This window comes from Homo sapiens, chromosome 4 (assembly GCF_000001405.40).
Source record: "Homo sapiens chromosome 4, GRCh38.p14 Primary Assembly".
NCBI lineage: Eukaryota > Metazoa > Chordata > Mammalia > Primates > Hominidae > Homo > Homo sapiens.
The window spans coordinates 118506251-118578339 of NC_000004.12; the positions used below are offsets into that span (position 1 = coordinate 118506251).

Here is a 72089-nt window from a genome sequence, read left to right on the forward strand (position 1 = left end):
GGACATTTGCTAAATGTTAAAAAAAGGATAGTTACTTTCGGCTAGGCATGTTGGCTCATGCCTGTAATCCCAGCAGTTTGGGAGGCCGAGGCGGGCGGATCACCTGAGGTCGGGAGTTCGAGACCAGCCTGACCAACATGGAAAAACCCTGTCTCTACTACAAATACAAAATTAGCCGGGCATGGTGGCGCATGCCTGTAATCCCAGCCACTCAGGAAGCTGAGGCAGGAAAATCGCTTGAACCCGGGAGGCGGAGGTTGCGGTGAGCCGAGATCACGCCACTGTACTCCAGCCTGGGCAACAAGAGTGAAACTCTGTCTCAAAAAAAAAAAAGGATAATTACTTTCACATAAGCTGTGACTGCCTGCTTTCATTTCTAGCTATCACAATTAGCTGTTACTGTCATTCAAGAAGTTTTCCTTAGTTTTGAAATTAACTATTAAAATTAATTTGGAATATTTTTATTTGCCTCTGAAGTTAATTGTACTATTCACGTATTAATCTTGTGTTCAGACTTTTCATTTTCATTTATAAAATAATTTTTCCCTCTACGTGTTTGGAGTAGATGACAATCAGGATTATAATAGGCCTGTTATCAACAAAAAACATAAAGATCTAATAAAAGATTGGGCTCTCAGTTCTGCTGCAGCAGTAATGGAAGAAAGAAAACCACTGACTACATCTGGATTTCACCACTCAGAGGTATACATCTCTTCTGTGTACCTACTTGAATGCATAAAGCATAAATTCTTTTTTTTTTTTCTTGTGTGAGACAGAGTTTCACTCTGTTGCCCAGGCTGGAGTGCAATGGCAGGATCTCGGCTCACTGCAGCCTCTGCCGTCTGAGTTCAAGTGATTCTCCTGCTTCAGCGTCCCAAGTAGCTGTGATTACAGGCGTGCACCACCATGCCCAGCTAATTTCATATTTTTAGTAGAGACAGGGTTTCACCATGTTGGTCAGGCTGGTCTCGAACTCCTGACCTCAAGTGATCCACCCGCCTCAGCCTCCCAAGGTGCGAGGATTACAGGCGTGAGTCACCACACTCGGCCTGAATTCTTATCATTTGTAAATTACATTATTTTAAGCAATTAATGTATCTCCTTGTAAAATGCTTCTAAAAACTAAATTTTTATAAATTTATTTTCTAATGAAAGCCTAAAGCAATTTTGCAGTAATTCAACTTTAATTTTTATTAGGTTTTAGAAATATTCATTTGTCAATGAGGAAAATATTAGGTTTCAGTAAGCAGTTAATGAGCTATATGCTCATGGTTCTGATTGGCATTATGAGATAAAACAAGAAACATATCCTGCTTATACTTTCTTAGAAGTATATGTTTCCTGTATATCATACCAGGAAACACGTACGAGGGCACTGCCTGATAGATACAGTTTATATAACTCAGTAACTGCAAATACAGTACAGCCCAGGATATAATTAGAATAATATGAAATTAATTAAGGATTGCTTGGTTAAGATAATTACAGAGTCAGTAGGCATAGTAGAGCTAGAAAGATCTGACCCAGAGCTGCCACTTTTAGCTCAAAGCTTTTGAATCAGTCACTTCTCCCTTATCTTCTGTTTTCTCATCTACACAAATGGCATTTTTGATAAAATCTATTTACAGAGAATTTAACGAAGTATATAAAGCATCCAGCATAGTACTTGCCTGAGATTTATGCACTTAACAAATGTTTTTTACCTTTATCAGAAATGATATTAGAATTTCATACCACATTGATGTGTCAAAAAGAAATGTAAAAAAGTATCTAAGGCATAAGTATTAATTATTATTTATTCAGATAATAAGAGCTAACCTTCAATGGAAGCTTTTGTTCTCTGACTCATGCTATATTGTCTCTCAGGAAATGAGTTAATTTGTAATATACAAATATAAATTAATAGAAAATAGAAAATAAAAGAAGAAAACAAAATATAAAAGAAAATCAAGGTATAAATAAAGAAAATATAAATAAAATGTTACATTTGTAGGAAGTATAAATAAGATTTGTTTCTTACATACAGGTAAATAGACCTATATGTTTGTTTGTTTATTAATGTTAAAATTGTTTCTTTATATGGCCTATTTCCTGAAAACTGTCAAAGCAATTACTGTATTTTAGTGCTCATTATTTCCCTGTGATTGGGAGAATTTTTATTCTGGTTTCTGTTTTATGAGATACTTAATTTACCTATTGAAAGCAGGTGATAGTTATTTGAGGCAATATGTTGCCATTCTGAGTAACCCAGGAATTCATTTTGGTAAATGTGAATTTAAACAGACTCTCTTCTTTCTTCTCTATTCCTTCAACCCCTGCCAAGCAAAAGCTATAGCCCTGGTAGGTTCCTTTGTAGGAATTACCTAACATTACCTAACAGGACATTTAGAACACTCTTCACAGAATGGTTTTACATACGCGTGTGTCAGTGACACTCATACTGTTGGTATTCTTAGCATGGTCCACATGGCTCTGGTACCACCTTCACTACTCAGAAATGTGGGCAGGTAACAGAAAACCTTGGATGGGATTAAGGATGCAGCAGGCTTTGGTATCCTTAGGAGGCTTCACTGTATGTGTGTCATTCTCTATACTTGCTATTCTTTTTTTTTTGAGACAGAGTCTCCCTCTGTCACCCAGGCTGGAGTGCAGTGGTGCCATCTCGGCTCACTGCAACCTCTGCCTCCCGGGTTCACACGATTCCCCTGCCTCAGCCTCACAAGTAGCTGGGACTACAGGTGCATGCCACCACGCCTGGCTAATTTTTGTGTTTTTAGTAGAGACGAGGTTTCGCCATGTTGGCCAGGCTGGTCTCGAACTCCTGACCTCAGGTGATCCACCCGCCTTGGTCTCCCAAAATGCTGGGATTACAGGCGTGAACAACCACACCTGGCCTATACTTACTATTCTTACCTACTATTCTTGAAATCTTATAGTGATTTATCTATTTGAAGTCTTCACTTCTTCAGTGTTTAGCTTGTCATTATTAATGTATTAAATCTGGCACTTTTTTTTTTCTTTTTGAGACGAAGTCTCGCTCTGTTGCCAGACTGGAGTGCAGTGGCACGATCTCAGCTCACTGCAACCTCTACCTCCTGGGTTCGAGCAATTCTCCTGCCTCAGCCTCCCGAGTAGCTGGGATTACAGTCATATGCCACCATGCCCAGCTAATTTTTGTATTTTTAGTAGAGACAGGGTTTCACCATGTTGGCCAGGGTGGTCTCGATCTCCTGACCTCGTTATCCACCTGCCTCGGTCTCCCAAAGAACTGGGATTACAGGCATCAACCATCACACCCGGCCCAAATCTGACACTCTTAATAAAATATTTGTTGTGACTAGTTGGTAATAAAGTTTCCGTCGTAGCTTTCCACTCCCTAGTTGTCATTACAGTTTTCATATGAAGCCTTGGCTTGTCTTGGATTTTCATTGAGAGGTGTCATTTTTAGTAACATAGTTTTTTTCAGAGAAGACCTTTATTTTCTAGAGAATTTTCATTTTATATAAGAGAAAATGTAATCAATGATAATATAGCAAGGTGAGGTTTAATTATGGGTTTGTATGACAAGTTAATGTGACTAAATGAAATAGTCTTTCATGAGACTCAGATATGACCAGGCTGCATGATTTTGTTTTCTTATTTTTCTCCTTTAGGAAGGCACATCTTCATCTGGAAGCAAACGCTGGGTTTCACAGTGGGCTAGTTTGGCTGCCAATCATACAAGGCATGATCAAGAAGAAAGGATAATGGAATTTTCTGCACCTCTTCCTTTAGAGAATGGTATTCTCTTTCTCTCTTTCATTCTTTATCCCTTTTTTCTTCTCTTTCTCCATTTCTCTCTCTTTCTCTTACTCTTCTCTGCTTTTTTGTGAATCATATATCAGTTGTTATTATAAAAAACAAGCCAAATCTATATAGTAAGAAGTTAAACCTAAATAAACATATTCACATATTCTCATGCTGATAAATGAATTTATTTTATAAGTAAAAGGCTGATTTTTATTAGATATTGTATATTTTGGGGGATTTTAAGCAGGGGACAAATTCAAAGTGATAAAACTCTTTTTTGAGAAATTTAGTGGACTTCGTAAGTTGAGACTTCCTAAGGACAGGTGGACAGACACCAGCTTGGATTTAATATTTCATTCCGAGGCACTTTTCATTTTAGTTGTAAATTTCTGCTGTTGAAAATAAGAATGGTTTTTAAATTTTGTCTTTACTTTTAAATGAAAATTCTTCCTACTCTTTCTGATATGCTGATATCTTAAGATATGATTTTGACTAATGATGCAGCTATTATTCAAGTATAATCTTAACTGAAGATAAGGAAATAATTTTTAGATGAAGCATATATAGGTGTGTGTATATATTACATATAAAGATGAAGCACATATATATTATATATATAAGTTAAAATTTAAAAATAAGCTGAAGACAGGTCCAAACGATTTCATTCATAAATACAACAGATATTTATTGAGTGCCTACTTCATGTGGTACATTTAGTGAAAAAGAAATTAATAATCTTACAAATCTATGTAGTATGATTTTTATTACCTTTTATATTTCTGTGAACAGAAATATAAAGGCTTTTTAAACAAAATGAAGTTGTGTACCTTCAAGGATTTCATTATTACTTTTTGTTCATTAGTTTTCTAATTAACAATAAGACCCTGAAAGGAGGATGAGGAGATGATGGTCAAAAGGTACAAAAATCTCAGTTAGACAGGTGGAAGAAGCTTTTTTTTTTCCTGAGGTCTACTGCACAGCATGGTGAATATAGTTAATAATATAGTATTGTACATTTTAGATGTTCTCATCACAAAAAGTGTTAACTCTTTGAGGTGATGAATATGCTAAGTAGCTTGATTTAATTATTTCACATTGTATTTATGGTCAACATTTTATACACCATAAACATATACAAATATAAATTGTCAACTTACAATAAAAAATTAAAAAACTTATCCAAGTTGAAAAATAAATACTCACTTATAGTTAAAAAGCAAAAAGACTCTCAATGAGATTTTGTATGTGGCTTTTATCTGTTTTCTTAATTTCATTCTGGTTGAAAATGGAAATTTGTTTTGTCTCAGGCTTGTGGCACCCCAAAAATCTGTTTTAAGAATTTTGTAAGTATTAGAAGTATTTGAGGAAGCTACATAGCAGTGTACTAGAAAAGCTACATCATTTATTTATATTAGAATCTAGAAGTTATTGATAGTATTACCAAAAATTCTTTTGAGGGAACAGAGTCATTTGGTTCATATAAACTGTGTTTAGGAAACAAAGAAACCAGACAGAAGGCTAGATAAATTTACCAAAGAATCTGTTATAAAATTATTAAGTATTATCTGTGAAAAGCAAAGTTCTATCCTTCTTTTAAAAAATAATAGACCACTTAGCTTTCATGATCTCATTTCTATGTCATCATATTTAAATGAACTTATTTACATAAGCTGATAAATCCACTTAAATAATAAAATGTTTTTGTTAAACATATTGAATGTATATGAGGAGGGGGCAGTATGAGAAATACTGGAAAAATACAAAAGGGTAAAGTAGCCATTACATTCTAGATGCTTCAGTTAGCACTAAGGAGATAAGATATATGAAAGAAGAAACAAAACAAGATATAACATGATTAATGACTAAATTAAAGTTAAATCTATCAGTTCAGTATGGATTTTCCTCCATCACATCCATTGTATTGATATGATATTTAAATACTAAACTTTTAGGATTATAAAGAGAAAAAAAAGACCCACAGAAGCTATATCTAGTATCTTTTCTCCATTTATCCCTAAAAGATTAGGAAGCTTTATATGTTAATTTATATTTCCCTGAAAAGATGTTTCCCTTTTCTCAGAAATACATTCCATTTTTAATAGTCAGGAAAATCCTTAAATATTCTCAAATTCTCTCATGTGGAAAAATCAAAATATATATTTTCTCATTGGCTTCTACTTGAAAAAAAAGAAAGGGATTTTGTATGTCCACATGTGGCATTAATAACCAGAAGACTATAATTTAAAAATTCCTCAATTTATAAAATTTTGCTATGCCCTAACTATGAAAAGTCTGCTGTTACATACTTACAATTTTTAAAATTCTTTTAATCAGCTATAGATTTTTTTAAAATGTTAAAAGTTCTGCATTTTTCACTTTACTTAGGAAATCCAAAATTATCATTCTTTCAAGTAGATAATACTTTTTAAAAACTAGATATGTTGTTCTTCTCTACTATGTAGTTGAAAATATAGAAAATAAACAATGTTTATTTGACATTCTCTGTATAAATCTACAATAGATTCTGGTTTTTTGAGCAAACCTCAAGGATGGAAAGTCACAAAAGTGAGAATGAACACAGTGAACTTCCCTTCTATAAAACACATTAAGAGGAAAGAAGAGCAATATATTTAGGTTTAATATCAGATGACCCTTTTATACCATTATGACTATAGTTAATAACAATGCCTTGTGTATTTGAAATAGCTGAAAGTAGATCTTAAATGTTCTCACCACAAAAAAGATAAGTACGTGAGGTAATGGATATATTAATTAGCTTGACTTAGCCATTCCATAATGGTATACATATATCAAAACATCATGTTATACACCACAAATATATATAATTTTTGTCAATTCATAAATAGAAAATTAAATATATGAAAGGAGAAAAATGATCAGATGACTCTAATTTTCATCTCATACAATTGGCCTTCCTGACTTCTCTAGGAATTGCTTATTTGTGCAGCTTGAAATTGTACTTAAACTACTTAGTCACAATGCTGGCTCGTTTGTTTTGTATACTTAAGTCATTTTTAACTTACATCTCAAAATGTAATGTAATACAGCTGGCCCTCTCTATCCATAGGTTTTGTATTAGTGGGTTTTGCATCTGTGAATTCGACTGAGGATTGAAAATATTTGAGAGGGAAAAAGAAATGATTGTGTCCCCACTGAACGTGTATAGTCTTTATTTTTTTGTACTTATTCACTAAGCAATACAGTATAACAACTATTTACATAGCTTTTACATTGTATTAGGTATTATAAGTAATCTAGAAATGATTTAAAGTATATGGGAGGGTGTGAGTAGGTTATATACAAATATTATACCACTTTATATAAGGTACTCAAGCATCCTTGGGATTTGGTATCCTGGGGGAGTAAGGGGCCTGGAACCAGTCTTCGTGGATACTGACAGACAACTGTATGATGCTCCTTTTATTTTTATTTTTTTTGTCTTAATCAATTCCTTCTTTGTGGTTTTTATTTTATAGAGACAGAGATCAGTGAGTCTGGCATGACAGTGAGAAGTACTGGCTCTGCAACTTCCTTGGCTAGCCAGGGAGAGAGAAGGAGACGAACTCTTCCCCAGCTTCCAAATGAAGAAAAGTCTCTTGAGAGCCACAGAGCAAAGGTTGTAACACAGAGGTCAGAGATAGGAGAAAAACAAGACACAGAACTTCAGGAGAAAGAAGCACCTAAACAGGTATACCAGAAAGATAAACAAGATGCTGACAGACCCTTGAGTAAAATGAACAGGGCAGTAAATGGAGAGACTCTCAAAACTGGTGGAGATAATAAAACCCTACTTCACTTAGGCAGCTCTGCTCCTGGAAAGGAGAAAAGTGAAACTGATAAGGAAACTTCTTTGGTAAAGCAAACATTAGCAAAACTTCAACAAGAACAAAGGGAGGAGGCTCAGTGGACACCTACTAAATTGTCTTCCAAAAATGTTTCAGGTCAGACAGATAAATGTAGGGAGGAAACTTTTAAACAAGAATCACAACCTCCAGAAAAAAATTAAGGACATTCTACAAGCAAAGGAGACAGAGTGGCACAAAGTGAGAGCAAGAGAAGAAAAGCTGAGGAAATTCTGAAAAGTCAGACTCCAAAGGGAGGAGACAAGAAGGAATCCTCCAAGTCATTAGTGCGACAAGGGAGCTTCACTATAGAAAAACCCAGCCCAAACATACCCATAGAACTTATTCCCCATATAAATAAACAGACTTCCTCTACTCCTTCTTCTTTAGCATTAACATCTGCAAGTAGAATACGAGAAAGAAGTGAGTCTTTGGATCCTGATTCTAGTATGGACACAACCCTTATTCTAAAAGACACAGAAGCAGTAATGGCTTTTCTAGAAGCTAAACTACGTGAAGATAATAAAACTGATGAAGGACCAGATACTCCCAGTTATAAGAGAGACAATTCTATTTCACCAGAATCTGATGTAGATACAGCTAGTACAATCAGTCTGGTTACTGGAGAAACTGAAAGAAAGTCAACCCAAAAGCGAAAGAGTTTCACTAGCCTCTATAAAGATAGGTGTTCCACAGGTTCTCCTTCCAAAGATGTTACAAAATCATCATCTTCAGGTGCTAGGGAAAAAATGGAAAAGAAAACAAAAAGTCGTTCCACAGATGTGGGTTCAAGAGCAGATGGTCATAAATTTGTTCAGTCCAGTGGGAGAATAAGACAGCCTTCAGTAGACTTAACAGATGATGACCAAACCTCTAGTGTACCTCATTCTGCCATCTCTGATATTATGTCATCTGATCAAGAAACTTACTCTTGTAAACCTCATGGACGGACTCCACTTACCTCAGCTGATGAGCATGTACATTCCAAACTGGAAGGAAGTAAAGTAACGAAATCTAAGACTTCTCCGGTGGTATCTGGTTCATCTAGTAAATCAACCACCCTTCCAAGGCCGCGACCTACCAGGACTTCCCTCTTGCGCAGAGCACGACGTGGTGAAGCTTCAGACAGTGAACTTGCCGATGCTGACAAAGCATCTGTTGCTTCTGAAGTATCCACAACAAGTTCTACATCAAAACCTCCCACAGGAAGGCGTAACATCTCTCGGATTGATTTATTGGCTCAGCCTCGTAGAACACGACTTGGCTCACTGTCAGCTCGTAGTGACTCTGAAGCAACAATTTCTAGAAGTAGTGCCTCTTCGAGGACCGCAGAAGCCATCATTAGAAGTGGAGCCAGACTAGTACCATCAGATAAATTTTCTCCTAGAATTAGAGCTAACAGTATCTCTCGACTCTCAGACTCCAAGGTTAAAAGTATGACCTCAGCTCATGGCTCTGCTTCAGGTAAATTGGATCCAGATTTCTAATAGCATTAGCATGTTGTATATTTGGGGGCTCCTTTTTTTTTTTTGAAAAAAAGGTAAGGTTCTAGTTGTCTTCCCAAGATACTCATTCAAAACAAAAGTTATGATATATGGGGCAGTGGCGGGGGTGGGGGGAGGTCTATAAAACAGTTTTATTTAGCATAGTAAATGGAAAATCAGAAGTTATATATACTTCCAATTAGAGTCCTGGCGCAAAATAGTGATTTCAAAATTAGGAATTCATTGAGCTGATTTAGGAGTTTTAATTTTCCAGTTGGTGATATATTTGGATGTGTGTGTCAAAATTAAATTATCTGGAATTATCTGGTTTAAAGTATAGGAATTAACATTGTGCTTCTAAAAGCATGTGTTTAACCTTTAAATATCCTCACATAATTCAAAGCCCTTAAGAACTTGAAGAAAAGCAGTGTATGCTTTATTACTCTTTCAGAGTTAAATGAAATAATCAATGTTTTGTTCTTTTTTTCCCCTACCCATTTTGAAATGTCTCACATACTTTACCTATACTTTTTAAAGTTAAATCTGTTTATAGTTGGAGCAGGTGAAAACTAACCTTAATTTATTTCAGTGGAAGAAGATGGATTCATGGGGAATCACTCAGCATATATTGGCCAAACTGGGCTGTAGAAATTTAACTGGTTATGAGCATTATATCACAAAGTGCTGTTATATCATTTAACTCTAGTAATTAGGTGTAATTGAATATAATAACTACAAAAACTACTTACTTTCCACCAGAATTTAACTGATGCTGTTATATTTGTTTGCTTATGTGCTTTGTATTCAGAGCTGAAGCCATTGAGATACATGTGTGACCAAAGAGTGATGAGGTGGATATTTCTTTGTGTCCTATATGCATGTTCTCATTACTTCATAATGAGCCTCATATGTGGGCGTGGCTGCAAAGGCCAGTGTGGGAGGCCAGCTGTTACAACAGACTTGAAGATGTGTGATTATTTTCAGTAGGCAGACATCTAAGTAAGCCCTAAGTCTTGAGTTAAGAGTGGAGGGGAATTGATATGAAATTTCATCTTTTTATTTTTGATTGGTTTACATCTACCACACCATATCCTACAAGACCCTAAAGGAACAGTACTTTGCATATGATACTTTTTTCACTTTTCTTCCTCTTTTCACTGCTGCTTTCCTCCACTCCATTCACCTGTATCTCTTTGCTGGTCAGTGGGTTTGGTAATGATGGTCACTGTCTATGGTAGAAATGGACGTAGGGTGAAGCCAGATAACATATAATCATGATTCCAAAAAAAAATAGACAACATTTTCCTTATTACCCCAGTCCTCATTTCCACACTTGAAGCTTTGGTTGGTGGTTCACAAATTTATTGCCAAATATTTTAAAACTAACTACTACATTTTGGTTTATTTTCATTCTGTTTTTGGTTATGGCTATACTTCTTCAATTCACATTTCATCTGTGCTGCATTTCCTGATGAAATTTCTTCTGCTGTACTCCTTGTTTTATCACCTCATCTCCATTAAGATATGTATGTATTTTCCTGTCTTAACATAATTTCTATGTTACCAGGTAGCTTGGAGTACCTCTTAACACATGATGTGGTTTTATTCCTCGATATTTAGGATAAGGCTTGAGATGCAAGCTAAATATGATTACTTCAGCAAGTCTAAGAAACAACTGTAAGATGCTATATATAAAGACAGATTTCATTTTCTGCTTCTTTGAATACAGAACTTGATAAATATTCAGTTTTCTGTGTCCAAAAATAACCTTGAATTGTGTATGAAATTCCCTAGGACACATTGATGTATATGATTTTAGTCTTTTCGTACTTACTAGCAGTATATTAAATAATTAGAATCATGGAATTTAAAAGTTAGAAGGATTATTCCCTTAAGGGAACCAAGGCCAAGAGAGGAAATAACCTGCCCTGGGCACATGGCAGTGGCAGGGGCAGAATAAGAATCAAAGACTTTTAATCCCCAGCCTGTTGTTTTTCTACCGTATCTATTCTAGCTCTAAGAAATAGTTTCAGTGTTTACTTGTATGCAAGCTTCCAGAAGACAGCTAGAATCTACTGGATTATTATCAGGAGTATATGCAAGGTCAATATACAATATAAAGGTTTTGGTATTGTTTACTAAAATCTTTGCAGTTCTGATGTTTTACCCAGTTTATATTCTCTATTCCACCTTATGAGTGTAAAGCCACATTGTAATCTAGGATTGTATATTCAGATTCTCTCAAGATACCCACTTATAGTATTAGATCTTCTCTAGGACAGTGGCCAGGATCTTTCCTTCAGTGAGAACATACTATAATAGCTGTATGGAAAAGGTGGTCAAACAAACAAACAAACAAACCTACCTGTTTGATTTTGCTAATTTAGGTGCCTTTGATATTATAATATTTCTGTTTAAGATAATTATAATATTTTGAATGGAAAAAGAAAAGAAAAATTTTAACTTTTGAAACATGATTTAAAAGAATGTTAAATCATGCCGATCAGTGTTGCTGTGCACAGTATAAACTTTAAAGACCTTGGAAATAATCTGAACCTAGCACTTGTGATATTGTCCCAATTGGATATGTAAAAATAATTCCATAATGTTTCCAATTCCATATTTTAGATGATGTCTCTAAAATATTTTTAGGCCAGCACAGTGTTTCATGCCTGTAATCCCAGTATTTTAGGGGAGGCCAAAGTTGGAGGATTACTTGAGCCCAGGAGTTCAAGGTGCAGTGAGCTGTGATCACACTACTGCATTCTAGCCTCGGACAAGTGAGACCCTGTCTCCATTAAAAAAAAGTTTTTTTTAAAGAAATGTATGTGATAAAAATAGAAGATTGGAAATCTCAGATTTAGCAATATGAAGAGAAGAGTTCTGTATGTTTCTCTGATGTAATTTGCAATTTGCTTCTAGGAGTTTAACTAGTTTTTTTTCCCCAAAACATTCTTTCAATGCTTCTTTTTTTTTTTTTTTTTTTTTGAGTCGGAATCTTGCTCTTGTTGCCCAGGCTGGAGTGTAATGGCACAATCTCGGCTTACTGCAACCTCTGCCTCCTGGATTCAAGTGATTCTCCTGCCTCAGCCTCCCAAGTAGCTGGGATTACAGGTGTGTGCCACCATGCCCGCCTAATTTTTGTATTTTTAGTAGAGGAGAGGCTTCACCATATTGGGCAGGCTGGTCTGTCCTCCCGTGTCAGCCTCCCAGAGTGCTGGCATTACAGGCATGAGCCACTGCGCCCAGTCTCCTTCAGTGATTCTTGATATCAAGTTGTAACTGAAATATCCAGATTTATTTTGGCAAGATATATTTAAATTTAAAGACCTTGAATTATCAAAATAAAGCACTTGGTTTTCATTATGTTTTAAGTGCACGTTTTAGAAAATAAAAACATTATGTTAATATCCTTAGAATTTTTTTGGACTGTTTGCAGTCCCTTTTTAATTCTAATCTTCAAAATTTATAGGCAGTAGAAATTAAATGTTAGACATGCATGGCTTGAATTAACTCTTTCTCCAGGTCAAAGGACAAAACAGAGCATTGTCAGCAGTTTTTCTCCCCAACTGATCTTATTGCTGAATGCTCATAAATATACATTCAAAACATGTTTGTGGTAATTTTCCACTAAAATATTCTGATATTGTATGAAGATGCAATGTGTGTTTTCTGAAGCGTGTTTGCAAAATCTATAGTTGTATGTTTTAATGCCAACAAAGAAATTGGAACATTCACAGAAATATGATACTAACAACTCTTTTTTTCCTTTTTAAGTCTCTAGACATCATAAATGATAGTATATTTTTGTAGTGAATATAGTAGTTTAGTACTACAACACAAGAGGGAATGTTGCCTATTTTATAATTAAAAAATAAATTTTGTAATGAATGCTGTAGCTCTAGCTACAAGCTTAATCAAGCCCATCTTGGAACTTTCATTTTAATATATATGCTGTCTAGGCCTTTACTAACGAATAAGTCTCTTAGAGATAGGCATTTCAAACACCTTCAAATGCCTTAGTAATATCAACCCATCAAATGAGCCTAATAATATATTAAGAAAATCAAATTTATTTTTATAAACTGTTACTTAAGCTGAATAAAATTCAAGAGAAAGAAATAAAATTTTTCTTCAACACAGGTAGAAATCAGAAAAACTATCATTACTTGAGAAATTTAGGATGTCTTTTTAAAACAACTTGGCCGGGCACGGCAGCTCATGCCTATAATCCTAGGACTTTGGGAGGCTGAGGCAGATGGTTTACCTGAGGTCAGGAGTTCGAGATCAGCCTGGCCAACATGGTGAAACTCCATCTCTACTAAAAATACAAAAATTAGCCAGACATGGTGGCAGGTGCCTGTAATTCCAGCTACTCTGGAGGCTGAGGCAGGAGAATTGCTTGAACCTGGGAGGTGGAGGTTGCAGTGAGCCAAGATGGCGCCATTGCCCTCCAGCCTGGGTGACAGAGGGAGACTCCATCTCAAAAAAGAAACACACACACACACACAAAAAAAACCTTACTGGAAACAAAAATGTAGAATGTATACAACACTTGGAATATCAGAGAATTCGTTTTGAACTCTGGGAGTCCATAGACCTGGCTTATACTTTGATTTTAGCAAGGTAAGACCTCTCTGGGCCTGTTTCTTCTCTTTAAATGGAAGAATTTAGACTCATGTCAAAGGCCATTCTTCTAAAATTTTATGAAATAAGTAGATGGGGGAAAATTTAAAATATTTTAACTTGAAGTTTATTTGGTGTTAATTAGCAGGTGATAGGGAATTTTCTTTAGAAAAAAAAGGTTAGGTAGCTGCTACAGTTTGGAAGCAAATGTTAAGAAAGCAAAAAGTTTTGAAATAAATTCTTTGAGAAATAACAGGTTAGAGGGCCTAGCATTGAACTCCCTTTCCCAGTCCCTTCTCCACCAGTAGCCATCATTTCACTCAGTCTCAGCTCTGCTCTTTGTCGTTACACAGACTGTGTCCAGAGTTAACTGGAGCTTTTCTTCATAGCATCCCATGTGTGATATGTTTTCCACTGGCAAAGGGAGCTCTTAATTACTTAATGATTTTTAATCACATTTTTATTTCTCTGCTGTATGCTGATTATCCAGTTTCCTCCTCAATTTTAAAGAGCGTACCTAAAGATGTTACCTTTTACTTTTTAAAATATGCTGTATTCGTTTGATTTTTTTTCTTTTTGTTTTATTTTTGTTTTTGAGACGGAGTCTGGCTCTGTCACCAGGCCACAGTGCAGTGGTGCGATCTCAGCTCACTGCACCCTCCGACTCCAGGGTTCACGTGATTCTCCTGCCTTAGCCTCCCGAGTAGCTGGGATTACAGGCGCGCACTACCACGCCTGGCTAATTTTTGTATTTTTAGTAGAGTGGGGTTTCACCATGTTGGCCAGGAGGGTCCCGATCTCTTGACCTTGTGATCCGCCCACCTCAGCCTCCCAAAGTGCTGGGATTACAGGCGTTAGTTAGCCACTGCGCCTGGCCCCTGATTGCTTTTAAAATATATTATTAGTAGCTTTACTATGCTTACTGACTTCTAGGTAGACCAGCCTATGAAAAGAGATGGAAAGTTTGTGAAAAGGAAGTTTTTCTCGTACTTTTTTCCTCAAAGTGTAATTGCATTTTGATCCTAAGCTCAGACTATTAAAAGTTGATTCTAGCATGGCTCTACTTACATGTGATCACCTGACATTTAACGTATATTAATAGCACTTGGTACTCAATTTCTCATTCTGCTTTCATGTAGTCTGCCACGAAATATATCAGCCATCGATGCCATTCTTTCTAAGTTACCTCAAAATTAACTGTCTTAGTTTTATCATACTTACATTTTCATATGTTCTGCAGTTATTAAAGCTCTTTGTTAATTGCTTTTCTTTTCTCTCTAGTTTCCAATCATATGTATAGTGACCATAGTTGCCTAATCAAAAATCAGGACATTTGATATAACAAATGATTTTTTTCTTATTTATGAACACTATTGTAAGATAGCACAATAAACACACATTTAGCATTTAATGAAATGTTTTTTTGAAAAGTACAAATTTGTTTACACTATTTCTTATTTTGCCTGCTGTATTTCTTAAGTTTTTTCTAAACCTCTTTACTCTTGTTCTAAACTTTTCCCAAAATTGGTTTCAAGTCTCAGGATCACTTCAACTCACGGAAGTTTTTATATCTAGAAATGAGTACATTATCACCATGGTAAAAGTATTATCTATGTTAATAAATTATCTTACAGTGTTAAAATCAGAAATTATATTTAAGCTCCTCAAAAAAGGTCTATGACTAATTACCTAGTATATGCATTTGCATACACTTTTACAGAGAGCCATGAACTTTCTGCATATGTTCATTCTGTCATACCTATGAATGAATCTAGTTCCAAACATCAGGATCTGCAAATAGGGGTGTGAATAAGGACGAATCGATAGGCTCTAATTTATGGCATATTCCTCATTGTAGAGTTCTCTGTTTCTTAAGCCAGTTCTGGTGGCAATATATGCCAGTTTTATCTGAGAGCAACCTCAGCCTTAGAGATCCCCAGATGAAAATGTAGTTTTTGGAGGAAAAGACATAAAAGGCATAAAATTAGAGTGGAGGAATTTCTGGATTCTGTGCAGCTTAGGGTCAGTTTCTATTAAAAAGGAAGAAGATGCTAAGGTTTTATCACTTTAAACACCAATAACATTTAATGCTTTTCACTAGGTTTCGGAAAAGTAAATGTTTACATCCGGGAATTCTTACATTTTTTTCAAAAATATTTGTTAAACATTTGCTAGCCAACACTCAGCTAAGTGCTAGGTATACATTATTGGATTAAACAGACATGGTTCCTGCCCTTGTTCAGTTTACCAGGAATTAGCCATTATCTTTCTTTTTTACCTCTATTTATGCTTCACAAATTATTTGCATGTTTGATTCTCATATTAACAGTAGTAAAGTGTCTGCCTTGTCTTCTGATTTTTTAAATGTGTGAGCAATACCATTTTTTTAATGTCTTTACTAACTGTAAATAAGAAAGTGATTGCCACTTTCTTTAATGTGACTCTTCACAGTATCTCCTGTGCCTTCAATGTCAATGGTTGTGACAAAAGCTTGTACAGTTTTGCTTTTTGTAGATTTTATGCCATTGTCTATTTTCACCATATGCTTTCAGTGTCAAAGCAGCAGAGAGTTGTACTGAAGATGCTTTGTTGTGTTTTTTTACCACGTAAAAAGATTTTTTCCAACCATAGCGTAACAGGATGTTGAATGACAGAGGTAATGTTTTTTTTTCTGCCATAAAGGCGTAATTTCCACAGCCAGAATTATGCACATCTGTATGTTGGGAAAAGAGAGTTTTTACCATCTCCATGTTGAAAGTCCATGTGGCATGAGGAAATCTTTTCCCTTGTTTTTATTTTTGTTGTCGTTGATGTTGTTACTTTTTTTTTGAAAAATTCATATTTTCACTCAAATAAGAAATATTTGCAATTGAAAAGTACTCCAGTTAAACATCGATGGATAGAACTTGCTTAGTCGTTTATGATTAGTGAAATTTTTCATCTGAATGTTTACTCACCACACTATGGAAAACATGGTCTTTCGATTGTTTTTGATTCTTCATTGTTTTTAATTCACCGAAGTGTAATGTTTCTATCTCTAAAGAGTAGTAGACTTATGGTTTTTGTGAGGTATGTGTACGTCAGTTATTGAAAATTGTGCTGTGTGTGCGCTCTCATGGTGTTTTGAAGTCATGACTTTTATTTTACCTCCTTTAAATGATAACATAATAATTTTTTTTAATAATTAAACTAATTTAGTAAATTCAAGATGGAGGCGCTTTCCTACTGGTTATGCTTCCACCTCAGAAGATGAATTTGGATCAGACCATAATTCCCCTAAACATACCCGTCTATGTACTTCTCCAGCCCTGAAAACCACTCGCTTGCAGAGCGCTGGATCAGCAATGCCTACTAGTTCTTCATTCAAACACCGGATTAAAGAGCAGGAAGACTACATCCGAGATTGGACTGCTCATCGAGAAGAGATAGCCAGGTTGGTTTTCAGGACTTATCTTTAAGAATTGAAAATTTCTATGAACATTACAACTTGGTAACAAAGTTTAGCTTGTACTTGATTTTTACTAATAGTCTAAGAACTGAAATCCACAGATAACTGTGAACTCCGTTTAGTCAGTAGTATTACTCTCTATTCAGCTTTTTTTCTTTTTTTTCTATGCCTGTACCACTAACATATTGTAGAATTAATTTATTTTGACCTTTTCTCTCTCCCCCCTCCTCCCTTTTTAAGAATTTCTTTTAAAGATGGTGATAAGTAAGTGTAACTTTGAAAGGTAGGCAGTATCAGATCTACATAATTAAGAACTGCAGGCAATTTATGGATTACTTCCCTTTAAACTTCCAAAGATGTAATAGTATACCTGTTAGAGATGTGGCTACTGCTCTCTGGAGAGAATTAGGGTAAGCAGATTTTCACTCATACTTTATGAACTCATTAAGTATGGGCAGTTCAACCCTTTAGTAAGTAAAACAAAATATGACTATTTTGAAGATTAAATCTGTTTATAGTAACCTTTAGATTATGTACAAAAAAAATTTATGCTGCAGATATGATTTTTAATTAATAACTTATGGAAATTAATAACTTACTATGGCTGAACTTTGAAGAGAGATTATACTCAAGCAGATATTTTAGTAGTTAAAATATAAGGATTTTTTGTTTAAAGTTTGTGAGATGTTAGATTTTACTGCAGTATACCATATGTTACCTAAACATTTTCACTGTATACATACTAAGCTTACTTCTGTCTTTAAGACCTTAATCTTCAAGTTGTATACTTGAGGACATTATTAAAGAGTTTATACATAATATTTCATAGATGCTTTTAAAAAACAAGAAACTTTTACTCTATGTTAATGTTCACCTTTTTTGTTCTTTATTTCATTGACTTCTGTGAATTGTGTTTTTTCTGGCTCATTGGTTTGATGTAATGTTTAGTTTTTTATTTTTAAAGATTATTCACTTGTCATTGCTTTTATTCTTGGAGAGAACATGCCTTTCTAATCTCATTGTGCTGCTTAAAACATTTTTGCTTTATCATACAAATAGCTTTTTAGGAGAGTAATTACTGAAGCATTTTAAGCCAGTTGTTCTAGTTAGAGGAAAGGCATATATGTGCTTTGGGATCCATGGATCATAATGGGCCAACAAAATGCTTGTAGTGAGAGCATCTTGACACATTTTTTGTACTTCCAGGCGCTGCTAGCAACAACAGGTCTTACTCTTGTCTCATCATTTTTCCCCTTCCCTTGAAAAAGGTGTCCAGCTACACAAGATCCAGTGGTGCCTGTATGTCTAGATGCCTCCTGGCAGGAGGCCTCCTCTCTCAAGCTCCCTCTACCCCAAACTAGAAAGACTAAAAACCTTCTTCTGAGCCAAATACACTTCCCTACCCACAAATAAAAAAACAGTTGTAATACAAAGAGAAGAGGGAATAAGGGCTATACACTGTATTTTCACTTGGTTCCATTTTGCTATGTGCATAGTGTTACTATTATCAATGTGTACGTTTTATTATCTATGGCAGGACTTTAAGAACAGGCTATTTAACCTACAGTGATGTTCATGCCTTATCCCTCCAGTTTGTCAGTAGCACTATGCTAATAAAACTTGCCTTTGGGATTTTAATTTTTCAAGTTATACTTTCCAGCTATATATCTCAAAGCCAGAGAAGTGTTTTTTTTGTTTGTTTTATGTGGAGAAAAAAGGAGGGTGGTGGAAGGAAGGAAAGACACAAAATATGGAAGGAAATGTGGATATTTAATGTTTCTATAGAGCAGTGATAAGTTTGCTTAGGGTGAGAAAATGTATTTTCAAATGGCTATGAATCACAAACTAAGTAGAATATGAGAAATAATTTTATTTATTTAAATGAACTACTGTCACCTAAAAGACTCCTGTGCTGAGAGCAATATTTGAAGAGTAAAGACACTTTTATTTGAAAAATATAATAGTGATTTTTAATTTATTACAAAAATGTTTTATGCTTTAGCATACTCTTTCTGTTTAGAATTTAGGACTATTTCACTTGATCAGCACTTTGTTAATCTGTACATAGTAACTGTTTACCTGCATTTAAATTTAAAGCACAAAAGCAAGCTCCATTTAGAATATGAAGTGTATAAGCGAGATATGGCATATTTGGCCTTCAGTTTGATGAGGGAAGGTTTCTTTCAGGTATCCCTGATGCATATGCTTTCGTAGCTCCTGCCTCAGTTTCTCTGTTATGAAAACAGATATTGACTTCCATCGAGTAGGAATGTAAGACATGATGCAGGTTTTTATGAATATTAGGGTAAACAGAGCTACAATACCAGCTTTACAGATGACCAAATGAAATACATTCAACCTAAAAATTATACTGGAAGATTATCTACAGTAACACCTCTAAGATAGTACAGGTTTGGTTTCAGACCGCTATAGTAAGGCAAATATCTCAAAGCAAGTCACACAATTTTTTTTTCCTAGTGCATGTAAAAATTATGTTCACACTATACTGTATGCAGTAACACTGCTTCTTAAAAAAAGTATATACCTAAACAAGTAAACATTTTATTGCTAAAAAACAGTAGTGATCATCTGAGCCTTCAGTAAGTCATCAGCTTTTTGTTGGCATAGGGTCTTACATCCCTGCTGATGACTGCGGACTTATTCAAGGGCAGTGGTTGCTGAAGGCTGGGATGACTGTGGCGATTTCTTAATTAAAAGAAGACAACAGTGAAGTCTGCCACGTTGATTGACTCTTCCTTTCATGGAAGATTTCCTTGTAGCAATGTGATGCTGTTTGATAGCATTTTACCCAGAGTAGAACTTCTTTCAAAACTGCAGTCAGTCCTCCCAGACCCTGCCGCTGGCTTATCGACTGAGTTTATGTAATATTCTGAATCCTTTGTTGTCATCTCAACAGTGCTCACAACAGCTTCACCAGTAGATTCTATTGCAAGATACCACTTTCTTTTCCCATCCATAAGAAGCAACTTCTCATCTGTTAATGTTTTACCACGAGATTGCAGCAATCCAGTCCCATATTCAGGCTCCACTTCTAACTCTAGTCTTTCTAGTTCTGTTTCTGTTTCCACCATATCTGCAGTGACTTCCTCCACTGAAGTCTTGAACCCTCAAAGTCATCCATGAGGGTTGGAATCAGTTTCTTCCAAACTCCTGTTAATCTTGATATTTTTACCTCCTCCATGAATCACAGATGTCCTTAATGGCATGTAGAATGGTGAATCCTTTCCAAAAGATTTTCAGTTTACTTTGTCCAGATCTATTAGAGGAATCATTACCTATGACAGCTATGTCTTGCAAAATGTATTTCTTAAATAAAGGAATACATTTTCTGCTTAGAAGACAAAATGGGCCAGGCACGGTGGCTCACGCCTGTAATCCCAGCACTTTGGGAGGCCGAGGCAGGCAGATCACGAGGTCAGGAGATAGAGACCATCCTGGCTAACACGGTGAAACCCCGTCTCTACTAGAAATAGAAAAAATTAGCTGGGCATGGTGGTACGTGCCTGTAGTCCCAGCTACTCGGGAGGCTGAGGCAGGAGAATTGTTTGAATCCGGGAGGCAGAGGTTGCAGTGAGCCGAGATTGTGCCACTGCACTCCAGCCTGGGCGACAGAGCAAGACTCTATCTCAAAAAAAAAAAAAAAAAAAAAATGGCTGGGCGCAGTGGCTCACGTCTGGAATCCCAGCACTTTGGGAGGTTGAGGCGGGTGGATCACGAGGTCAGGAGATTGAGACGATCTTGGCTAACATGGTGAAACCCCATCTCTACTAAAAATACAAAAAATTAGCTGGGCGTGGTGGCGGGCGCCTGTAGTCTCAGCTGCTCTGGAGGCTGAGGCAAGAGAATGGCGTGAACCCAGGAGGCGGAGCTTGCAGTGACCCGAGATGGCGTCACTGCACTCCAGCCTGGGCGACAGAGCAAGACTCCGTCTCAAAAAAAAAAAAAGTCAAAATGGCTCCTTGATCCATGGGCTGCAGAATGGATGTTAGCAGGTATGAAAGCAACATTAATCACCGTGTACATCTCCATCAGAGCTCTTAGGTAACCAGGTACATTGTCCATGAGCAGTAATATTTTGCAAATAATCATGTTTTTCTGAGCAGTACGTCTCTACAGTGGTCTTAAAATATTTAGTAAACCACACTGTAAATATGCCATAATCCAGGCTTTATTGTTCCATTTGTAGAGCACAAGCAGAGTAGATTTAGCATAATTCTTAAGGGCCCTATGACTTTTGGAATGGAAAATGAGCATTGGCTTCCAACATAAAGTCACCAGCTACATTAACCCCTAACAAGAGAGTCAGCCTGTCCTTTGAAGCTTTGAAGCTGGGCATTGCCTTCTCTCTGGCTGTGAAAGTCCTAGATGGCATCTTCTTCCAATAAAAGGCTGTTTTATCAACATTGAAAATCAGTTGTTCTTATAACCACCTTAATCAATTATCTTAGCTAGATCTTCTGGATAACTTGCTACAGCTTCTATATCAGCACTTGCTGCTTCTCTGTGCACTTTCATGTTAGGGGGATGGTTTCGTTCCTTAAGTCTCATGGACCAACCTCTGCAAACTTTTCTTCTGCAGTTTCCTCACCTCTGTCAGCATTCACAGAATTGAAGAGAGTTCAGATTTTGCTCTGGATTAGTTTGGCTTAAGGGAATGTTGTGGCTGGTTTGATCTTCTATCCAGACCACTCAGACCTTGTCCATATCAGCATTAGGCTGTTTTGCTTTCTTATCATTCCTGTGTTCACTAGAGTAGCACTTTTAATTTACTTCAAGAACTTTTCCTTTGCATTCACAACTTGGCTGTATGGCACAAGAGGCCTAGCTTTTGATGATTGCCAGAATAGTAAGACAGAATTTAAAATGGTTCCATGGTTGATCAGATGGGAGATTGGTGGGAGTAGGGAACACAAAAGGCATGGGAAAAGAAGATAGGTTGTATTTTGGTCATAATGACACCAACATGCCTAAAGGATAGCCCTGTGAAAAAAGCTAGCAGACAGTTGAACTGCGGCTGTGAAACAGTAAGCCGTGAGGGCTAGACTCATCGTTGTAGAGTCATTCGTAAAGAGTAAATACTTGGAGCTATTGTAGTAGATGGTATCACCAGGGAATGGTGAGGGAGCTGCAAATGCGGCTGAACTCTGAGATAACCTCAGTGACAGGGATGTGGTGTAGCTGAATGGTGAAGAATATGGACTCTGGACTCAGACCATATTCTTGGTCTGAGATTCAAACCCAACTCGACCACAAGGTCTGTGTGACCTAGGATGAGTTAATTAAATGTGTTCTAGTGATCTCATCTGTAAAATGGACGTAATGGTGCCAACCTGAGAGAGTTGACAAGTTGATGCACATACTTAACCTAGTGCTTGACATATAGTCAGTAGTCAATAAATGTTATATTTAAGAGGGATACAGAGAAAACAGTGGTTTATGATTATAGTTAGAACTTTATTTGGAGCTTTTAATTTTGTGTAGATCTCACACGTTTAAATTTATGAGAATCCAGATATAATTGGAATTTCAGAATCAGCATTACATTCTACAGTTTATAAAATTCTGGGCTTACCTCATTTGTGCTTAAGAATCCCAGCCAATGCTTTGTTCAAATTTCCATCCAAACTTATTTATTAAAAAATGTTTTGTCCTCCTAGTAAAAACAGTGGTATATAAGTAGTTTGTTTTTTTAATATTAAAGTGATCGTTAAATAGCCGTGTCAGCTGGGCGGGGTGGCTCACGCCTGTAATCCCAGCACTTGGGAGGCCAAGGCAGGCGGATCACCTGAGGTCAGGAGTTGGAGACCAGCCTGGGCAACATGGTGAAACCCCGTCTCTACTAAAAATACAAAAATTAGCCGGGTGTGATGGCAGGCACCTGTAATCCCAGCTACTCGGATGGCTGAGGCAGGAGAATCGTTGAAACTCGGGAAGCGGAGGTTGCAGTGAGCCGAGATCGCGCCACTGCACTCCAGCCAGGGTGACAGAGCGAGATTCTGTCTAAAAAATAGATGTATCACGGAACACCTATCAGTCCCATTCCCTGATTTGTTGGCCCCAAATGAAACTCACTTGGCATTGTAAGACAAAAAGCTTTTATTATTACTAAGTCTTTTACACATAATTTTATTAGTGAAATTCAAGTAAAAAGAATACTGATCAAATATATTTGAAAACATTTTAAAATAGAACTGTGGTTTATGTTTTTCAAAGCCTAAAATATGTACAGTTAAAGTTATGAATGAGTGATAATCTTAACAGTAAAAAACCAAATTACTTGTAATTTTACTACATTATTAAAAGCTTTGTGCTTTTATTGTTTTGTTGGTAGGAACCAATTTAATTTAGTTGTCAGAATTCAATGGTGTGGGTTTTCTTATTTTCTGTAAGGTAATATAATGCTTTTCTGTGTATTGCAATTTAGCTAACAAGTCTTCAATTACAACATAATTGAAGGATATACTACATTTTGGGTTGTGATTGGAGGTGAGCTTTGATAATACCAAAATGTTTTTTGTTTTGGAGAAAATATTATGGATATAAAAACTACCCTAATCAAGGAATAAGGCATATCTGCCAAGTCAGTTTGAAGACATCATTTGTGGATTGATAATATCTCAAGTCTAGGCCCTGTTATTTTGTTGGGCTAGGTCAGATCCAAACAGCAAGAGTAGGGAAATAAACCACCTGCCCACAGGTTCAGATGACAGTGATTCTTCAGTTTCTCTGTAGTTTTCCACATTTCCTAGAACTTCATTATTCCTTCCTCATAGTCTGTACCTAAGTCTCTAAAAATACTCTGGCTATCTCAGGTCTTGTTTATTGAGTAAATACTTTGCTGTCAGATGACATCAGACCATCTTTTAACTTGCCGATTTTGTCTCTGGTGGAGATAGCATGGGCTTGCTAAAACCTTTAAAGTTATCCTCTTAATTACATCTTTATTTGTGACTTCCTCTGCTTATTTGAAGCATATTCATAAGTCTAGTTTCGAGACTAGAATCTTTCTACATTTTACCAAATGTAACTTATCTGTAGCGATAAACATTTCATTCCCAATAATGGGAGGTGCCTTTAAAAAAATTAAATCTCGATCTCTTTTGATGGCTAGAAGTAGACTCCATGTACTTTATTCAAACTGCTTTTCTAATCAGGCCACTCATTAAATTGCTGTTGCTGCCCAAAAGAAACCTCCAATTTCAACTCATTATTATCCCATCCTAAATCTTTTGTGGCTCAGTGTAACTCTTTCCCAGTTCTCCATACTTTTGTTGCATAAAGAATGGGGTTTGCCAAATTTTTTTCATTAAGGTCTTCTATTATTGAATCAAAATGCCACTAACATCTAACAAATTAACTGACAGTTTCCACTGATGGAAGAGAAAGATCTTTCCTTATCATTAGGAAACTTTTTTTTGTGAACCTTCTTTATAGTTGGTATGTAAGTCAAATATATGAGTCAATCAATACATGAATTAAACTTTAAGCCTCTTGCCTGGACTTTTTATTCTTTATTGTACTGTGAGATCATGGAATCATTCATAACTATTGCTTTGTAAATACTAAATAAATTTTTTAAATTATGTTATTTTATTTTGAGACAGAGTCTCACTCTGTCACCCAGGCTGAAGTGTAGTGGTGCGATCTCAGCTCACTGCAACCTCTGCCTCCCAGGTTCAAGCAATTCTTGTGCCTCAGCGTCCTGAGTAGCTGGGATTATGGGTGTACACCACCACGCCTTGCTAATTTTTTTTGTATTTTTAGTAGAGATGGGGTTTCACCATGTTGGCCAGGCTGGTCTCAAACTCCTGAGCTCGGGTGATCCGCCCACCTCGGCCTCCCAAAGTGCTAGGATTACAGGCATGAGCCACCGCGCCCAGCTGATACTGATACCAAATAAACTTTGTTGAATAAATGATGCCTGGAGTCTTCCCAAATTTGTCTATATCTCCTTTGTTTTTTGTTGTTGTTGTTTTGTTGGATTTTTTTTTTTTTTTTGAGACAGAGTCTCACATTCTGTTGCCCAGGCTGGAGTATAGTGGCATGATCTCGGCTCACTGCAACCTCCACCTCCCAAGTTCAAAGGATTCTCCTGCCTCAGCCTCCCGAGTAGCTGGGACTACAGGCGCATGCCACCATGCCTGGCTAATTTTTTGTAAAAGTAGAGACAGGGTTTCACCACGTTGGCCAGACTATTCTTGAACTCCTGACCTCAAGTGATCCACCTACCTCAGCCTCCCAAAGTGCTGAGATTACAGGCGTGAGCTACTGTGCCCAGCCTCTTTTGTTTTTTAAAAGATACCTAGCTCATTATCAGTAGGCCCTGAATAGTTTAAATGCTTAAGATTCCAAATTGAAAATTTTTAAGTCAAACTCTAAAAATTTTTACGTAGAAATTCCTTGTCTTAGCCCCATTTTTACCTAGCTACAGTTATTTTTTTTGGGAAAAAAATTAGGATGTGAGAGATTGTATTTCTGTTTTATCATAATAGCATTATTCACTGTATAAGATACAATCATCCAGTAATGAAACATTTCAAGGATCCATATATGGAAGTCAGTATTGCTTGTTTATATTCACACCTGCATATGTTGATTTCATTATACAATATTTTACCTCATTTTGAAAGTCATGGTTTAAGATACAGAACTCATGTGAATCACATTTCTAGGAAACCTTAAGTGAATTTCTTAAGATCTGCTTGAGCTGTTTACAGTGGTAACACATCTGTATGAAAGGCATGTCAAGAAGAACAGAGATGTGGCTTCACAACAAGCCAAAGGCTGTATTAAAATTATGTGCTGTCTAATAAAAAAGAAAGAAGATATCTAGTTAAGTGGCAGAATAGCATAAATGTGGTTATGTTCATTGCTTTTAACAGCTGAGAAAAATAATCTTGAATAATGGGCCAAAACCAGGAAAAGGCTTCAGGGGAAAATGTAGTTACAAGTACTTACAAGGCATGTACATTTTTTAAAATTATAGCCTTATCACATTCAAGCCACATCTGGGTACTTTTTTATATACTAATAAAAATACTGTATTTTTATTTGTAGGCAGTGTAGTAATAAGAATACTGTCTTTTATTTGGAGATAGCATTTCCAAGTATGTATTTGACCTTGCTAAGCATTCATGCTTCGTAGCCAATGATACTGAGCATTCCATCTGGAGTGCCTCTAGATAGGGGATTCACAATTGGTCTTTACTGGTTAGGGGGGATTCACAATTGGTCTTTACTGGTTAGGGAACATCCAGAACTTTTTGCTCATGCACAAAGTAAAAACCTTATATGTCCTGTTATATAAGTCCAGTTGGTGCCTGCATTCGTGTACTTTTTAACTTGACTTCTTACTCCCTCTGTGTGCTAGTATAGGGTCTCTTACAAGTGTACTTTTTCCTACATTGTATAAGCAATGAGAATTTTAAATGAAGTGAAGTTAATTTGCTAATATCTTGGGGTTTTTTTTTTTTTCTTCCCATGCCTTGTAAACCTTAAACCACTATACTTGTTCTATTTGAGGTGCAGGGGAGAGCATGAGTGAGTAATCACTTAGAAGGACAAATACAAGCTAAACCAAATACTTAAACGAAATTTGTTTTTACCTATGGAAATAAAAAAATTTTTTAGCCACATGCTTATGGATTTTTACTTTATACCTGCCTTTGCAATTTTGGGGCCTGATACAAGATCCTTGACTCTTTAAAAATAATGTGGCTCTTCATTATTTGGCTGACTGGCTTTTATACCATTAGAAGGAATTGGGAAGGAGAGGGGTCGCTAATCTCTTCTGCGTTCTTCTTCCCGAATCTCATTACCGTGACCTCTGTTCAGATTAAAAGTCTCCCTGGTGCATCCTATTATAAATCATACTTTTTTATGAATCGCTGACCATATTTGTCACCATTGGGGAGGCAAATAAACCTAAAACACAGAGCCTGTGTTCCAAACGAGTTCATAATTTATACAAGGATTAAAAGCTAATTCATATCATTCTTACACCTTTGCATCCTCACAGCTTAGCTCCCACTTACAAGTGAGAACGTGTGGTGTTTGACTTTCCATTCCTGAATTACTTCACTTAGAATAATTGACATTAGACTTTTTTTCCTTATATTTTCTTTTTCCAGTTTTCCTGAGTACCTTTCATTTGATATCCCCTCTTTCCTCTTACAAAACTTTTTTTGCTTACTAAACTCTTCTAGATAGTGTGGAAACCATGAGCTTTTCTGGAATGACCCTTAAACGTCTCTCCTTAAACTCATTTTACATTTTAACACTTCTGGTCATTTACAAACTACACTAAATTATTTCTTGAAAGCTGAGTCATTACAGTTATGATCTCTTAGCCAATGTTAAATGTTTGACTTGCGGTCATAAACTTTGGTTTTAGGATTCTAAAGCTAGTATACTTCATTAATAGCCCACCACCGTTGCTTTTTTCCAGTAATATCAAAGGAAACTTAATTCCAGAGGTTCATGTGTGTATCCTCTGGAAAGTTTTACATGTAAAAACGTTTGAAAATGAATTGTGCTATTAAAAAATAGGGCAAATTTTTGGCTGGGCGTAGTGGCTCACGCCTGTAATCCCAGCTCTTTGGGAGACCAAGGCGGGCGGATCACAAGGTCAAGAGATTGAGACCATCCTGGCCAACATGGTGAAACCTCATTGCTACTAAAAATACCAAAATTAGCCGGGCGTGGTGGTGCACGCCTGTAATCCTGGCTACTCGGTAGTCTGAGGCAGGAGAATCACTTGAATCCAGGAGGCAGAGGTTGCAGTGAGCTGAGATTGCACCACTGCACTCCAACCTGGCAACAGAGTGAGAGTCCACCTCAAAAAATAATAATAAGGCAAATTTTTAAATAGCTCATTTAAAGCAATGTTTTGTTGGCAGTTTAAATCAATGAAGTCTGATAGTTTGTTTCTACTATAGTTGTAATAATATATAATCTTGCAAAGATTGTGTATTTAATTGGGTATACACATCACTAGAACTCTAATTTTTAATATATCCTTTAATCTTCCAATATACCCAAATGTACAATTATTTTTTCCAGTATACAACCCTTCAGTGAAAAAAAAGTGTTATGACTGAGATAATTTACATAGGAAAATTATAAACTTTATGACTTAAAGTACATTTCTCATGTTATCTCACCGTTTTTTCTTAAATAATGCATACTTATTTCTACAGAATTGTTGAAATTGAGTCAATGGTTCTGACACTTGGGAAAACATAAAGACTAGGACTAGTGTCAGAGAACTGAACCCTTAGCTTCTGTTTTGTTCCTTCAGCGCTATTTTCTTATCCATATTTTGTAATAAAATGGAATTAAATGTGAAAATATCTATTAGGTTTTCAAATCAACAATATATGTTGTATATACGTTAAGAATTGCTCATTTTAATACATATTTTACTATATCACATGTGGAGATTGCTGTTGTCCATGTTTTTTCTAATTAATTTATACTGTTTTCCAGAAATATTAGAAACTTCATTGTACAGATCGTCTGCATAAAAAATCCTTAATGAAAAATAGAGTTTTGGATACAATGATGCTTATCTGTATTTTATCTCATTAAGCTTGGTTATTCTGTTTCTTATTCTAGCTCATTTATTTTGGGGAATTGCAAGGATTTGCTATATTATCTAAGGGAACACTTTAAACACATTTTCAAAAGAATCACATCAACAGTTAATATGTTTTAAAAAATTATATATGGAGCAATCATGTGAGATGTAGCATGACATAGTGAAAAGATCTAGTTATGGCACAACTATGTGTGACCTTGGCCAAAAAAATGGTCGCATGTCCAGCCGCCCCGTCCGGGAGGGAGGTGGGGGGGTCAGCCCCCCGCCTGGCCAGCCGCCCCGTCCGGGAGGTGAGGGGCGCCTCTGCCCGGCCGCCCCTACTGGGAAGTGAGGAGCCCCTCTGCCCGGCCACCACCCTGTCTGGGAGGTGTGCCCAACAGCTCATTGAGAACGGGCCAGGAAGACAATCGCGGCTTTGTGGAATAGAAAGGGGGGAAAGGTGGGGAAAAGATTGAGAAATCGGATGGTTGCCGTGTCTGTGTAGAAAGAAGTAGACATGGGAGACTTTTCATTTTGTTCTGTACTAAGAAAAATTCTTCTGCCTTGGGATCCTGTTGATCTGTGACCTTACCCCCAACCCTGTGCTCTCTGAAACATGTGCTGTGTCCACTCAGGGTTAAATGGATTAAGGGCGGTGCAAGATGTGCTTTGTTAAACAGATGCTTGAAGGCAGCATGCTCGTTAAGAGTCGTCACCACACCCTAATCTCAAGTACCCAGGGACACAAACACTGCGGAAGGCCGCAGGGTCCTCTGCCTAGGAAAACCAGAGACCTTTGTTCACTTGTTTATCTGCTGACCTTCCCTCCACTATTGTCCTATGACCCTGCCAAATCCCCCTCTGTGAGAAACACCCAAGAATGATCAATAAAAAATAAATAAATAAATAAATAAATAAATAAATAAATAAATAAAAAATGGTCGCATGTCTTCTCCTGTGCCTCATTTTCCTCATCTGTAGAACAAGATGATTAATACTTCTCTTACAGAGTGGTTGTGGGAATTAAATGAGTTGAGGACTAAGAAGCTGCTTTATAATGTACTCATCATATTATAATGGTGCCTTCTGTGTATTCTAAGCTTCATGGGGACAAGGACCCTGTCTGCTTCTTCATTGCTGTAGTCTTTAGGACTTAGCCCAGTGCCTGGCACATCATAAGCAATCAGTAAATATTTGTTGGTGTTTTTCCTGCCTCTTTGTGTTGATAAATAAATGAGGAATTAACTGACGTTTCTTACAAAGTTTATATATTGACCATAAATTGGTTCTGTTGGTCCATAAACTTCAACTTAGTTCCCTTTTTAAATCTAAATTTTTATGTAATTACTAATGTGCTTGAAAGTCTTTCAAACTCACATTTTGCATAAGTTAAAAAATGTTACTTTAAGCCAGGCATGTGTCTGTAATCTTAGCTATTTGGGAGGCTGAGGTCGGAGGACTGCTTGAACTCAGGAGTTCGAGACCAGCCTGGGCAATATAACCAGACCTCCTAGGCTCTTTTTTTTTTTTTCTTTTTAAGTTACTTTGTATTTCCTTTGGATTTTGAAGTTGCAGAAACTTTCATATATACTTTTAATAATATTCTGTCATTCCAAAACCTTCCCTGTGGAAATAGCCACATTGAGTTTATGGGCAGTGGATGCAGCTTGGAAAACGTTAATGTCTTATTGAAATGAAATGTTTCTCAAAAAACAAGAATATCAGTGGTAGGTTTTGTAAGTTTCTCCCTCTTAAAAAAAAAACTCTAAAAGAAAAATCTCTATTTTCACCTTTGATTATCACAGGTAACAGTTATTTAGTTCTTCAGTCCATGTAGGTAAAAATGCAAATGGCTTTATGGAAATGAGTACTAAAGCTTGGATCCAGTCCTGCCTTAGCTACATCTAAAGGTGTGATCATGAGCAAGCCATTCAGGTTCTCTGAGATTGTGATAAACTCAGATAAATCCTACCTCAAAAGAACTTTGTGGGCCTCAAGTGACATAACATGTACTAGAAAGTGCTGTGCATAGTGTAAAGTGCTCTACGAAAGAGTGCAGGGTTCTTAATTTCTTGGTACTGTAGACCCCTTTGGCCATTTTGTGAAGCTTGTAGGGCCCTTCTCAGGTGTAAACAAAAGAATTACAAAGAAATCCAATTATATTGAAATTCAGTTATCAAAATATTTGAAAGTAAGAGTAATTTATGGTTCTTTATTAACATTAAATAAAATGTTATTATTGTGTGTTTAATGACTTCAGTAGTTTTGAAGCAGTGATGACCATAAATGATGTTTAAATATACCCGTAGCAACTGTAATGTGATCTCTGTTGATGACAAAAATCACCAGTATTGCTAATACCACTGTGGTTTGTGCCTGTATTTATAATTGAAAGAAATGCTAAGCGTCACTTAGAGGTTAGTGAATACATTGTAATTGTTTTTTCTCATTTAAGTTCATGAACTCCTTGAATTCTATCCATTATTCCCCAAGTTTAAGAACCCCTGTGATGTATTAATGCTAGTCATTAACACAGTGTGTGTTAAGGGCATAGCTCTACTCAAGGGCATTTAAAGTATATTTGTCAAGGTGATATCTTGTAGGTTATTTGGAGTTTAGTTTCATTAATCTTAATTTTGGAATTAAGGTTTAAGACTGATTATCAAAATAGTTAATAGTTAATTTGGGGTACAAATATTTAATTAGATATACAACTTACATGACTGATTATCTCATAAATGATTGTTTCTAGAGCTGTTTATTTAAAAGGGATTAAACTTCTTTTCTAAAATTATTACCAGGATCAGCCAAGATCTTGCTCTCATTGCTCGGGAGATCAACGATGTAGCAGGAGAGATAGATTCAGTGACTTCATCAGGCACTGCCCCTAGTACCACAGTAAGCACTGCTGCCACCACCCCTGGCTCTGCCATAGACACTAGAGAAGAGGTAGGAGATCTTCATGGAGAAATGCATAAGGTTCTTTCTTTTCTTTATTTCTTTTGCTTTTAGCTTTTTGCTTAGTTTATTTTAGTTATGTCCACCCTCCCTGTTTGCATGAAGCTCTGCATTTTCCAACTTTGCTTTAACAGTTTATGTTTTTGTAACAAAACTAGTGAAGGCTAACATTTGGTCTACTATTAACACGAAGCTGGAAAATTCTTTAGAAACAGCATTTTGCCTGCTAATTCTTGGTCCGTAGCTTCACTTGAAACATGAATATAAATGGTATTTTGAAAAGCAACCCAAAATTTGATAAATGATGGTATAAAGTTTCTATAAAGTTTGACTATGAAAATGCTCCAATTAAAAGTATTTTTATCGCTAGTTAACTAGAAGATACTCTGATAACAAAGAGAAAAATCCTACAGTTTCACTGCTTTAATAATTCTGTTGATAAATACAAACACATACACATAAAGATATTTTGAAAAATTGAAATATATATGTAATATACACACATACAAATACATATTCAGAACATTTTTATAAAGTCTGGAATGCAAGTTACCATGTATAGACTATTACCCATCCAATATCAGGGCCTCTTACAGTATAACTCCAGGAAGCACCATTTGCATAACATTGCTCCAGACAGCGCCTTTAACATATAATACAAAATTAATGGTACTCTTTGGCCATGTTGGCTGCTTTGATTTGGGGCAGAAATATAAGCAAAGGATTGGCATTTAAAAGAATGAACTTCTGTGTTTGGAGGTTGGCAAACTGGCCTTGCTGCCAGTTTTAATACAGACCAAAGAACTAGGAATGGTTTTTACATTTTTGAATGGCAGGAAAAAACATCTAAAGAATACTAATTCGCAACATGAAAATTACATGAAATTCAAATTTTGGTATTCATAAATAAAGTTTTATTAGAACACAGCCACACTTATTTGTTTAACTATCATCTATGGCTGTTTCTTTGCTACAGGGGCAGAACTGAGTAGTTGAGACAGAGATTGTATGGCTGCAAAGCCTGAGGTTTTATTATCTGTCTCTTTATAAATAAAAGTTTGCCAGCCCCTGGTATTGATTATTCTGCTTCTTCAATTTTACAAGATAATCCTAAATAGTAGGCAAAAATGGCTAGCCTTTTTGACAAATTTAATTGTGGTAAACTGTGCTAATAATATTTTCTTCATTTGCTTTCTGTCACATTCTTTAATCTGATTCTTTAATGGTCACTTTTTTGTTTGTTTTCCTTCAGTGTGTTGTTTAACTTAATAAATGATACTTCATCAATCTGTGTAGAGTTTTGTTACCACATTGATCAAATGTAACTGTAAATGAAATCATCCTTATTGATGAAAACCTTAAGGATCGTCCTGGTGGCAAGACATACACAATTCTTCTAGTACATTTAAAATGATGAAGATATTATTTTCTCAGCTTTCTAACTAAATTTTACCTAACATGGTTATACATTCACTCAGACCCAGTAAAATTACTTAAACATTTCATTGAATAAACTTCATTTTCTTTTTGTTTTATTTCAGAATATTGTACTAGGTTGATTCCCTCTTCAGTAAACCCGTTACTTAGTATTGTATGTCTGTGATTTGCACTGTAGATGGCAGTATATCATTTCTATTAGAATGTGTAACTTCTATAGCATTGTTAAAAGTTTATTTGACTAAGATCAAAATATTTATTTTGTGGATTAAAAAATATTTTCCTTTTGTAAACTTAATTGGAATTTGCCATTTATGTATCTTGTGAAGAAATTTGACACCTGGATTTGGGGAGGAAAAAACAAGATAGGAAACTAAAAGAAAAAGAAACATTATTTTACACTGGTAAGGCAATGTGAGTAAAATGAACTCATTGTCCATCTACATGGCTCAGCTTTTTTTCTGTTTACCATCTGTTTTCCATTTGGAGAAAATCTTATCCATGGAAGAATTGAATTTAACATAGTTATATATTTTGGATTTTGAAATAAAACCTATGTAGATGAATCTCGATTTTATAAAGGAAATACATTTGAAGTGCTTATAAAAAGAAAGAGTAATTGGTTTATTGAAGATGTTATGCCTCTGTTACTACTTGAGAATGGAATAACTTCTGTCTAATTATAAAAATTGTAATGCCAATATTGGTACTTTTTCTTTTTCAAATTACTGTGTTCTCATAAAGGTTTGCTTTCGTCCCATTAGTTGGTTGATCGTGTTTTTGATGAAAGCCTCAACTTCCAAAAGATTCCTCCATTAGTTCATTCCAAAACACCAGAAGGAAACAACGGTCGATCTGGTGATCCAAGACCTCAAGCAGCAGAGCCTCCCGATCACTTAACAATTACAAGGCGGAGAACCTGGAGCAGGGATGAAGTAAGTAAACTATAAATTTTAACATGCGGCAGAAGCAGCATGTTCCGTAAGAAAAGGAGGAACCGTTCAGTGAGTAGGGCTGGGGAAAAAGTGATTCTCCTTAATGAATGCAATGAAATTTCACCATGACATCACATCATATACAAATAATTATGTCACTTAGAGGTTAGCGAAAATAATACTGTAATTGTTTTTTCTCATTTAAGTTCATGAATATGAATTTAGTTCTTAAATTCATTCTCCAAATGAATTTAGAACATGAAGCATGTTCCGTAAGTGAGAAAAGGAGGAACCATTCAGTAAGTAGGGCTGGGAAGAAAGTGATTCTCCTTAATAAATGCAATGAAATTTCACCATGACATCACATCATATACAAATAATTATGTCACTTAGAGGTTAGTGAAAATAATATTGTAATTGCTTTTTCTCATTTAAGTTCATGAATATGAATTTAGTTCTTAAATTCATTCTCTAAATGAATTTAGTTCTTAAATAATGCATGAAAAACTGTAAAACTTTTACTTAAAAAATACAGACAAATATCTTTCAATATTGTACTAGGGAGTGATTTCTTAAACACAAACTTTTGGCCTTAGAAAATTGAGACATTTGAGTATATTAAAATTAAGGACTTTTTCTTTATTAAAAAATAAAGAAGGTAGAAATACAAGTTACAAACTTTTGCAAAACATACAGCCTATGAAGGATTAGTATACAGTATATATAAAGAACTCCCTCCAATCAATTAAAAAACACAATAGAAAAATCTGCAAAGACATGAACAACATTTCACCAAAGAGAAAATACTGAGGCGGGCAGATCACCTGAGGTCAGGAGTTTCAGACCAGCCTGGCCAACATGGTGAAACTCTGTCTCTACTACAAATAAGAAAATTAGCCAGGCGTGGTGGCATGTGCCTGTAATCCCAGCTACTCAGAAGGCTGAGGCAGGAGAATCACGTGAACCCGGGAGGCAGAGGTTGCAGTGAGCTGAACCCACACCACTGCACTCCAGCCTGGGTGACAGAGTGAGACTCTGTCTCCAAAAAAAAAAAAGAAAAAGAAAATACTTAAGGCCTACAAAACATAAAGAGAAGTTTAACTTAACGAGCATTCAGAGAAATGCATGTCAAGACTACGGTGAGATTATAATCATTCAATTGTTGACACGTTAAAGTCTTAAAATGTTAAGTATTGGAGGAAAGGTAGATACATAGGCTTTCTTATGTGTGGTTGGTGGAGGTTAAGTTGGTGCTGCGGCTCTGGAAAACAGTTTGACACTATCTCCTAAAGTTGAAAATAAAGACATCACATGATCTGGCAATTTTCTTGCTAGTATATGTACAAGAAAAACCCTTTCCCATTGACAGTAGAAGTTACATTTATAGTAACATTGTTGACAGTATCAAAAACTTGGAAACTGTTTACATCAGCTGAAAAGTGAATGTATAAACTGGTATATTCCCAAATTGAACAATAATAGAGTAATAAAAAACTCAAAGATATAAAGGAGTTTCTTCATAAAAGAATGGTTATTTCAAATACTACTGTGGAAAGAGGTGATTTATGAACAACACACAGAGGTGGTATAGGCTTAAGGGCTGGGTAGAGGAATAATGTAGAAAGAAACAGTTGACCAGAAGAGATTGATCATAGATTAATATTTGTGGATCCCTGGATTTAGGAATAAGATCTTGAGATTATTATGTAAGAATATGTATGTTTCTCATGGTACTGAGTAGAAAAAGATCTACCTGGTAGAAAAGTATGCAACTAGCCCGAAAGTTACAACTGAAGTATACTAAAACGTTTTACAGCATACTTGATCTGTCCTGGCCTAATAGTTGATTTGTTCTTGGTATCAGGAAAAGAGCCTATTCTCTAAACTTACTCATAATCATTCTGTCCCGATGTCTAGGAAGACAAATTTCTCCAAACATAATAAAACTATGTGGAAGAAGTGTATGTTTTTAAAGAGAATGGAAACATCTAGATTGATAGTTATCTCAAGGTTGAGATCAGGAATTTATTTAATACTTTGTGACAACAAACTAAACTTCATGAGCAAAGAAAAGAGAAATATCCTATTCTGTGTTGCAATGTTTCCTTAGACTCTCCTGCCCTTTCTCATGCCTTCCTAATTTGTATATGTCTTCCATCCTTATTTGATTGTTTTCTTAAGGCCCACAAAAACCATTTTGCTTATTTATCCTTTCCTTGACAATGTTATTTTTCACAACCTAAATAAACTTTTGTTACCCACTAAATTCAAATCCTTGTCATTCTGAAGTTAGTTCATGTTTTTCCATGATCACTTCCTTATTTATGCCACTCATCAATGAACTCTCTTTCATTAGAATTCTTTTTTCTTTTTTTTTTTTTTTTTTGAGAGGGAGTCTCGCTTTGTCACCAGGCTGGAGGGCAGTGGTGCTATCTCCGCCCACTGCAACCTCTGCCTCCCAGGTTCAAGCAATTCCCCTGCCTTAGCCTCCCGAGTAGCTGGGACTACAGGCACACACCAGCACACCCCGCTAATTTTTGTATTTTTAGTAGAGATGGGGTTTCACCATGTTGGCCAGGATGGTCTCGATCTCCTGACCTCGTGATCCACCCACCCCAGCCTCCCAAAGTGCTGGGATTACAGGCGTGAGCCACTGCGCCCGGCCTCATTAGAATTCTTACAGCACTGAATCCCAAAATTTATATGAACGTCTCTTGTTTTGTAGGCCTTAGGCTTAATGATAAAATATGTAATCGTATTCCCTGTATATTACCGTCACCTCTCCCAGTGGTCTTTAAACCTTTTTGCCTTCTAGGGCCTTATTTTCTGTTTTCTTTCAGGCTCTGGATATAGTACTGACAATATAAGGAGTTCATTTTGAAACCCACGGCTAGACTCAAGTTTTGTCCTTTTTCTACCATGCTTCATTAGCTTTGCCTTTCATGATTTGGCCTAGGGCTTGGCAAACTTCAGCCCATAGGCCAAATCCAACCTGTCACTTGTTTTGTAAAAGTTTTGTTACAACACGGCTATGTCCACATGCATAATTTGCTCATTATTTATGGCTGCTTTCACTCTGCAAAGGCAGAGTTGAGGAATTGTGGCAGAGACCCTATGTCCCTCAAATACTAAAACCTTCACCCTCTGGCTCTTTACAGAGGTTGGTGACCCCTGGTTTTGCCCATGCATCTCAACTGGGGTAATACCAACACTCAGTACAAAAACTTACTATTTTGTGTAAATTTTTCAAAATGTATGTTTCCCACTAGACTCTTTGCTGGAGAACAAGGATTGTACTCTTCTTGATTTCTGTATTCACATTACTTAGACCCTATGTCCCTCAAAGACTAAAACCTTCACCCTCTGGCTCTTTACAGAGATTGGTGACCCCTGGTTTTGCCCATGCATCTCAACTGGAGTAATACCAACACCCAGTATAAAAACTTACTATTTTGCGTAAATTTTTCAAAATGTATGTTTCCCACTAAACTCTTTGCTGGAGAACAAGGATTGTACTCTTCTTGATTTCTGTATTCACATTACTTGGTGAAAGAATAAATAATAAATTTAGTACTCTAAGTTATTTGTATCTTCTCTTTTATAATTCAGTTGGAAGTAAGAGAGACAGGATCACAATAGTAATTGAAGATAAACTGAGGATAAAATGGATTGTGTTTGGAAACTGATATGACCAAAATAATACGGAAACTTTGACAAGTTATTTAATAATAAGAACTCCTTTGTTAATAGTGTTTCTTTCACTTTCTCTTTAGTTACATATTAATTATATTCTTCACTGGTTTATAATTAAAATAAGCATAAATACTAACTGCCCCTAACTATAGTGACTTGTGACTAGTGATCTCAGTAGTTATACAATACAGGGGTAATATTTTAATATCTACTTTTTTCTTTGGCTGTTTCAGGTCATGGGAGATAATCTGCTGCTGTCATCCGTCTTTCAGTTCTCTAAGAAGATAAGACAATCTATAGATAAGACAGCTGGAAAGATCAGGTACATGTACATATAGCTTTAACTTTAATATCACCTCACTTTGCTTTTTGCTTTTTCTCAAGGTTAAAAATGTGTCATCAGAATGAATATGTTTACCTTTGGAAAAATTTGTCCCAAAGTAAATATCTATCCAGTACTACTTTGTAACTTTAAATTTATTACTAATTCAAAACATAAATAGACTTACAGATTTTATTCAACAGTACTTCAGAAATCCATGCTGCTATTGCTTATTTCTGATTCCTATAATTAAAATTTAAAATGTAATGAAACAGTATTTGAACATGGTTTGTGAATTGTAATATTCCACACAAATATAATTCTATATTGCTTATATATTGAAATAATATATTTTATCAGCATTTGATGAGTACCAAGAAGCCATTAAATTTTTTCAAAAACAATTTCAAAAGCACCATTTAAAAATTAAAGTATTCTTAAAAACAGTCTATTTAACTTAAAGCAATCTGTTTTAAGTTACTGTAAACGAAGTTTGCATCATCTTCTAGAAAAATTGAGAAATTCAGAAGGAAATGTAGAAAGTTGGCCTATATAGGTAAATTTTACTTGGCATGTTAAGAAACAGAAAGAGCTTTCTTTTTATCTTGAGCCTGTATCTTAAAAATTTCTTAAAGGTGGCCGGGCATGGTGGCTCACGCCTGTAATCCCAGCACTTTGGGAGGCCGAGGCGGGCAGATCATGAGGTCAGGAGATCAAGACCATCCTGGCTAACACGGTGAAACCCTGTCTCTATTAAAATTCAAAAAAATTAGCCGGGCGTGGTGGTGGGCGCCTGTAGTCCCAGTTACTCGGGAGGCTGAGGCAGGAGAATGGTGTGAACCCGGGAGGCAGAGCTTCCAGTGAGCCGAGATCGCACCACTGCACTCCAGCCTGGGCAACAGAGCGAGACTCTGTCTCAAATAAATAAATAAATAATAATTTCTTAAAGGTGTACCAGACTTTCTCTTCACTTTATTGCCTCCTAAAAGAATATTAATATAAAATTCCTTATGTTAAAAGTAATGTATTCTGCACTGTCTTGTCCCATTTTTCTATTTATTTTAAAATGTATAGCTTTTTAGCAAAAGTAATACATGAACATGGTTAAAAAATATAAATATTCCAGAAAAATATATATTATATCTAATAGTGGGTGTGTTTCCCCACTCTGGGTTCATTTCTCAAAGGTTTATACAAACATGATCATATTTTATCTACTTTTGTACCTTGATCTTTTCTCTTAATTAGATCTTTACTTTCCCCAAAGAGTATGAGTGAAATGTATTGACAGACCCCTCCATATTTGATTGGCATATGAGGCATGCTGCCTTAGTGAAAAAATAGCTGAGTCTGGGTGCAGTGGCTCATGCCTGGTAATCCTAGCACCTTGGGAGGCCAAGGCAGGCAGATCATTTGAGCCTAGGACTTGAAGACCAGCCTGAGCCACAAAGCGAGATTAAAAAAAAAAAAAATTGGCTGGGCATGGTGGCACATGCCTATAGTCCCAGCTATTTGAGAGGCTGAAATGGGAGGATCACTGGAGCTCATGGGTTCAGAGTTACAGTGAGCCATGATCATGGCACTGCACCACAGCCTGGGCGACAGAGCAAGACCCTATCTCAAAAAACAGCAATAGAATGTTTAAAACGTTTGGCTTTTCGTAAAGAGTACCTTGTACATATAAATAATGTTGAAGGTGTTTTTAATGACTACCATTACGTACCTATCCATTGTTTTTTAAAGAGAATTTACCTTTATCAATTCCCATATATTCTTATGAATTTTAAATAGACTTAATTTTCTACAGAATAATATTTTAATATTTACTTGTTAACAAATAAGTATTAGGTACATTCTAGGTACTTTATAATTAGACATTGACAAAACAAAGACCCCTGTTCTCATGAAATTTACATTCTATATCATGTAAACCAATCAGCTTGTATTAAGTTAGCTATTTCTGCTATCTACACATGATTTGACTTAATTTCATTATTTCACTTGAATATTACCTGTATTTTACTACTCACATTTTCTATTTCCACTTGAAACCCAATAACCTGCATCAACTTTTTCTTATTATTAAAATCACTGGTTACACTGATGAGATAAAAAGTATAATAACAATATTAATTTCAGGTATAAATTGGAACCTTATTAACTAAAAAATTTTAAGGCTTATAATTGATTTTAGAGAAATTAAATTAGTTGCATGCTGTTTATAAATACCACATTTTATAAATCCTGATAGGGCTTATAAATGAGTCCATTGTTTTTCTTTTACTCACACTCAGTGATTAAGTAATTAGCACCCTATTATTGTCTTACGTGAGATATAGTACATGTTTTCCCCTAGTGACTCCATCATTCCTGGGTTTACTTCTTTCACAAGTAAGAGAATCCCCTTCACCGTGCAACCCATTCACCTATGATTTGCTAATATATCCTATGGCCAGAGACAAATGAAGTCCACCATTCCCTGGGGTAAAGCCTAACTGAAATTTGTAGGGAAAAAAATTTTAAGCTTAACTTACTAGTTTTTACACATGAATAAACAAATCTATAGGCCTCAATCACACAGCTGCTTATTAATATCATGATTTGGCTCAAGCATTCATTGTAGTTAAATGTAATATATAATTGTTATCATTTTTATTTTAGTTCCACTAAAATTATTTTCTAAAGCTGGGGCATTATGGAAGGATTATTAACCAAAGAAATAAATAAATGAAATAAATATTGGTTAAGATCATCTTATATGGGAATAAAGTCTCCAGACTCATTCATTCATTGAATGATTTTTGACTGTATGTTATTTGTCTAGCACTGTTTTTGATGTCCTCACATTTGAGTGTAGAAGGCAGGTAAACAGGTAATTATAGTTCAGTGTGTTAAGGGAAATATAGGATGGTTACTACGGAAGCCCATAGCAAGGGCACTTGGGAAATTCAGAGAAGGGCTCTTAGAGAAATTGCCATGCAATTTAAGTCCTGAATGATGAGGAGAGGTGTTACTCAAAAGCTATGTGAAGTGAAAGGGCCAGAGTATGGTGAGAGATGACACTAGAGAGATGAGGATGAATCTGTTTTGGCAGAATTTGTTAAGGAGTTTGGATTTTATCATTAAAAACCATAGGAAGCTAATATATCCAATATGGGTCCTCTTGATACACCAGTGCTATCTGTAAAAACATCATGACAGTCTTGTATGGTCATGTGGCTTGCACCTGGAAAACCCTGGAGTCTCCTTACCTGTAAACAAGTACACAATGTTTTTTCATCCTACCTACTGAAATACAGGTCCGTCCCTGATAACTGGATTCTTAACCACTCATTCATTTATTCAGCAGATGTTCACAGATTACCTGCCGTGTACCATTCTCTTCCTTACCACGGAGCAGCTTTCCTACATTCTGTAGTCTCCCCCAAAGAACAATATTTTTTGTAGCTTTGACATTGAACTAAAATTGAGAACAAAGAAGACATTGCTGATGGATTGATAAACTGTATTGTCTCAGAAAGTGACAGAATTTATAAAGTTTAAAAAAGGATGCATAAAAATGCCTCAATAAAGTTATACATAAATACAGAATGTTTAATGTATTTGAATTGCCTTCAGTTCGAGTGTTGAGTTTTACTATGCATAAAGCACTATGGCAGGCTTTATGGAAGGTAATGAGGATAAAACCATTTCTATTATTAAAGAGTTTCCAGTGTAGTTGGCAAGGTGAAGCACATATACAATCAACTATCATACAAGATAGCGTATAATAGATTAGTGCTCAGTTAGAGATATAAAGGCAAAGGAAGGATCACTTTCACCTAGGAGATTTAGGGAAGGCTTTGGGAAGAAGATACTATTCAAAGGTAGGTCTGAGTTGTGATAACCAAACCTAAGGGGTAGAGACCTGGGCCTTCTGCATGGAAAGTGCCAGGGTAGTTTGAGAATCAACTGGTCTTTAAGCTTTGTGTCAGGAGTTATAACCTCAAATGTCTACTGGGGTTCATCCTAGAGGCATGCGTATTTACATTGTATGAACACTGTCTGTGGAATCAATTTTTAAATATTTATACAGGAACTCCTGTTGTACAGCATTCTCATTGCATTCCATGTGAAAATGACCCCCTTAGGTTGTGTAGCACGGCCTTGCATTGGTAGACTCTCAATTCGCAACTCCGCGTTCGCATGTTTTAAGGGCTAGTACTAGGGAATTGGTTATGGCTCGTAGAATAGGAGCCTGAGACTTCTGTTTGTTTCCCTAAAACCAATGGCTTTATCAAAAGTATTTAACTTAATTCTTAAATTATTGAATGAAATAAGCTTTGGAATTTTATGTATTTTCATGCTGAAGTTTAGCTTATTTTGAATCTATAATATAATCTGAATATCACTTTGAAAGCTATGATTTTTTCAGCTTAAAATTGATAAGGACCTTCAAACAAAAACAAGTTCTGATCATTATAGCCTGGTCTAAACTAATTTCTTGGTCTGATTTTCTGATTCTCTAGTATTTAAATATTAAATATTATAGTAAATATTACAGTAAAGTTTATTTCATAATGCCAAAATGACAAGTTTGACTTCTTAGATCTGTTCTATTACATATTACAAATTGTTTTTTGTTTTTTGTTTTTTGTTTTTGAGATGGGCTGGAGTGCAGTGGCATGTTCACAACTCACTCACTCAGTGCAGCCTCGATCTCCCTGGGCACAAGCAATCCTCCCACCTCAGCCTTCTTAGTAGCTAGGACTACAGGCATCTGCACCACACCTGGCTAATTTTTTTGTATTTTTTATAGAGACGAGGTCTCGCCATGTTGCCCAGGCTGGTCTCGATCTCCTGGAATCAAGTGATCCACCCACCTTGGCTTCCTAAAGTGCTAGGATTACAGGCATGAGCCATTGTGCCTGGCCAACAAACTGTATTTTAAAATAAACCATTTATTTCTTCAGGGGGGCATTTTTTTTTCAGGGGCAACCCGTGAAAAACCCATTTTCACCAAAGGTGAAATGTCTATGGTCTAACAGTTTTAGATCCACAAACACTATACTCAGTAGCCATCCTCTGGAAAAATTCACTGAATTTTTAGCACTGTGTGGCTAAACAGAGTCTTTCTCTATTGTATAAGTCCATTACAGTTCTAAGTTGGTCCATGAAATAGTCATTATTTCCTTATTTTCCATCAGTCCTAATGCTGCAAGGACTCTTTTACAAGAACATAATAATTTAGAAAAGATGGCTGGCAAGGGTGTTCATTTTTTTGAGTTTAGAAAATTTAATAAGTAGGCCATAAGAATATTCTTATACCAGATTCTAGACCCGTTGCCACCTTAAGCAAATGTTCCAGACTTGATGTGATGTTAATGAGTTTCATGTTTTTAAATAAGGTAAGTCTGGCATGTTGATCTTTGAAGAAATACCAGCACAAATATTAACTTAGTTTACTACTTAAATGCTGATCAGCTTGCAGTAGTAATACATTTACATGAGGTTATATAGTGTTGTTTAAACTAGATTTCCAGACTTACTGAAAAAATTTTAAAAGAAACCAAAAAAGTAGCTAGTATTTACATCTTTCTAAGACTGCTGAATCATGTCTGATAGACTCTAAAGTGTTAGAAAAGTGTCCCACATTTGAAAGACACGTCAAAATTTTGTGGTCCTTTATTTTATAAGTTATTTGATGTTAGGGTAATGATAGGATAATTATCTTTATTGGCAATTGTTTTTATCAAAAGGATAGCATCCTAATTCCTAATAGGTTATTATGTGCAAGTATACTAACACGAATTAACAATTGTTAAAGAAAAGCACAGTAAGTACTCCCAATTTTTGGTCTTTAAAATAATATAGACACTTTTCTTGATCGATAAGGTGCTTATTCCTATATAAAGAGGTCTTAACAGACACAATTGTTTATACCTAATTCAACCTATTTTCATCTCACTTATTCCTATACTGCATATATTCTGTCTGAATAAAATTGCATTTTCTTTATAAGTGACAGTTACACAGTCTTTTCTCCTTATACCCAGGTGATACATGTTGTTCCCAGATATCCACTGGATGCCTGACACCACAGATAGTTCTAAAACCTAATATACTGTGTATTTTCCTACACATACATGCCTATGATAAAGTTTAATTTATAAATTAGGCACAGTAAGAGATTAACAATAGTAACTAATAATAAAATAGAACATTTGTAACAATATACTGTAAAAAAAAGTTATGTGAGTGTGGTCTTTTCTCTCTCTCTCTCTCTCTCTCCCTCTCCCAAAATACTGTAATAGTTTCGGACCATGCTTGACTGCCACTAACTAAAACCATGGAAAGAGAAACCGTGGATAAGAGGGCATTACTGTATTGTAAATTATAAATATTAAAGTTTTGAGGTCATAACATCATTTACATTTGTTTTATATTTTGTTTTCAATAAAGAATAAGATAAACGGTAAAGAATATATGCATGTATTAATAAGCATTCAATTGGAGCTCATACACATGAATTAATTGGTACTGTTGGCTTAGTATTTTAATTCTCAGTTTATGCAATGGTTGGTTTTTTTTCTTTGTGTACCTTTGAAAAGATACATTGCTTTGGTATTATTAACAAAAAAGTAATAGGTTTTTAAAATATAAAAAGTTATATGCTTATGTTTTTTGATTTATAGAATATTATTTAAAGACAAAGATCGGAATTGGGATGACATAGAAAGCAAATTAAGAGCCGAAAGTGAAGTCCCTATTGTGAAAACCTCGAGCATGGTATAGTAATTTTTCTTGAAGATTAAAACATTTTAATAGGGTTTTATTTTAAGGAAAAGACCCTTATTTTTGAGCTGTTCGTTGATTTGCTTTTTCAAAAGAAGATATAAATGCAAAATTTTGGGAAATTTTATTTCTTCTACTGACTCACAGGTTTAAAATGTTGATTGTTTCAAAGTTGCAGAGGGTATGAAGGAGGAGCCTTTTGTGTTTCTTACTAGTGTAGATTGTTCTTGTAATAATTAAACATTAGAAACATGAAATTTTTAAAGAGAACCAAATCTAACATGAAAATATTAAGTTGACATAAGTCGTTTCCGTTTACTTAATATAATGCTTATCTTCTTTTTAAAAGAATTTGTACAGATTTTCATTGCTCAGAATATAATTATAATATTGAGGTTGCAGTTTATATGTTTTTACAAAGATAATTTGAAGGCATTTTTACATAGTCATTGCAAGGTTGATTAATAAGAATTTTAAAAATCTTTGCGGCCGGGTACTGTGGCTCACGCCTATAATCCCAGCACTTTGTGAGGCCAAGGAGGGTGGATCACTTGAGGTCAGGAGTTGAAGACCAGCCTGGCCAATATGGCGAAACTCTGTCTTTACTAAAAATACAAAAATTAGCCAGGCATTGTGGCGGGCGCCTATCATCCCAACTCCTTTGGGGGCTGAGGCAAGAGAATTACTTGAACCTGGGAGGAGGAGGTTACAGTGAGCCAAGATTGCACCATTGCACTCCAGTCTGGGCAACAGAGTGAGACTCGGTCTCAAAAAAAAAAAAAAAGTCTTTGCTTAAATAGTAGTAAATGACTTTAAACTTTTCATCTGCTACAATCATCTCATTGAAAAAGTTATTCTATTTCATTTTAGTTTAAATATTTTAATTTGAATCTTGTTTGCTAGATATCATAATTATTTCATATCATGTTGCTATTAATGTAGTAAGTACCATGTAGATAATATTAAGTGTTCCAAATAAAGTGAGAGTGAAATTCATTGCTTGTAAAGTGATAACATTTAGCTAAAAGTAGGCTAATTTTTGTTATTGCTTTCCCTGCAGGAGATTTCTTCTATCTTACAGGAACTGAAAAGAGTAGAAAAGCAGCTACAAGGTAAATTTACTACTGAATTAAGTATAAAGAGCTAATAATTTAGAATAAGTGCCTTCTGAGTGGTATTTCTTAAAATATTCTTATTGTTAGGATGTTATTTGATTAAATGTAATGACATACATAAAATACAGAGTTCAAACATTCACATTATTCATAAAAAGGAATTTTTTTAAACCCAGTATAAAAATTTAAAATATAATAAAGATATATGTTGGGCATATTTTAGTTCATAGGTTTGACAATAGGCTAGATGTCATAAACTAATTGAAATTTTTTATGTATTACATATAAATAATATGTGAAAAATATGTAATAAAGTTGTGTTAATTAGCATTATTTGTGTGATTTGACAGTTCTTAAATTATGTTGGTGGTGTAACCTGAAACAAACTTACATTCTAATAGAAATAATAGTTGTTTGGTTGACAAGAAATGAGTACATATTGGCCATAGAGACCAGAAGAGAAAGGAGAGAAGAAAGTGAAAGAGGCTGCCCTCTAAACTTGTCAGAGCTGGGCTGTGTGCATTAATGCCTATGTATGTCTTGACCCAGAAGTCCCCAGTGGTACAACAGGCAGGTTCCATAGTCAACTGCTAATTCTACTGAGTCTTTATCTATCGAATAATCATAGGTACTTATGTGGATCCTATCAAAATGATTTTTCATCTTTATTTAGCCCCAACACACCTAAGGGTTATGGTATAACCCATGAGTAAAAGTGGCTTGCTAACACAGTGCTTGTTAGCTGGTAGACTGGGGGTATACTTTTAAAAGTCCCTTCTACATGATTCTTACATCTATGTTACTTCCTTCTCCCAACTCCCTACTCTGCCCAATGCCAAATTGAAAATCACCGCCTGAGAACTTTCCATGTCAACCCAAAGATCTTTTGGACTGAAAGCTGACCTTTAACTGACCCCTTCCACACAGGCAGCAAGTCTGTTTGGCTTTGCAAGCTGCCCTGTGATATTAGTCTGTAGGCTCTGAGGGAACCCCTGTATCTCAGTGGTATATACAGCTGATACCCTAGCACTCTGGCCAGGCTAAATGACCGTATTCTATGGTAGCATTCAAAGTATGCTGATGTTCTTCTGGCCTCTCCAGCCTTGAGGTTACTCTGAACCCTGACTTAGCAGCTAATACCTCAGTTATCTGAGTGATAAATAGGGTTTAGATGTTTATTAAAAATCATATTCAGTATTTTCTCTATCCTCTCACAATAATGAAGACAAATTTCAACAAGATTTTTCTTGAATTCCACGTCTTCAAATACCAGACTTATAAGTCTCTGAAATGCCCGTAAGTGCCACATCAAAGGACCCAGAGAAAGTATTCAGGGCTGGGTAATTTACAGTACAGCTACAGAATAACTAAGAATGGAGTTTTAAATATAATATTGGAAGATTAGCCACATTTAAGATCACATACGCACTGATAGTTTAAATATTATCCAAATCATGAACAGTGTTTATATGTGAATGTAACTGCATCTAGAATTATTTCCTTTTCCCGCCCTTTAGCAATCAATGCTATGATTGATCCTGATGGAACTTTGGAGGCTCTGAACAACATGGGATTTCCCAGTGCTATGTTGCCATCTCCACCGAAACAGAAGTCCAGCCCTGTGAATAACCACCACAGCCCGGGTCAGACACCAACACTTGGCCAACCAGAAGCTAGGGCTCTTCATCCTGCTGCTGTTTCAGCCGCAGCTGAATTTGAGAATGCTGAATCTGAGGCTGATTTCAGTATACATTTCAATAGAGTCAACCCTGATGGGGAAGAGGAAGATGTTACAGTACATAAATGACTTTCTCTTGATTGTTGAAAAATCATTACCTGTGGAATGACTAGGAATATTGGAAGCAGCATAGTGTTGACGTACGCAAAACAAGACAGCTTGGTCAGCTACAATCTTGGAATCCGTGTCTTCTTAATTTTATTTATTTATTTTTGACGTATAATGTAGTATGTCAATCCTTTCGAACTATTTAGATAACCACTTGATGCACAAATAGGAAAAAGCAGATTGTGGCAGTGTCGCCTTTTGTGGTTTTATGATTTTCAAATTGAATTTAATGATTACACCCTTTCCCTTCATAGATCTTTTTTCTTTTTTTTAAGCCATGCTGTGACCTACAAGCAAACTAAATAGCCAACATTTCTGAACCCCTATGTCTCCTGTGCCAAGCTGCTCCCTGAAATGGACTTCTTCATCTGTACAGATTTGTTAAACCATTCTATTTGCTTCTTAATAATAGGATTTATATTAGTACTCATTACCATTGGACACAATGACATAAGTACTCTCCACAGTAAAGCAGACCTTTCACAACAGTCACTCTGTGTCCTAAAATTTTCCAACATAGATGTGATTTATATAACTTTGTTGATACGTAAATTGTCTTGGGGTTTACGGAAATTAACTATTATGTTTGCACTAAGATTTGCTGGGAGTGGTAGGTGGACATATCTATATATCAATAAGGACTAACCGTCTTTTTTGTACATAGGAGATTGATAATACTGTATTTGTTTTAACCCCACAGTGTTTTACTCCACTTTCAAAAAGATCAATTTGGCACTTTTTTTCATTTTTTTTAATGGAAATAAGATTTGGTCTCTCATTTTAGGTTAAATGATAACTAGAAAGATTAAACTAGACAGATAGTTTAGGTGGAGTATATTTTTAAAACTCAGAACATGTATATTGGTCCTGTGTTACCAAGTTTATATGTGACAGTTGAAAAAAAAATTCCCTTGAAATGATCATGAGGTTAAAATTTTCTTCATTAGGGGACTTGGAGAACCAGTAGTCATAAGATTAGTTGATAGTTTCACTCCCAAGCAATGAATTGCTTCTGTGTGTTTCCCTGTAGGACTCAATAGTAAATCCTGTCTGTCTTACACATTTATAAGGACCCTGCAAGACGACGACAAAGGCCTTTGTCCTGTGCTACTAAACAAGAAGGCTATGAAAAATTTCTTCTTTAAACTTGTTTTTTCTCTTTCCAGTAAGTTCACATTTGGATAATTTTAAAAAGAAAAGTAATTACCTTTGTGTTTCCAGAACACTATAATTGGGGTGTATCTTAATTCAGTTAAATATTATTAGTAGACCTGGATTTTCCCCCTTGACCCCATCAGTCTATAAAGGTTAAACTGCAACTTTTATGAAATGGTCTTTAATATTTCCACAATAATCCTGTGCTATATTTGTTCTAAGAAACAAAGTAACTCTATACACTTCAAGACTTTACAGGATTTTTTAAATCCTGTATTGTTGGATCAATTAATAGAGATGCAAAAAAAACTTTATAGAGATGTAAAAACAAAACTATAATGGATCTCCTATTTTTCTTTAAATTAAAAAAAAAGGTAAATGAACTATTCTCCTTGTAAAGCTAAATTCCCCATTCTGTCTAATAAAGGAAGACTGAAAAAAGGTTTTAAAGAACATAAATGGAAAGATACAAATGCTTTGAAGGAATAAACGAAACATTAAAACAGGGTCAATCCATTTGAAGAAAAAGTTGGACAAAATAATCAGCATTGCTCCCTCTTTTATTTAATATTTGGGTACTGATTATATCCACATGGAAGTAGAAGGTAAGGAGTTTAGGAAAATACTAGAATCTACTCTGCTTACATTCTTGTTTAAGTGTTTACACAGTTTGGTTCAATTATAAACATTTGGCCTTTTACTATATTATTTTTATTTTGTATGAATACACTATCCTCCTTATTTATTTTTGTTACATTTATTACTTATGTTATTTTGTTATGCATTTACAACTCCATTTTTAAATAAAGTGTTTCTGTAACTTTATACAATGATTGTATATTTTATTTCTTTTACCATCTTGCTTGCTAATACTTCATCAACTTATCAAATGATTATAAACCATTTCCCAAGGCTTAGCAAAAGAAAGAATCCTCCAGTTCTATTAATATGTGGTTACTGTGAAATCTCTTATTAGTTTGACTATTTAAAGAAAAAAATTTTCTTAGCAGATTCTGATCAATATAATTCACTTAGCTTCATGTCCTAAAGTAATGTGCATGTACAAGGTCTTTATTTTTAACCAGCTTTAGATCATCAGAAAGCTTTATGACAGTGATGTATTTGGGGAATAAATAGAAATTTAAAATACTTTTGTCATCTTAAATTCAATAACTGTCAATTTATACTGTTTTTTTTTATCCTATCAAGCTCAAGAATCTTGAATGTCTCATTATTATTATTCAAAATTCTAAGTTTCACAGCTTAACCTTTTGAGACTTTGTGTGTTCTGGCCCTTTTCTTACGTGCGTATCTATGTGTCCCATTATAGTATTTACCACCATTTACAAGTTTCTTGACCACCATGAGTTTTTCATCCTTCTGTACCCTGCGTCTTCCTCCCCTTCCTTCCTGCTTCAAGGTCCCACCAACCTCTTCATAAAGCTTCCTTCACTTGACCGCACCACATAGGGCTGTGCCACATACGGCTGTGCCACATACGTGCATTTTCTCTTCCCTTCCCCCATGACATATACACGTTTCTTCCCTGGTAACTAAAGTAATCTTCATTTCCTGGATAGTCCCTTTGCTTTGAAACATCTGTGCCATTTTGTCTCCTTCATCTCTCCTTGGATTTGCTTGCCACATCTCTGCCTGAAAGGATTCTAACTTGGAAAGGAAACCAAACTTGGAAGTTTGAGATCCAGACCCACTCCCTCCTAGCTATCAGTGTGTTCCGTCCTCTCATCTGCAAAATTAGGACATTAGTGTTATTATCCAAGTCCCTTTTAGTCTAAGTTGTCTATGACTTTATGAAATGTTCTCCTTCAAAAAGCTTTTTCTGATTCTTTGTCATTTCAAATCTTCCTTTCATTGTGTTTGCATAACCCCTTTGTGTTTGCATAATACAGAAAGTTCTTAGAAACCAAAATAAAAATGTATTTAATTGAATCAGCATCAATTGAGATGTACGTACTTACTTTCAAGAAACAGTCTATTGGGAGATGGCTTTGTAAACAATTCACTCTAAGGTGAGGTAGAATGGGATCTCTACACGTAGGAGACAAATGCAGCCTTTTTTTTTTTTTTTTTTGTCTTCTGTGTTTAGGTAACGGGGACAGGCAGGGAGCCAATAACCACAGGCATCTGGCTGCCAGCAAGGGTTTGAGGGAGGTTTATGAAGCGCCTTTGTCTTTGAGTCATGGTCTCTCATGTGACAGTAGTCAAGCCTGCTTCTTCCTGTAAGTCTTCAACACGACACAGTTGCTTACATGCTTTCATCGCAGTCAGTTTCAAAAACTACATGGTTGCTGTTTTTGTGTTTTACCCCAGTGCTCTGAAAGCATCCTAGCCTACAAACAGAAATGGCTCAAAGCCTCTTAAACAGAAATGGAATTGGTTATGTTCGTTCTTTTGCTATTTCACTATTACATTTGTTGCTGCTTTTCCTGAATCTTGACCATAAGGAAAAGTTCCCCGTCAGCCACATTCTGTCTCTAACACCTCGCCACCTGGAACAGATTCTTGTTGAATATTTAGTTGTCTTTAACTCTTGTACATCCTGCAATGTACAACAAACATTTTGTAGATTTTGTTAATTAAAATATTTTAGAGTTATTATGACCACTATAACTTACTACTGCTACTGTGAGGTCTAACCTTGAACTGAAGGATGAAAAATTATTTAAATTTTGAAGCATAGTACATTAGCTCTAGAAATGCTCAACACTAGTTCAGCAACGTCATATTTAGAGTAATTGAAACAAATATAACAAGGAGTGAGGGGCTGTTTTTTCTAGGCAGTATAATAAATGCTTTACCTGCACTGTCCCTTTTAATGCTCACACCTCATTAATAAGCTGTTACTCCTACATTAGAGATGAAGGAACTGAGGCAGCGGCCCAGTTGGGATTTGATCAACACGTATTTGACTTGGAAATCCAAACTGTTTATAACCATTCTCCACGGGCTGTCACCCAGCAAACAACTGGTAGAGCCTAGACAAACCAAGTGACTTGTATTCACCCTTTACAGCTTTGTCTCGTGACCACAGACCCGAAGAGGCCACCAGGCCCTTCCTCTGCTTTTGAGTAGAACTTCTAGAGCTGGGGATCCTGAGCTTCTCTACTGATGACCAATGCTAAGACCAAATGCTAAGAATGTCTTTGTTATGTGAAACAGATTCTTTGAAAGAGATAATGAACTGTCTCCTTGAAAGCTGGATGTTGGGTGCTTCAGGAAGAATGCTATGAAGAACCACGTCGGTTTATGAGCTGACTGTACTCTCCACTTGTTTTAAAGAGGTGAAACCCAGGGCTGCCAATAGAAACTCTGGTGACTCCACATCAGAGCTACGTGACCAGTGAGCTGCCTCCCAAGGTATTTGTTACAACACTTGTCTCTGAGCTAGGCCAAATAAAATGGAGTAAAAAACCACCCCTTGGACTAACAGAGCATGACCATGGAAATTTCTCAGGACAAACAGTGGCTGGAGTGTAGCAAGGCAGAAAGCAGCATGGTCTTAACCTGACACTTAGAGATAAAACAATAAAAAGTGTAGGGGGCTCCTATGCCAATTTGCAATAATGAGCAAGGGTAGTGACAGTTGGATTTTTCTTGAATGAGAAAAATTTCCATCAAATTTGAAACGAAATAAACACACAAAGTCTCTGTGCTATTTCCATGGTAATGTTTGCACCCAAGTCTCTGGAGCTCTGGCTTCTCACTTGCTTTTCCATAGTGTCTACTCGGTGATGAAAAGCAGCATTTCACGGCCAAGACTTTCAGCTGTTTGGCAAAGACCATCATGTCCAGCATATGGAGGATCTGTGAACTTTGCCACGTCTGCTTCCTGTTACCAGTCTGTCTATGGTAATAGCCCAGAGTCTTCCCTTCGAGAGAAAAAAAAAAATCAATTTACCCTAAATTTTTAATTGCCCTATAAGACTTCATAATATGAACAGCATTTTCAAAAAGGCACAAAGAAAAAATGGTACAACCACTTTGGAAAACTAGAAATTCCTTATTAATGTACACCTACCACACAACCCAGCCATTCCACTCCTAGGTATTTTGCCCAAGTGAAATAAAATCATATGTCCACAAAAACACCTGTACACAATGCTTATAGAAGCCATATTTGTTATAGCTGGTAACTGGGAACATTCCAATGTTCACCAACAAGTGAGTGGATCACAAATAGGATGTATCACAAATAGTGAAACATTCATAAAATGAGATTCCGTTCAGCAATAGAAACGAACATGCTACTGACACACACAGTAACATGGGCCGATTTCAAAAACATGCTGAGCTAAAGCAACTGACCCAAAAAAGGGCATGCTTTATGAGTCAATTTATGTGAAATTCTAGGAAGGACAAAACACTGATAGTGACTGAGAACAGATCAGTGCTAGTAGGGTGGGAGGTGAGAGGAAATTGCCTACAAAAAAATCACAAGCGAGTTTTTTGGGCATGGCGGCAGTTATTCACAGGAGTGAGTACATGTCATGAAACTCACCAGGTACATTTAAAATGATTCTTTTTATCATATGTAAACTATTTCTCAATAAAGTTGATCCATGTTAAAATGGCATGGATAGTTCTCTATAACTTTGATGCACATAATTACTTCCTCAAACTGCTTTTTGGGGAACATGTCACCTCTTTCTCCTGCATTGCTCTACTGATTCTTAGCTCTCCAAAGCATCCTATTACTAGGAAGTGTCACTGTGACTTTTCCAAAGCTACTGCTTTCCTCTCCAGGGTCAATTTAGGAATCAAGCAGCTTTCAGAGGGAAGAAGTTGACTTTCATAGGACAAAAGCAAGCAATGGTCATTGTGAAGGGCCATCATTGAACTGTATTCCTTTTCATTTAGCTCCAGCAGGTGTAATAAAGTGTGCTAACGGACTGTGGTCAGCTTGGATTCCGTAGTCTACTATTACCACTTGGAGAGATCCCTGGTTCCTCATCCACACCACCAACAGATGAGCACTAGGCTGACTGCTGAACATATATGCGGTCATTTATTTAAGTATCTCTATGATCAAGCATAATTAGGTAATCATCATCTATATATTCACAGGAATGAATATAGTCCTTGTCCTTAAGGAAGAGGAAGTTCAAACCCTACCACAAGAGGCAAATACATAATTTTAACACAATTTGTGAAAAAGTTTTCAGCCCAAATTGCTCCCTTCTACCTAGCGCTAGGCTTAAACACTGACCAAACTGGTATTGAATAAATGTTTATTGGATGGATGGATGGATGGATGGATGGATGGATGGATGGATGGGTGGATGGGTAGATGGATTAAAAGGAGCAAGCAGGCCGAGCATGGTGGCTCACGCCTGTAATCCCAGCACTTTGGGAGGCCAAGGCGGGTGGATCACGAGGTCAGGAGATGGAGACCATCCTGGCTAACATGGTGAAACCCCGTCTCTACTAAAAATACAAAAAAGTAGCCGGGCGTGGTGGCGGGCACATGTGGTCCCAGCTACTCGGGAGGCTGAGGCAGGAGAATGGCGTGAACCTGGGAGGCAGAGCTTGCAATGAGCTGAGATCGCGCCACTGCACTCCAGCCTGGGCGACAGAGCGAGACTCTGTCTCAAATAAATAAATAAATTAATTAATTAATTAAATAAAAGGAGCAAGCAGAATTCTGATCTCAGTTGTGTCTGAACTAAGATTATGCACTTGGGGCTGGGCACAGTGGGTCACACCTGTAATCCCAGCACTTTGGGAGGCTGAGGCGGGTGGATCACTTGAGGTCTGGAGTTCGAGACCAGCCTGGCCAACATGGTAAAACCCCATGTCTACTAAAAATACAAAAATTAGCAGGGCGTGATGGTGGGTGCCTGTAATTCCAGCTACTCAGGAGCCTGAGGCAGGAGAATCACTTGAACATGGAGGCAGCGGTTGTGGTGAGCCGAAATCATGCCACTGGACTCCAGCCTGGGCTGGGCAATACAGTGAGTCTCTGTCTCCAGAAAAAAAAAGAAAAAGAAGATTATGTACGTAGTTTGAAGGAAAAGGCTTCAGGGAGCCCCCACTATTAGAGATTCTGTCTACAAATCATATGGCCCTTTCCTTGGCCTCCTCTCTGGAAATATAAAGTTCCTGCAGAATCAGCAATTTCTTAGTAATTCAGTAGTTTGGTCAGATGTTCCCTCATTGGAAGGAGTGGCAACAGCCCTGAAGGACACCAAGTGCTAGCAGGTAAAAGGGCAGACGACGGGTGAGCGGGAAGGTGGGGAGGCAAACTTAACTCATCCACAGCTTTCTGAGAACAGCTGAGAGGGTAAGAGGAGGTGAAGCTGCCTACTTTCTTTTGATATTTCTAAGTACATGCCCCCAGATCAGACCTCAGGTCACCATATCAAATTATAATATTTGGCTGATGTTCTCTAGAGACTCCTTTGTTTTATGTTGTTTTTCCAGACATGCAGTTCCAGAAGAGTCCACTGTGCTTGCCACCATGGAAAACTGGCCAATGGCCTGAGTGGGATTTACTTTTAGCCAGGTTGTGCTAAGCTGTATGAAAGCAAATATAAATTTCAAACAAAGAGCCAGAAGACAAAAGTACTGAACCTCATGGCTTAGATGCAGAAACTGATATTTGTATCAGGAATCTGCTGTCCTGGAGAGAAACTGAAAGCTCTAACCTATTAGATCTCAGAGGTCTCCATATTTTGCTTCTCATGAAAGCACACTAAATGCACAGTCAGTATTTTAAAATGAGCCACACAGTGGAATATTCCTCAAATATAAAAAGAAATGAAGCACTGATACATGATCCAACAAGAACGAACCTTGAAAACAGTATGTCAAGTGAAAGAAGCCAGCCACAAAAGACCACAGATTGTATGATTCCATTTATATGTAATGTCCATGAGAGAAAATCTGTAGAAGCAGGAAATAGACTAGGGGCTGACTATGGCTGGGCGTGGGGGTAGAAGTGGGAGGTTAAGAGTTACGATTAAAAGGCACAGAGTTTTCTTTTGGCATCATGAAAAGATTCAAAATTGATTGTGGTGATGCTTGCACTGCTGTGTAAATACATTAAAAACCATTGAATTGGCCAGGCGCGGTGGCTCACGCCTGTAATCCCAGCACCATGGGAGGCCAAGGCAGGCAGATCACAAGGTCAGGAGTTTAAGACCAGCCTGACCAATATGGTGAAACTCCGTCTCCACTAAAAATACAAAAATTAGCCAGGCGTGGTGGCACTGGCCTGTAATCCCAGCTACTCAGGAGGCTGAGGCAGGAGAATCCCTTGAACCCAGGAGGCAGAGGTTGCAGTGAACCGAGATCATGCCACTGCACTCCAGCCTGGGCGACAGAGCGAGACTCCATCTCAATAAAACAAAAAAAAACCAATGAATTGTACAATTACAACAGGTAAATTATTGCATATATATTTATAACAGGTATGTGAATTATCTCTCAATAAAACTGTTAACAAAAAAAGAAAATAATGAATGATGCATCTTGATATGGTTTAGCTCTGTGTCCCCACCCAAATCTCACTTTGAATTGTAATCCCCATTACCCCCACCTGTCAAGGGCAGGACCAGGTGGAGGTCATCGGATCACGGGGGCGGTTCCCCTAAGCTGTGTCGTGGTAGTGGGTGAGTCTCACGAGATCGGATGGTTTTATAAGAGTCTGGCAATTCTCCCTGCTTGCACTCATTCTCGCTCTCCTGTCACCCTGTGAAGAGGTGCCTTCTGCCATGGTTGTAAGTTTCCTGAGGTTTCCCCAGCCATGCAGAACTGTGAGTCAATTAAGCCTCTTTTCTTAAAAATTACCCAGTCTCAGGTATTTCTTTATAACACTGTGAGAATGGATACATGTCAGGTGAAGACGCAACCGGTTATGGTGCCATGAAAGTGGCCAGTTTTGCATTTATTTGCATTCCTTCTTGCCTGCATGTCCTCTAGATTTTCCTTTGTATTGGTTTTAACATGCTATTGGTTCCCTCATTAATTAATGAGTTAAATAAAATCTTGGATATATGTGTTTTTTTTTTAAAAAAAAAAAGCAAATGGGATATTTCTCATGAAGAGTTTTAGTTTATCAAAATGAATCATACTGGAAGAACTGGAAAGAGTATTACTATCGCCACTCAAACAAGCAGCTACAATGTGCTGACACTGTATTGGGTCCTTCAGTACCTCATTTAATCTTCACAACAACCCAGACTCTTACACAAGAATTCTTAGTCCTATGTTATAGAAGAAGTAGAGGCTAGAGCCAAATAAGAGACTCTAGGTTACAAAGTAAGTGAGAGAGTCAAAATCTGAACCCTGGTCCAACTGACTTCTTCAATCCTCTTTATTTTCAGTCATAAAAAGACAACATATTGTAATTATAGTAAAAAGCTAATTGGTGGAGTTAAGAATCTTGCAGCTAAACTTAATGTGTTATTGGTTTTGTGCAAGTGCTTTCAGCTGTAGCCTCAGTATTTGTAAAATGGGGTGGAGGCGATGTTGAGTAGTTGAGCTCTAAGGTATCTTCTTGCTGTATTAGTGGCTATTCTGTGGACTTCAGCTATTGTTCTCTTCGCTGTCTTCCCCCAGATTTCTGGAAAAAATGTTTTGTTAGCTCTTTGTCAGTAATTCTGCCTCTCTTCCTGTTCTGCTTAATGGGTGACTCCCCAGGTGTTCACTCTTTCGTCCAGAAGTTATTCTTCTTTCAGCTGCTTCTCCCAGAAATGTTCAGTCCTATTGCTTCACCATAATGTTTTGCTCATTTCACTTCTGCCCACGTAAAGGCTGCCAGTGATTCAGGCTGGATCAGTATATCCTGGTGATTATGGTATCATTTCCAGGAAAAGGGCCAAACACTTACCGAACCCCTTCGTTACGGCAGGTGCCGTGTGGCCAGTGCAGTATCGTGAAAGTTTGTTTTCCCCATATTTCTCCCTTTGGCCAACCCAATTGCTCACACACTGCGAGGAGAGATGTGGCAGGGTAGAAAGCAAAACCCACTGCAGTTCACTCTGGTTTTGAGATTTTCAGGACCAACACGGTTAATAGAATGTATATGACTTTTTTTGAGATGGAGTCTCACTCTGTCGCCAGACTGGAGTGCAGTGGTGTGGTCTCGGCTCACTGCAACCTCTGCCTCCAGGGTTCAAGCGATTCCCTTGCCTCAGTCTCCCAAGTAGCTGGGACTACAGGCATGCACCACCACACCTGGCTAATTTTTTGTATTTTAGTAGACACGGAGTTTCACCATGTTGGCCAGCATGGTCTCGATCTCCTGACCTCGTGATCTGCCTGCCTTAGCCTCCCAAAGTGCTGGGATTACAGGCATGAGCCACCGCGCCCAGCCTAGAATGTATATGATTTTTTTAAGAGAAATGAAAAGGAAGCAGATTCTCACGCTTTGATAGAATGTCTTAGCTGGATGTGAAGAAAGGATTACTTCCACACTAAAAAATGAGGATCCTAGGTCCCCAGAGAGGTCACCGCAGAGCCACTGGGGAGACAACGTCCTGAGGAAAAGCTGCAGCAGAGTGTGCCTGGGCAGCTGGGGCTTCGGGCAGCCTGGGAAAGAGGCCCCTTGACTTGATGTCCACATGGAAGCAGCAGGGACCCCTAGGACTCACGGGTCAGGCTCCCGGGACAACAGGCTCTCCAAGGTAACTCCTGTGCAGAGCTTGACACCATGTGGGAGTTTGTAGCATACTCGGAGGGGGCAGTGGGATACCTCGAAAAGATTGAATTCAAGCATCTTCCCAGTCTGCTGTGAAGGGGAGTTTGAAATAAAAATTAAGCTGGTTTAGAGAAAATGTGATATTTTGTGCATATCCAAGTTTATGTATTGTGGATTGATACATAAATATATATATCCATATGTAAAGAGAGTTAGCTGTTTATATATATTTATATAGATCTATCTATAGCTATACCTCTCTCTGTGTATATATACATAGCTCTAAATATATATGTGTGTGTGTAGATAGATATACAGATATATGTGGAGAGAAAGAGAGCCTATATCTAGGTAATCTAACCTTAACCTTTAACAAAATACTGATGTTTTTTGTTCTTTTTCTTTTTTCTTTTTTTCTTTTTCTTCAGAGACAGGATCTGGCTCTGCCACCCAGGCTGGAGTGCAGTGGGGTGATCATAGCTCACTGTAGCCTCCACCTTCCTGGGCTCAAATAATCCTCTCACCTCAGCTTCCAAGTAGCTGGGACTACAGGCATGAAACACCATGCCCATCTAATTTGATTTTTGTAGAGGTGGGATCTCACTATGGGATCTCACTATGAGCCCAGGCTGGTCTCAAACTCTGGAGCTCAAGCAATCCTCATGCCTTGGCCTCCCAAATTGCTTGGATGACAGATGTGCACCACTGTACCTGGCCTGTGAGGCAGCTCTTACTGCCATTTTTTGGGGTGAGGAAACAAGCCCAGGCAGATTTGGTTATTTACTTCTCGCCCCACGGCCAGAGGAAGCAGAGCCAGGGTTTCAGCCAAGGTCACTTCCTTTGGGACAATCTTGCAAATGAAGGCCAGGCAAGGTGGCTCACACCACTAACACCAACATTGTTGGGGGGGGTGTCTAGGCATCCAGATCACTTGAGTCTAGGACTTTGAGACTAGCCTGGGCAACATGGTGAAAACCCGTGTCTACAAAAAATACAAAAAAATTAGCTGGGTATGTTGTTACACACTTGTAGTCCCAGCTACTTAGGAGGCTGAAGTGGGAGAATCACCTGAGCTGGGAGGTCCAGTCTGCAATGAGCCCTGATCACATCATTACATTCTAGCTGAGGCAAGAGTGAGAGCCTGACTTAAAAAAAAAAAATGAATAGTGCCCCACTTTCACTCCCCGAAGTGTTTGCATTTGGTTAACGAATTTTAACTTCATCCACATTTGATGACCACAGCGCTCTCCATCACTTCCTGCTGCCTCATTTTCGAAAGCCAAGAGAGTAGGAGGAACCCCTGGTGCTTGGGGCACATGCCCTGCAGGGTGCATGCCCTTTACAAAGTCATGGGAGCTGCGGCTCCAGGAGTCAGACACCGAGCAGCTTGGAGCATTTGGCTTCCTTCCTTTGCGTGCCTGGAGCATTCGCAGAAAGCCTGCACAGCAAGCGAGAGAGTGCTGGGGAGGGTGGAAGCTGTTTGGATTAGGATCCCCAGGGGTTTTGTGGTTCAAAGCAGGTGGAGCACATTTTGAGGGCCTGATGATGTATACCATTTAGGAAGCCATTTAAAAGACAAAGAATACAAAAGTATGAATACAAAATTTGGCAGTAAAGTGAATATTTAGAAAGAGACTAGAAGTCACAACAAACCAAAAATTTCAAGAAGCTGGGGGGAGAAAAGCCACAACATCACCAAATCCAGGAAAAATAAACCTCTACAATTTTTCCTGGGTTTAAAAAATTTTATTTTCAATTGACAAATTAAAATTCTGTATATTGTTGGCAACATGTTGTTTTGAAATATGTGTATATTGTAGAATGGTTATTAAATTGAGCTAATTAACATATGCCTTACCTCACATACTTTTCATGTTTTTGTAGTTCAAGCATTTAAAATCTACTCTTAGCAATTTTTAAGAATACAATCATGTTGGCTTTTTTTTTTTTTTTTTTTTTTTGAGACGCAGTCTTACTCTGTCACCCAGTCTGGAGTGTAATGGCCCGATCTCTGCTCAATACAACCTCCACTTCCCAAGTTCAAGCGATTCTCTTGCCTCGGCCTCCCAAGTAACTGGGATTACAGACACGCGCCATCATGCCTGGATAATTTTCGTATTTTTTTTTTTTTCCAGTAGAGACCCAGTTTTGCCATGTTGGACAGGTTGGTCTCGAACTCCTGACCTCAGGTGATCTGCCCGCATCAGCCTCCCAAAGTGCTGGGATTACAGGTGTGAGCCACCACGCCCAGCTCAATATATTGTTATTAACCAGAGTCACCATGTTTTACAATAGACCTCTTGAACTTATTTCTTCTATTTCACTGAAATTTTGCATCCGTTAACCAACATCTCCCCAGCCACCCAGCCCCTGGTAACCACCACTCTACTCTGTTTCCATGCAATCGACATTTTTAGATTTCACATTGTATAACAGTGAAACAGCAAAAGAACATAACTAACTCCATTATTGTTTAAGGGGCCTTCACCCATTCCAGCATATAGGCTAGGATAATTTTAGAGCACAAGATAAAACACAAAAACAGCCATCTGAGATTAAAGGAGAAGTATGTAAACTACATTTTGTTAAAGATTTATAGGAGTGGGGCACAGTGGCTCACACCTATACTCCCAGCACTTTGGGTGGAAGGATCACTTGAGTCCAGGAGTTCAAGACCAGTCTGGGCAACATAGTGAGACCCCATATTTACAAAAAAATGGAAAAATTAGCCACACCTGGTGGCGTGTACCTATAGTTCCGGCCACTGGGACTGAGGCAGGAGGATTGCTTGAGCCCAGGAACTTGAGGCTGCAGTGAGCCATGATCATGCCCCTGCATTCCAGCCTGAGTGACAGACCAAGATCCTATTAACAATAAAAAATAAAAAGATTTATAGGAGCATTGTGACCTGACCAAAAGCTAAGACTTTCCCCACCTTCTAGGACCCTTACTGGCACCCAGATGTCTGTGGTCAACAGTCACCTATTGATCTCATGCCCCTCCTCTTCCTTCTGCTCTTAACAGAAAAAGAGACTGAAATTTATCCTGACTTAAGGTGGCACTTTAGGATGCTATTATCCTCTTGGTTTACTGGCTCTCTGAACAAACCTGGCTTTTGTCCCACCAACGCTTTTTTTTTTTCGAGATAGAGTTTAGCTCTTGTTGTTGCCCAGTCTGGAGTGCAATGGCAAGATCTGATCTCTTGGCTTGCTGCAACCTCCACCTCCCAGGTTCAAGCAATTCTTCTGCCTCAGCCTCCCAAGCATCTGGGATTACAGGCACGTGCAACCATGCCTGACTAATTTTGTATTTTTAGTAGAGACGGGGTTTCATCATGTTGGTCAGGCTGGTCTCGAACTCCTGACCTCAAGTGATCCACTCGCCTCAGCCTCCCAAAGTGCTGGGATTACAGGCATGAGTCACCACACCCAGCCTGTCCCACCAACTCTTGTATCTCATGTTTGACTTTTGGTGAGTACCTGAACCTGGGTTTGGTTACAACACATAAATGAGATCATGCGGTATTTGTCTTTTTGTGCTTGGCTTATCTGACTTAGCATAATATCCTCCAGGTTCATCCATGTTGTCACAAATGACGGAATTTCCTTTTTTTAAGGATGAATAGCATTCCACTGTGTATATATGCCATACATCCCACATTGTCTTTATCCACTCATCTGCTGCTGGACACTTAGGATGCTTCCATATCTTGGCTATTGTGAATAGTGCTGCAATGAACATGGGAGTGCAGATATCTCTTCAACGTACTGATTTCATTTCCTTTGGATAGATACCCAGTAGTGGGATTATTGTAGCATGGCAGTTCTATTTTGAATTTTTCGAAGTATCCCCATACTGTTTTGCATAAGGACTGTAGTCATTTATATTTCCAGCAATAGTGTTGAAATATAAATAACTATACAAACTTATAAATATAAATCATCTCCACATCCTCTCCAACACTTGCTGTCTTTCGTCTTTTTGATAATAGCCATTCTAACAGGTATGTGGTGATATATTATTGTGGTTTTACTTTGCATTTCTTTGATTAGTGATGTTGAACTTTTTTTTTTTTCATATACCTATTGGCCATTTGTATGTCTTCTTTTGAGAAATGTCATTTCCTGTATCATCTGGCTATATTCTCTTTGCTGGCCCCAACATGTGATGAAAATTTTGTAATATCATTTTCCATGGAGAGAAGAGAAAGATACTCAGTCTTTCCTCTGGCACAGTTGATCAAGTTTGTTTTTTATGGTAAGACTTCACACATAGGTGTACTTGCTATTTATCGTATTGCTATAAGTTTGTGCCAAAGAGGCACAGGAGTTCTGATGAATTCTATTTTCTTTCACTATTCCCATCAGGAAAGAAAACTGATGAATGGTAGATTTATAAATGTTTATGTTGCATTCACAAGCATATTCCTGGTGAAAAACTTACTTTTGATGAGACATTAATAAAAATCTGCTTCTCTGTTTACAATATTAAGTCAGGTGATTGAAAGGTTATTTACCAAGAACTTCAACTAGGCTTCTTAACAGCAACAAAAACTAGAAGGCAGAGGACTAATATATGTTGTTTATGGATGTATATTTATGTAGAAGAAGTATGAAAGCAGATGTGGGGATGATATACACTATTTTTTTTTTTTTTTTTTTTTTTTGAGATGGAGTCTCGCCCTGTTGCCCAGGCTGGAGTGCAGTGGCACAATCTCGGCTCACTGCAACCTCTGCCTCCCATGTTCAAACGATTCTCCTGCCTTAGCATCTTGAGTAGCTGGGATTAGACGCACCCACCACCATGCCCAGCTAATTTTTTATTTTTAGTAGAGATGGAGTTTCACCATGTTGGCCATGCTGGTCTCGATCTCCTGACCTCAAGTGATCCACCTGCCTTGACCTCCTAAAGTGCTGGGATTACAGATGTGAGCCACTGTGCCCCGCCGATACACACTAATTTTTGAATAGAGTTATGTCCAGGGATGGAGGGAAAGAGAGGGTGATGCACACTGGGTGAGGCAGTAGCTGGACTGTAATATTTTGTTTATTAAGTAAATAGCATGTTTACTGAAAAGATGGGTTTGAAGCAAATAAGATAAAATATTAACAGCTGTTTTATCTTGGTGGTATACCACACAATTTATCATTTTCTGTGTTTTTTGTATGCCTGAATTGTTTCACATTTTTAAAAACTGTTTTGAAATATATTTCCTTTTCCCCTTCATTATGTTTAAAGAATGCCAATCAGTAAAAGGACTGAAATTGAGAGTGAATTTCTGGTATTTCTGATCAAGGAGAGTAAATCATTGGATCAACTTGTCATAAACTTGATGGAGATACATGTAAAAAGAAAAAAATGACACTGAACTTCTTTTCTGAAACTGAGCTAGCACTTCTGAAAAGAGCAAAATCACAGAACCCAGATCCATTAAGCTTATTCTTTGGCTCATGCAATTACATACACGAGTTCTTACATCCCACATTCAGACCTCTGTATTTCCTGCTTTGCATTCAGGAACATTTATAGTCAATGAATATCTGAATACCTAATAGAATTACTAATGGTGATTTTGGAATTCCATTTTTCTAAGTTTTTTTGTTTGTTTGTTTGTTTGTTTTAATACAAAGTTCCTTTGGTCAATGACTTAGCTGTGGTCTCGCCTAGATACAGGGAATGGACTTCTCCAAGTCCCCAAGTATCTCTTGTGAGTTCATCACACGGTTACATAACATATTCCCTGGCTTATTGCCTTAATTGGCCTCCAGAATTTTCTAATTTGGGAAAGTGTTCCCAGAAAAGAAGATAGAGGGATTGGGAAGAGTGACACAGGGAAGGAAGGAAGGCAAATGGGAGTGCAATCTCAGCTTGTTCACTCCTGGAGGCAGCTGGGGCATGACTGCGCAGGGGCTCCTAATGAGCCACGGAGTGACTTCAGAATGCACGGCATGTGCGCCTGAAAGAGGGAGGGAACCTTTATTCATCAATTTCCAGCTCCGATTCTTCAAGGGGTGTTCTTGGGGCATGAATTCTCTTGTGCATTGGGATGATGCTTGTGTGAGTGCTGGGCCGATTGCTGCAGGTGTTCCATGCTGTGGTGTCAAAATGCAAGAGATATGCGGCAGCAGAGGGGAGGTGCTGGGAGGTTTCATCTGCTCGAAGCTGCTTGCTCTAGCAATAGCTAGAGTAAGAGATGGACGAAGGGTATGAGCCAGGGCCTAAGTTTTGTGCCATCAGGTGATCCTGAGAAAATGGCAATCTCCTGGGTTGTGTGAAATGAAAACCTACTGCTCTGCCCTTCTTCAGTCACACAAGAGAAGACAAATCCATGTGTTGTTCCCGTCACTCAGGGGGCAAAACCGTACATCAGGGTTGCTGACTTTTAGCACTGAAAATTATTATTTTTTGTTATTATGTGTTTGAATCAAACAATATTGTATGAAATAGGCCATGTCCTGGTTTTCAGAGAAAGCAGTAAATCCATTCCAGAGTCCCTCGGGAGTGTCCCAATGCAATGCATTTGGAGAAAATGCTCTTCATGAATGGCCATTAGGGTTATTACATCCTTAATAAAATAAGCAAAAAGAAGGCATTTTTCCCCTTTTACATTTTACGTTATAAGTGTGTGTTGGCCAGGCGCAGTGGCTCACGCCTGTAATCCCAGCACTTTGGGAGGCCGATGTGGGCGGATCACGAAGTCAGGAGATTGAGACCATCTTGTGAATGGTGAAACCCCATCTCTACTAAAAATACAAAAAATTAGCTGGGTGTGGTGGCTGGCGCCTGTAGTCCCAGCTACTCGGGAGGCTGAGGCAGGAGAATGGCGTGAACCCAGGAAGCGGAGCTTGCAGTGAGCTGAGATTGCGCCACTGCACTCCAGCCTAGGTGACAGAGTAACACTCCGTCTCAAAAAAAAAAAAAAGTGTGTGTTATAAGGATAATGATGATGCAAGGGCTTCATTAGGAAAAAATGTTGCCTAAACTGCATTTTTTTTTTTTTTTGAGACAGGGTCTCACTCCCATCACCCAGACAGGAGTGCCGTGGTGTGAACATGGCTCACTGCAGTCTTGACTTCCCTGGGCTCACTTAGGTGATTCTCTCACCTCAGCCTCCCAAGTAGCTGAGATTACAGGCGTGCACCACCACACCCAGCTAATCGTTCATAGTTTTGGTAGAAACTGGGTCTCGCCATGTTGCCCATGCTAGTCTCAAACTCCTGACCTCAGGTGATCCACCCTCCTCGGCCTCCCAAAGTGCTGGGATTACAGGCGTGAGCCACCATGCCTGGCCTAAACTGCATTGTTTATCTCGATTTTCAACTTTGGATTCTCTAAGTAGCCATGATTCACCCTCACTGGATTTGGAGAAAGCAAAAAAATACATGAAAATATTTTTTATCTTAGACTCTAAGATCATAACGAGAAGCTTATAACTAAGCCTGTCTTACAAACACCTGCGATAACCTGCTAGAAATGTCAATATCAATATACAGGCCATGTCTGCACCTGTCTAGTTACAACTGTTGGCTGCACATCTGGGGAAACCGAGGAAGAACACACCCCAAAGTGCGGGGAGCCTGATGAGTTCACCAAACCCCAGGCTACCAGGAGGAAAGGAAATCCCTGGAGCCTTGAGTTAGGGGGTTTTTAAATAAAACAGTGGGCAGAATTATTTTATGCTTCAATAGGAAACGTATGGGCATCCCCTCACCAAGAGGCTCTATGTAATCCTGCTGAATTGCTTGAAAAAAGAACCCAGGCAATCCACGCATGACAGTCATAATGTTTTGTGAGAGAAATGAAAAGGCGTTTGGGGTGTGTTGGGACTGACATCTGGAAGGGAATCACGTGCTGCTCCGTGCTCTATTCCCGTGACTCCAAAATCAGAGACGGTTGGCAGAAACAGACCACTCACCTAAGCCAGGGGCGGGGCCAGGAGAAGACAGGAGGCTGATATTCGTTGCTGAACACCCATCATGCGCCACATAGTGAAGTGGAAAGTGGTTGCTCACTTCCAGGTTTGTCTGTCTCAAAGTGAGTGTCCCGCTGCTCCAAACCACGCAGGGTCCGGCTACCAGCTGCGCCCGCTGCTCTCCAGACATTGAACAGGGAGCTCGGCAGTCTCCAGGCCTCAGGGTCAGCCTGGTCCTAAGGGTCTCGGACTCAACCCTGGCAGCCAGCTGGGATCGCTTCCAGGCAAGGGTCACAGGACATTACATACTGTCCAATTTTATCTGAGTCAGCAAAAGGAGTTGCTCAAGGAATTCTACAGGGATTTGCCCAGAGCGGAGTAGGCTAGAATGAAAAACTAGCACATCAAAGGAAGAAAAATAACTTCAGTGTTTCCAAATTGTGTTTCTGGATACCTGGGATCATGAGACTCTAGGAAAATCTGATCCACTTTTTGTTGTGTTTCATCCCAAAGCAGCCGGCTGACCAAGAGGATGAGACCATTACCGTGAACCGCAGCAGCAGCAGCCAGGCCATTTTCTATCCTATGTTTTAACAGGCAAAGCGCTGCCATATACTTATGTCACAGAATGCTCAGAAGAACTCTGTTGGCATGTTTTACTGACCCACCACACAGATGAGGAGAGATGGAGTGTGCTAGTGACCTCCCCACAGTCAGAGCTTCTTGGTGGTAAGGCCGGCATTACCACCTGGATCTGTTGACTCTGGCTCCAGGGGACATTCTGTGACTCGGGAGAACCCGAGTTGAGACCGACTTCATCCAGGGTGCGATGGGAATCTGCCTGTGTATCCCATAGATGTTTCAGGCTTACCATGTTTTAAATTCAACCCCGATCTCCCATCTTACACCAAGCCCACTCTACCTGCAGCCTTCCCCACCTCAGTTACAGCAATGCCATTCTTTTTTTTTTTATGTGTTTTTGATAAATCTATTCTCCCCCAGCTTTATTGAGCTATAACTGACAAATACAATTATATAAATTTTAGGGGTACAATGTGATGATTTGATAAGTTTATATATTGTGAAATGATTACCATAATCAAGTGAGTTAAGATGTCCCTTGCCTTCTGTGGTTATGTGAAAGGAAAATAAAATCTCTGGGACCTCAAACCCCCTATGGCAAAGGGAAAAGTTAAGTTTGGGAGCTGAGTCATGCAAAAAACAACAATGACAACAAAAAACAAAACCTGCTTTCCTTTTGTTCCTAGACTCATAGCTGCAGGATAGAAGGCCACATACCTCTCCAGGTGGCTTCCCTCACCCTGTGTATTAGTTCATTTTCATGCTGCTGATAAAGACACACCCGAGACTTGGCAATTTACAAAAGAAAGTGGTTTAATTGGACTTACAGTTCCACGTGGCTGGGGAAGCCTCACAATCATGGTGAAGGCAAGGAGGAACAAGTCACATCTTACATGGATGGCAGCAGGCAAACAGAAAATTTGTGCAGGGGAAATCCTCTTTTTAAAACCATCAGATCTCGTGAGACTTATTCCCTGTCAAGAGAATAGCATGGGAAAGTCTTGCCCCCATGATTCAATCACCTTCCACCAGGTCCCTCCCACAACATGTGGGAATTCAAGATGAGATTAGGATGGGGACACAGTCAAACCAGATCACCCTGACAATGTAAGATAACTAACAGCTTATCTTCACGGGTGTGGAACAAAGACAAGACTAGAAATCATCCCTCTGCCCACCCCAAAACAAATGCATATTTGACTTCTTTCTCTACTCTATTTTTATCTTATGTAAAATGCAGATTTACTGAGCATGACAAGAATGCATAATTGACTGTTCCTCTATACCCTCCTCTCACATGTAACATGTGAATTCAGTAAGCACTAATGAAAGTTTCACAAGAATATAACCACTTATCTGGCTACCTACCCACTCTTTTCTTTCCTTTTTCCCCTCCTGCTGCTCTTTCCCCTTTAAATATTGAAGTCTTCAAAACCCTCTTTGGAAAACACATGGGCCACAGATTGGTAACTTGTGTTTCTTTTTCCCAGTGCATCCTCAACCTTGGCAACATGAACCTCTAAATTGATCAAGGCCTGTCTCAGACACTTTTTGGTGTACAATTACCTTCTTTGTGTGTCTGTGTGTGGTGAGAACATTTAAGATCTGCTCTCTCTTAGCAAATCTCAAGTATATAATAATCAGTAACCATAGACACCATGCTGTACAGTAGATTTCCAGAACTTATCTTCTATCTGAAAGTTTGTACCATTTGACCAACCTCTCTCCATTTCTCTCACTCCCCAGGCCCTGACAACCACACCTCTAATCTCTGCTTCTAAGTTTGACTTTTTTAGATTCCAAATGAGTGAGGTCACCCAGTATTTCTTTCTCTGACTCTTTATTTCACTGAACATACTGTGCTCCGGGCTCATCTATGTTGTGTCAAATGATAGGATTTTCTTCTTTCAAGGCTGAATATTATTCTGTTGTGTATATATACTCCATTTTCTGTATTCATCTGTTGACAGACAGATTGATTCTACACCTTGGCTATTGTGAATAGTGCTGCCGTGGACACGGGAGTGCAGATATTTCTTTGAGATACTGATGTTGTTTCCTGTGGATATATATCAGAAGTGGGATTGGTGGATCTCATGGTAGTTCTATTTGTAATTTTTGGAGGAAGCTCCATATTGTTTTCCATAATGGGGTACTAGTTTATGTTTCCACTAACAGCTTAGAAGTGTTCACTTTTCTCCACATCCTTACCAACCCTTGTCATGGCTTGTCTTCTATAGTAGCCATCCTGACATGTATAAGGTGCTGTCTCATTGTGGTATTGATTTGCATTTCCTTGATGGTTCACGATGTTCCACATCTTTTCATGTACTTGTGGGACATTTTGGTGTCTTCTTTGAAAAACGTCTTCAGGTCCTTAAGCCAACTTTGTTTTTTCAGTTACCCAAGTAAGCAAATAAATGAACAAACAAAATCCTTACAGTCATCGTTGTCTCTATTTTTCTCTCACACCCACATTCGATTTGTCATGAAATGCCATGAACTTGACCTGTAAAAATATCCAGAATTTGGCCACTTCTCACCACCCTCACAGCTGTCACCCTGGTCTGAATCACCGTTGACATTTGCATGGATTCTTGCAATGGCCTCCTAATTGGTCTCCCTGCTTCTTCCCTTTGTCCCCAATATAATAGCCAGAGTTATCTTTTTTTTTTAGACAGGGTCTCCCTCTGTCACCCAGGCTGGAGTGCAGTGGCACCATCTCTACTCACTGCAACTTCCACCTCCCCGGTCTCAAACGATCCTCCCACCTCAGCCTCTGGAGTAGCTGGAACCACAGGCAGGCACCAGCATGCCCAGCTATTTATTTTGTATTTTTTGTAGAGGCAGGGTTTTGCCATGTTGCTAGGCTGGTCTCAAACTCCTGGACTCAAGGCATCTGCCCACCTTGGCCTCCCAAAGTGTTGGGATTACAGGTGTGAGCCACCGCACACAGCCCAAGGTGTTTTTGTTTTGTTTTGTTTTGTTTTGTTTTGTTTTGTTTTGTTTTGTTTTTGAGATGGAGTCTCACCTGTTGCCAGGCTGGAGTGCAGTGGCACAAACTTGGCTCACTGCAACCTCCACCCCCCAGGTTCAAGCGATTCTCCTGCCTCAGTCTCCTGAGTAGCTGGGACTACAGGTGCACGCCACCGCACTCAGCTAATTTCTGTAGTTTTAGTACAGACGGGTTTTCACCATGTTGGCCAGGATGGTCTCTATCTCTTGACCTTGTGATCTGCCTGCCTCGGCCTCCTGAAGTGCTGGGATTACTTACAGGCGTGAGCCACTGCGCCCGTCCCAGAGTGATCTTTTAACAGGTGACTTAGATAATAAGTCTCTGCTCAGAACCCTGTACTAGCTCATTTCACTCAGTGTAAAAACTAAAGTTCTTACAACGATGACAAAGTCCTCTTTGTTTGTCCCACCCCATTGCTGTGATGACCTCCAGTAGGAGGAGTAGCTACTACGTGCTTCTAATCTACTCCAGCCACCCCGGCTTCCTTACCACTCCTCCGGCATCTCAGGCACGCCTACTCCAAGGTCTTTGCTCTAGATGTTCCATCTTCTTCAAATGCTCTTTCCTCATATTTTGCTTAGCCAACTCCCTCACCTCCTTCAAGTCTTCTCAGGGTTTGAAGAACTGAGAACTGTTTAACACCACATCCTGCTCCGTATCGTTGCATTCCAATCCTGCACGCCCGATTCTTTTTTTCTACAACCCTTATTTCCTTCTATGTTACTATATACAGGTAACCGGTAAACTGTGCTATTATTCAAATACATATTCTGACCCTCTCAGGAGGATTATCCTTTCCCCACCCCATTGGCCTTGGACATGGCTACATGACTGGGTCTGATTGCTGACATAGAAGCAAAAGCATTGTTACTTGTAGGCAGAAGTTACAGGAGCCAGCATGTGGCTTACCATGTTCTTTATCCTGCCATAATGCCTTTTGCATCTGACTTCTTTCACTTAGCAGTAGTATTTTTGAGTTCACCCATTTTTGAGTTTATGACACCTTGTTCCTTTTCATTGCTGAATAGTATTCCAAAATGTGACTGAACTACAATGTGTTTATTCAGAGTTGCAGATAATGGCTACTCCATCAGGCTGGGTCCTAGAAAGATGACAATCTGTCGCAGAGCTGTAGTTAACCAGTAATTGTCAGGTCTCATGGGTCAGAAATGAACTATTGTGCTAGAAGCCGCTGAGATTTTGCGAACTAACCTAATTGATGCATATCTGTGTTTTCTGCTCATTGATGGATCAGAAGCATATAGAAAGAGTTTGGAGTGTAGCAGGTCTTTAATAAATATTTGTTAAATGAATAGATGCTGAGGAACGTGATTTAAGGAATGGCAGGAATATTCCAGTCTTGAAATATCCTTCCCTCTCTGCTTTCTGAAACTTGAAACTGTAGTATTATAAATTTACCCTTTTAGGATAAGTATTATTACTCATTTTTAACATTATTAGAAGTATGCCATAATTGTTTTAATGAGTGTTTTTAGTATAAATGATGTGTTAAACATGATTTGGGACAAAGAAAACACATGCTAGTAATTGGAAAGAGTGCTAAAAAATTATCTCTCTATTCATCAAATGACTTACAGGTGAATAACTCTTGCTCTAGAAACTGAACCGTAAAAAAATTGGGCCCCTTTTTTAAAAATCATTACACAATTTATCTCTGATTCTCAAACTTCTGTTATCATTAACATTATTTTTTAAGTTTTATAATTTTTTTTTTTTTTGAGGCAGAGTCTCTCTCTGTTGCCCAGGCTGGAGTGCAGTGGCGCAATCTCGGCTCACTGCAACCTCCGCCTCCCAGGTTCAAGCCATTCTCCTGCCTCAGCCTCCCAAGTAGCTGGGATTACAGGCGAGCGCCA

The 72089-nt window shown here is 37.7% G+C and overlaps 1 long non-coding RNA gene and 1 pseudogene across 2 annotated transcripts, besides 5 other annotated features; one reads left to right on the top strand and one right to left on the bottom strand.

Annotated features, from left to right (window-relative positions):
• Positions 1–3952: 3952 nt before the first annotated feature.
• Positions 3953–5262, bottom strand: LOC124900767 (uncharacterized). Its single transcript, XR_007058246.1, has 2 exons — positions 4993–5262; positions 3953–4181 (listed from the first exon to the last, which is right to left on the bottom strand). It is a non-coding gene; the product is annotated as an uncharacterized LOC124900767 (long non-coding RNA).
• Positions 10034–10155: a silencer, noted in NCBI's record as "fragment chr4:119437439-119437560 (GRCh37/hg19 assembly coordinates)". NCBI's record gives its function as "represses an EF-1alpha promoter that drives an FKBP-Casp9 reporter gene in an ReSE screen in phorbol 12-myristate 13-acetate-treated (for megakaryocytic differentiation) K562 erythroleukemia cells {active_cell/tissue: K562(+PMA)}" and the evidence as "EXISTENCE:reporter gene assay evidence [ECO:0000049][PMID:32094911]".
• On the top strand, positions 10075–47954 carry CEP170P1 (centrosomal protein 170 pseudogene 1; annotated as a pseudogene). The gene is made up of 8 exons (NR_003135.3): positions 10075–10135; positions 17069–17195; positions 31611–31707; positions 33969–34139; positions 38066–38154; positions 44829–44922; positions 45989–46040; positions 47561–47954. The product of NR_003135.3 is annotated as a centrosomal protein 170 pseudogene 1 (transcript).
• Positions 25088–25587: an enhancer, noted in NCBI's record as "H3K4me1 hESC enhancer chr4:119452493-119452992 (GRCh37/hg19 assembly coordinates)". NCBI's record gives its function as "activates a minimal SCP1, AML or CMV promoter by ChIP-STARR-seq in primed H9 embryonic stem cells {active_cell/tissue: H9 hESC(primed)}" and the evidence as "EXISTENCE:reporter gene assay evidence [ECO:0000049][PMID:30033119]".
• Positions 26829–27329: an enhancer, noted in NCBI's record as "H3K27ac hESC enhancer chr4:119454234-119454734 (GRCh37/hg19 assembly coordinates)". NCBI's record gives its function as "activates a minimal SCP1, AML or CMV promoter by ChIP-STARR-seq in primed H9 embryonic stem cells {active_cell/tissue: H9 hESC(primed)}" and the evidence as "EXISTENCE:reporter gene assay evidence [ECO:0000049][PMID:30033119]".
• Positions 27330–27830: an enhancer, noted in NCBI's record as "H3K27ac hESC enhancer chr4:119454735-119455235 (GRCh37/hg19 assembly coordinates)". NCBI's record gives its function as "activates a minimal SCP1, AML or CMV promoter by ChIP-STARR-seq in primed H9 embryonic stem cells {active_cell/tissue: H9 hESC(primed)}" and the evidence as "EXISTENCE:reporter gene assay evidence [ECO:0000049][PMID:30033119]".
• Positions 63429–63626: a silencer, noted in NCBI's record as "fragment chr4:119490834-119491031 (GRCh37/hg19 assembly coordinates)". NCBI's record gives its function as "represses an EF-1alpha promoter that drives an FKBP-Casp9 reporter gene in an ReSE screen in K562 erythroleukemia cells {active_cell/tissue: K562}" and the evidence as "EXISTENCE:reporter gene assay evidence [ECO:0000049][PMID:32094911]".